This window comes from Lytechinus pictus, chromosome 2 (genome assembly GCF_037042905.1).
Source record: "Lytechinus pictus isolate F3 Inbred chromosome 2, Lp3.0, whole genome shotgun sequence".
Lineage (NCBI taxonomy): Eukaryota > Metazoa > Echinodermata > Echinoidea > Temnopleuroida > Toxopneustidae > Lytechinus > Lytechinus pictus.
This window is the reverse complement of record NC_087246.1, coordinates 29,002,425-29,068,219: the sequence shown is the minus strand read 5'-3', so window position 1 is coordinate 29,068,219 and position 65,795 is coordinate 29,002,425. Positions and strand designations below refer to the sequence as shown.

Here is a 65,795-nt window from a genome sequence, read left to right as displayed (position 1 = left end):
GGTTGTCTTTACTCCATGAGTCGTAACCTTCTTCGAAGTTGATACCTCTATTTTTCTTTCCTTTTTTTTTTCTTTCTTTCTTTCTTTCTTTCTTTCTTTCTTTCTTTCTTTCTTTCTTTCTTTCTTTCTTTCTTTCTTTCTTTCTTTCTTTCTTTCTTTCTTTCTTTCTTTCTCTCTTCCCTTCTCTCCTTTCTTTTTTTTCTTCCTTTCTTTCCCTCTTTCTTTTTCTCCCCTATCCTCCATTTTGCCAACTGGTACATGATTTTGCCGACTGCCATGAATGTTGGGGGGGTGTCACACCCCCCCATACCCCCCCTCTAGCTACGGCCCTGAGATCAGGGGAGCGTTTCATCAACATTTTTGTCTGACAAGTTGTCAGATCTGACATCTTTCCTTTATTCTGATTGGCTGACAAGCACTGCAACTATGGTAACTGTCGGATAAAATGGGACTTGTCGGATAGAACGTCCGACATGTCCTTTCATGAAACACTCCCCTGGTTTTTCCAAGGAGGGGGTTTGACAAAAATATTGACAAGCAAAAAAAAAAAAAAAAAAACATTTTGGTACCGAGAAATTTGACAAGCAACAGAGGGTTTCACTACCAAATGAAAGTAATTTTGGTACCGAGAATTCTGACAAGGAAAAAAAGTTCATTATGAACTCAATGTTATTTTGCTCCCGAAAAATTTGAAAAGCACAAAAAGGGGTTGGCTCCAAAATGTAGGTCATTACTTTTTACTTTGCAGCCCAAGGGGGCTCCAAAATGAAGGTCATTTCACTCATTTTGGAACCGATAAATTAATTTGACAAGCAAAAAAAAAAAGGGGGGTTCACTTATAAATGAAAGTCATTTTGGTAGGCCTACCGAGAAATTCTGACAAGCAGAAAAAGTTCACTGTAAACTAAAGGTTATTTTGTTCTAAAAAAATATGAAAAGCTATTATTTTGTACTTTGCAGTCCAAGGGGTGTAATTACATCATTCAAAGAAATAGGAAAAATTTCCTTGATGGTATTAAGAGAATGATTGTATTACACGAGGACGTTTTACAGCTAGGCTTCTTACTTGACACTTCATTTTGTTGAAAATCATCGGTGTATTAAGACGCTATTGCAACGGTAGGCAACTGAAATAGCAATTGTTTGATGAATGCAAGTATCAGAAAGCTAACATCATTGTTGTACTCGAAATTTTTTTTTTTCGGGGGGGGGGTGGGGTTATTTCTGGGATCTTGATTTCGACTTTGGTTTATTTTAAATTGATAATCAAATTAAAACAGAGGTATGGAACTTTTTTATTTCATTTTTTAATAAAAGAAAGAAAAAGGTTATTTTTTTCATATTCTTTCTTCAAAATGTTTTCCCTCACCTATGCAAGAATCAGATGTATGTAGGCCTATCACATAACTTCCATCAGCTAAAATAGCAGATTGATTAATTGTTATTAAATTATGATAATTACTCTCTGTTTCATATTTCATAGGACACTTATTCAATTCAAACCGGAAAATAATAAAATTATCATATTTCAAGTGTTTTTTTTAAACTGGTTCTGCTGATTTGTTCCCGGGGGGGGGGGGGTTACTCACGAAATAAGGCATACGGGGATATGCCGCTGGAGTGGGTCGCTTTTTTTGAAGAAATCCCTAATGTGGTATAGTCAGGCAGCATATGTCATGATTTACCGGTTACTTCGACAAATTGGCTAAGTCTGATTTTTCACTTTTATGTGATTGGTGACATCACAAGGAACAACTTTCAACTTGGTGACAAATTTCTAATGGTCATCTTGACCATGTTAGTGGTCAAAATAAGGTCAATAGGGGTCAATTTTTTAAATTGCCCCAATTCAGTCGAGTGACACATCAAATTGTTTGTCTTGTTATACTGAACAAAAAAGTGTACACAACCATATACTCTTGACCTTTTGTTAAAAAGTTATGACCGGAAATGTCAAAAGGTCGACGAACTAGCTTTCGTTTAATGGCAAATTACACTGAAGATGTGAAGAAAGCTCATTTTCCGTGCCGTTTTTATGCATGTGGGTACATTTTTATTTTCGATTTTGATAAGTCCATCATCAAAAGTCCTTATCCAGAAGATATAAAGGGTCAAAACAAGGTCAGGGAAAGGTCAAAAGGTCAACAAACTTCCATTGGAAGCCAAAATACACGTCTAAAAGCGGTTAGAAGTTTAGAAGTCTTATTTTCCGTGGGTTCTTTATTTTGAAAAGTCTCTATCTAGGAAGACATTGTATATAAAGGGGTCCATGTGCTTATTTAGGAACCAAATGGATAAACAAAGATAGACGTCGAATACAAATTCAGTGTCATTGCAGGAATACCTTGAAACGACTCGATAAACCCTTATGCCCTTAAAATCTTATCATTTTCATGATGTGATAATTAAGAGCAACCAGGGAAGTTTGTTCATTTAGGAATTCAATTCAAGTTCAATTCATTTTCAATTTACAAGTCTTTGATATGTAACGAAGTATTTCCTTCATTTGCTTTGTACAGAATATTCTAATTAACAGAAATTATTGTAATGTATTGGGGTATAAGTATAATACTATGTTAACAGAATAAACATAAAAATTGATCAGTGCTCCCAACTCCTAAGAAAGTTGCCTAACATTTCATTTGGATTATCTTTAATGAGGTTAGGATTGAGGATGATAAGTTGGGCTCCAATTGCTCCTCAATTAATTCTAATGTATGACGGTTGTATTATTTCTGACAAAGAGGCAACATCGTGCAGGCATGCTCATTGTAGTCATGGGTGTCCATTATGCTGATGTGATAATATTCTGGCCATTACTTGATCTCTGGAGACAACAAGGACTACACATTTCTGGTGCATGTGCTGTTCTGATCTTACCATTGGGGCCCTTTTGCATTTTGCAAAGTGAAATTTAAGGATTTTGCGCATACTTTTGGTCAATTTTATTTATTTTTCAGTAAAAATGCAAGTCCTCACAATTTCCGGGGGCAGCTGCCCCCCCCCTCTAATTTCCGCTGCGGTATGGCTGTGGTTTACTTCAATGACATATGTGATTATTCTTTCTAGTAACATCCAGGTAGTTCAGCAAGTAGGAAAAAACAAGAACGACAAAAGAACAAAAACAAAATCTGCATCTAGCATCTATGCACATCAGTTGTATGCTCTGGAAAAACACACTTGATAAAATAGTACAAGCCGTGTTAATGTCAGCACATAATCAGGAATGTGTAGTCCAGAGATCGAATAATGGTCAGAATATATCACTTCAGCATGATGGACACACATGACTGACTACAAACAGCATGCTTGCTGCACGATATGTTGCCTCTTTGTCAGAAATAATAGAAATAATATAACCGTCACACATTACAATTAATTGAGGGTATTGGAGTCCAACTTATTACCTTCCTCAATCCTAACCTCATTATCTTATTCGTAAGTTAATCCAAATAAGATGTTAGACATGAGGAGCTGGGAGCACTGATCAATCGATGTGCAGGGACTCGGTTTTATAATTATAAGGGGAGCAATAAAAAGCTCTCCTAGAACTTTTAAGGAGAGCGGTAGAGGAGCACTTCAAAAAGCTCTTCTTCAACATACAAGGGGAGCTTTTTGCCCAATTAACAAAATGGATGGAGGAAATGTATGTACTATAAAATTACAATCAACAACCAAAGGAAGTATTTATAATTGTTTTACAATGTATTGTAATTAGATTGTGTGTTGTAAAACCTGTTTTAGTTAGGTTTTGACTTTGGCTAAAAGTTAAGTCAAAACTTTTTTTTTTTTTTCGGGGGCTCCATTTTAATTTTTTGTCAAATTTCGGGGGCTCTTTTTAAATGCTACTTTTTTGTATTTTGAGGAATACCTGTTCACTTATTAAGGAATTATTACTTTTTGTTTAATATTGTATGATTTTTAAAGTTATTTATCATGTTTAGAATCTTGGATGTGGGTGTGTGTGGGTGTGTGCGTGTGTGTGTGACTGTGAGTTGGACTTGGATATAAATGAATTCAATATCTAATTTCTACTCCATTTATTCCAGTACAATACCCTAGTCAGCCATGTACATGTAATAAAGGCCCATCACATACCCTAACTTTTCCTGAAGTTCTTTGAAAACGCAGATCTCCATGAAAATTTAATTTCTCTATGGGGGAGTCTAAATTTGGTGAGAATGTATTCATTAAGAACTTAAATATACATGACAATGAAGAAATCATCAAACTTTATTGGCAGTTTTGAATAATATTCCTGAAATGTAAACTCTGTCTGAAACAGAAAATCACCATCATTGAGGCCTTTACTGAGCGAATTGTCCCCCAGAGCTCTGGCAGAGAGACAGAGCTTCAACTGGCTAGCTAGTAAAAGCGCCAATGCGTGAGCCTGCCGCCGTCCTTGTAAAAGAGATGGAGCTTTGTTTGATGATTTATTGTCTGATATAATACCTCATCCCCTAGAAAAAGAAAACAAATGATTTTTTTGTTATAATTGATAAATTAGATAACTTATTTTGGAAGTTAATAAGCCGTTTTAAAAAGCAAAGCCGAATGACAACTCACCAATGCTAGGTTACTAGACTCTGGGATTTATTTCCTGTGTAATTCGAATTACCGTATTTTATCACAGAATTGTGATATCTGTAGGGGAAACATGTGCATTCGAAATGGCACACGGTGGTAGTCATAATGGATCCCTATACATGCAACTCTTTCCCGACCGTTGCGTTGATTTTTTTTTCCATACCTGGTACCATGTGTATGGAAATACGTGGTACAGAAAAAATAACGCAACTTCGGAATTTGAAACTGCGCTACTCGCTACTTTTAAGGCTTATTCGTGATTTTGAGTGTGGATTTTGGATGGTTTTTAAATGGTAAGCGGAGCTCGAGCATATGGCACTAGTGGGCCGTTGAGTTGTTATCACTCGGCAATAACTTCGGGGGCGACATTCAGATTTTATGTCGCCCCCGAAAGCATGATTTTGGGTGATTTCGAGGGCGACTTTAGGCATTTTCGCGCAGGTCAGCTATCGCGAGGCGCGCTATTAATCGCGCTACCAAAAATGGATTAAGGCGCGCATGTAGCGCGCGATCGCTCTCGCGCGCCTTAAAATCGAGTCCCTGGATGTGTCTGTTAACAAAGTGCACATACATGTATATACCTCAGTACATTACAATACTCCTTGTTGATTAAAATATTATGTACAAAGCAAATGGATGAAATGTATCTTTACAAATCAAAGACTTGTAAATTTAAAATGAATATAACTTGAATTGAATTTCTAAATCAAGAAACTCGGAAAGAGCTGGTTACACTTATAACATCATGAAAATGATACGACTATTAAGGGCATTACGGTTTGTCAAGTCGTTTCAAGGTATTCCTGCAATGATACCACATTGAATATATTCGACGTCTATCTCTGTTTATCTATATATGTTCCTAAATAAGCACATTGGACCCCTTTATAATGTCTTCCTTGATAGAGACTTTTCAAAATAAATAACCCACGAAAAATAAGACTTCTAAACTTCTAACCGCTTTTAGACGTGTATTTTGGCTTCCAATGGAAGTTTGTTGACCTTTTGACCTTTCCCTGACCTTGTTTTGACCCTTTATATCTTCTGGATAAGGACTTCTGATGATGGACTTATCAAAATCGAAAATAAAAATGTACCCACATGCATAAAAACACGGAAAATGAGCTTTCTTCACACCTTCAGTGTAATTTGCCATTAAACGAAAGTTCGTTGACCTTTTGACATTTCCGGTCATAACTTTTTAACAAAAGGTCAAGAGTATATGATTGTGTACACTTTTTTGTTCAGTATAACAAGACAAACAATTTGATGTGTCACTCGACAGAATCAGGGCAATTTGAAAAAATTGACCCCATTTTGACCGCTAACATGGTCAAGATGACCATTAGAATTTTGTCACCAAGTTGAAAGTTGTTCCTTGTGATGTCACCAATTACATAAAAGTGAAATATCAGACTTAGCCAAATTGTCGAAGTAAATTACATATGCTGCCTGACTAGTATGGTTTTATGCCGGAAAATCCCTGAACATGGCCCCCGATTTTTAGACATTGGCCTTAAACATGGGTACATATTCTCATCCAATGTCTTAGGTGCAAATTCGAAATGAACTTACATTTTGGGTGATAACCTTTTAAACAAAATTGTTTTGCTTGTCAAATTTTCAAGGTGAAAATGTGCCCCCCCCCCCCCCCCTTTTGGAAAATCCTGGATCCGCCCCTGTAATAAATCCATAATAATGGGTAGACAGCTGGCAGCCGTCTGTTTCGAGGAGTTTTTTAACTTTTTTTTTTTTTTTTTGTCTCCTCGTACACAGACGGCTCGCTAGCGTGCAGCCACCATTAGGGGACTTGCAATGCAAAATCCCCCCGTCGGGGCTCTTCAATTTTTGTCTTTAATGAATAAAAATTTTGAAAATTAACGCGACCAAAATGCAAATTAATATTCCCTCTTGGCATTAATTGCCAAAAAACGGAGAAAAATCAAGTTAAAAGGAACAAAAACAGTGACTTACCTCAGCTGTCACGCAAATTCACTTCCCCGTTTTATCCGATCTTAAGTACATAAACATATGGCCATTGAGTCCCCTGTACAGATCGCGCTAGAACTTCGGTCTCTGTATTTGGTGAGTGAAGCCAACGGAGTTCAGCTGAACAACCAACATAACAGAGACCGAAGCTTTTGGTCTAAATAATGGGTACCTTTTTAGCCACAATGACCCGTAAATATGGGTATGGGTTTTGAACCTTCAGCCGCACACCCCGGCCAAACCAAATCTAAGTACCCCCCCCCCCCCCCGTACGCCATGGCCACTTACCAACCTCCAGAGCTAGAGTATACCGGCCGAGCCGCGTCGCGTCCGAGACAACGCCCAGTTTTAGGGAATTTCCCTATTTTAGCCTTATCTTGCTTCTAGATCTACAGTAACTTTCATTATTTTTAGCATATCTCATGATACCTATCATGATAATATCAATTAAATATATTATTAGTATTTGCTCAAGATACTGAATAAAATTTAATAAATCAATAATTTGTCTCTAGACTTAAATAAATTAAAAATGACGAATAAGTTCAATAACAAGCTTAGTTTAAATAGACTATCTACGAAAGCGCTGCGAGCTGCTGAGCTGAGGAAAACAAAATACCAATACACGTACACGTTGTAAACCACTGCACTATTACACTGCATTGCAAGGAAGCCTTTCTCGATTCTTGCATTGCAATATTGGTTGTCCTGCTGAGCTGAACGACCTGTCGGCTTCACTCTGATTGGAATGGAAGTGAAGTATAAGAATTTTTTTAATGAATCTCCTGCAAAAAACGATTATCCTATCCTGTCTACCACTACCAGTCATATGCCTGGCTGTACTGAATACTGCTAAGTGCTATGCCACTCGACACTGACTTTTTTTACACGAGTCATGAGACATGATGCTGAACTTAGGTGAATGGTAATAAAATCCTAACCTTGTTCATTGAATGAGTGAGTGAATGCTGTCCTGAAGTGAACCGTTGATGATACACGATGCTGGGTCGCCGTGCTCATCAAGGCATCTGGCCTGGTCGGTCTTGATTGATCTACTGTTCAAAAGAAAAGTGCGTATAAAATTCATTTGTTTGAAACTTGAAAGTTAACTTCAATATAGGTGGGGCTACAAAACAGGTACTTTCCATTCCAATAATTAAATTATTATAAGAATCAATATTTGTCGGCGATGACTTTCATTGTTGGATTGCCATCTAATAATAATATGTCTATGAGTATGATGATCTTGACTCCTTTTTTGGCATGCCTTTTTTTTTTTGAGGGGGGGGGGTCAAAGTGGATTTGACTTTAAAACTTCACCATTCTTCTTTTCTTATTTTTGGTTTTGCTTTCAGGAAAATTATTTTAAGACCAAGGCAGGTTTGCTTCCCCTGACGGAACATGGATCTAAACGAAGAGGAGGGTGATTCTACATGGGAGTTTTATTCCCAGCATGTACTGACCACCGCAGCAGGACTTTTGTTGCTTTTATACATCTTCATCAAAGGAAGGAAAGCAGAGACATCAGAACAGGATGCAAAGAAAGTAAGCAATAATAGCTTTGATAAGTTCTGCACTTGATTTACCAGTGAATAATTTTCACCAGGTTCCCAGGTAATGCTTGTAGGCAGTGGCGGACCATGACCCGGAGGAGACAATGATTGGAGGGGCACTGTATTGTTTGTGAACAATGTTGTGCCCCTCCAATGCTTTGTCTCCTCCGGGTCACGGTCCGCCACTGCTTGTAGGGGTCTCATATATTTTTCTGACGCATAGTCTACTCCAGTTTGTGATTGTACAAGTGTTAAGTAGGCCAGTTAATGCCCATTAAACACTTTGCAAGGCAGGGGCGGATCCAAGATTTCCCAAAAGGGGGAGGCACGTTTTCCCGAGGAAAAATTTGACAAGCAAAAAAAAAAGAAGAAAAACCCCCAAAAGACGCAAATGTTTTTAACCAAAAATTAAGGGTATTTCGTCCACGAAAAAATATGACAAGCAAAAAAGAAAAAGGGTCTTCACTTTCAAAAGGGGGGCCCACATTTTTACATTACAAATTTTTAATTGTGCCTCTCAAAAGGGGGGGGGGGCATGGGCTGGCTGTGCCCCCCCCCCTGGATCCACCAGTGTTGCTTTTTTTTTTTTTTAGCAAGGTCTGATATATCTCTCAAAATAATTTAGTGACTGATGGTTTCAGTAGCAGTTGCTGATGTTATGTAGATTTTATGACTCCAGTCACTGGCGGATCAAGGGGGGGGGGGGGGCAGAGCCCGTCTGTGCCCCCCTTTTGAGAGGCACAATTAAAATTTGTAATGTAAAAATGCAGTGAAAACCAAAGTGTGCCCACCCTTTTGAAAGTGAAGACCTTTTTTTTTTTTTTTTTTTTTTTTTTGGTTAGAACCATTTTTTTTGCTTGTCAAATGTTTTCCTCTGGAAAATGTGCCCCCCCTTTCAAAAAATCTTGGATCCGCTCCAAGTGTCATATGTTACAAACTTGTGTGCATCGAGAGTGAGATGATGCTTTGTGTATTACCAATATATTGGTGAAATGAAAACAATTTATCCTGATATAAATGAAATTTATGTTTTTTCCCCTAGATTTCATGAATACTAGTAGGCCTATATTTTTTTATTGAAAGAATACAAATTACAAATTATTTTGCATGCAGTAAAATGAATAATTTCATAGAATAGAACTAACTTTGATGCGAAAACATACGGTTGCAAAATGTTTTAGCACACTTGCTCCTTTTGACAAATAGCATTCTCTTCATGTGCTGTTTTCTATTTAAAAACAAAATACTGTTATGTCTATGTTAGTAATTTCTAAATTGTTGTTTAGGCAGATGAAGTATCAAAGCCCGATGTATTGGGAGACTACGCTCAATGTCATCAACCAGACTGTGTCAGATGTAAACCAAGGAAAGACAATCACCTGCTGTGGAACGAAAGACTTGGAGAGTTTTTGGAGAAGCAATGCTCGGAGAACCAACTCTTCCTTAAAGATTTATGCGCAAGCTTTCGACAAGACACGCTAGGAGGATGTATGGATGGTGTATCTGACAAAGCTGACATTGAGGAGAAAACGATAAAGCTTCAAAATCCAATGGTTTACTCCTATCCCATACTTCAAGGCTACCCATGGTATGACATTGAGGCTGTATCTAGCAAAGCGCATAGGAGTGACGTTCATATATTAAAAGACAAGTTTGGAGTCATCAAACAGGAGTTTGAAAGCATTTATGCAAGATATTTGGAAGGTGACAGCAGCGGGTGGTCTGTGAATAATGTACCCTCTGGGTCGTGGAATGTCTTCCATCTGTTTAACCAAGGCAGAAGGATAGAGGATAACTGCTTGAAATGTGCAAGGACTGTGAAAGTATTAGAGAAGTTGGAGACCTTCATGCAGGGAGTGTCATTTGGATACGCCTGCTTCTCTGTTCTACAGCCAGGTTCCCACATATCCCCTCACTACGGACCATGTAATATCCGCCTTAGGTGTCATTTAGGTACTATTACACCCTAAAATCTTATTTCATTTTATTTTTTTATGGTTTTAGGGTTTTTGGAAGTGCAATCCCATGGTTTTAAGACAGGAAAAATATCTCCTCATTCTCATGTAGCACAAGAAGTGGTCACCAGTCATACTTAGCATTGTGCATAACTAAACTTTATGAAATGCCCCTGGTTATTTGATAGAGTGCTTTGATTATAAGGTTTTATTATGTTGAGGTTCCACAGGATAGCAACATCTTCTTGCCCTTTGTCGACCAGCCTAGAAAGTAATTGTAACAACATTGGAGGAATAGGAATGTAAGTGAAGTATCTTGTCATTTTTTTTTCAATATAATCATGTAATACAAGTTGGATTACATATTAATTATCATATATTTGTATTTGCAATTGTCTGATTGTAGCCGAAATAATAACAACTTTTGAACATGTTTTGTTTTTCCCATCTGTACAGGCATTCAGATCCCAGATAATTGCTCATTGACAGTGGCTGGTGAATGCAAGCAATGGAAAGAAGAGGATTGTCTCTTGTTTGATGACTCCTTTTTACATGAAGCAGTCAATGCAAATGAAGGATCAGTGAACGGTATTGATGGGTCAAGGGTCATTCTAATGGTTGACCTTTGGCACCCTGACCTCAGTGATTTAGAAAAGGAAGCTTTCAGAGATGTCTTCTGCTGAACTTTGTTGATGCCAAAGAGGACTGAAATAATAATATTAATAACATTGACAAATATCCTGGCCAAGGATCGACCTGGAAGCTGTTTCAGAAAGATAAACATTTTCAAATTGTGCTTCAATAATTGTATTGATGTTTTATCAATTTATTCCTGGTTATTTATCTTGTATACCTCAAATACAATGAGGAGATACTAATAAATAAGAGCTATAAATACTAAAAAAAGATTTTCTTAATTATTTTTTGTCAGTTTTTCACCGAAAATGTGCTTAGATGCTTTTTGGTATTTTGCTAGTGTTGAAAGCAAGTTTGTGGTGGACAGGCCAATTGATACTTCATAAAGTGAAATAAAAACAGGCGCAAGTCATCTGCGGGGACCTCTAGGTAGTACAAATTGTCCCCCTCAAGTTACACACAAGGCTTGCCCAGGCTGACACTTTCATACATTACATATTCTGAATTATACAATGACATGCCATATACTACTTATGTATCTTCCATAAAAAAATGACACCAAGAATTATTGATGATTTATCCTATCTTAATCGTAAACAATTATAATTGACAAATGACATATTGTACCTCAGTTCTTAGAAATGCCTAATACCATTTAGTCTCTATGCATGTGGAAAGGTTGACTTATAATTGAAAGCTCCCACATGTTGTTCTAAAATGGACCAAACATATTTATAAACATTATTCAGGGTATTCTCAGGTATGCTGTACAGGTATATATTTTCCGAAGGAATTACCTTCCCCCTCAATGTATATGGTTTTAAATCCCCTCTCTCATACCCCAGTATAAAAATCATGGGGAGTTTTATGGTGATATACTAAAGGTTGATTAATATCTGATTTATATTCTTTTAATACTACAAAGGGAAATTACAAAAGTAAAAATTGTGACAAGATAGAGAAACGACCCAAACAGGTCTATGGTAATATGCTAAAGAAGAATCTGAAAATTGTTCCATTCAGTAGTGTCCCATTACATTTTAATGCCTATTAGAAGTAAAGTACGAAGGCTCTGGGAAACTGATTGTGTTTATGAACACAGATTTATCATATTATAGTAGGGGTTTTCAAATACGACCCTTCTTGAGCTCATGTAGGGTTAAGGGAATACAATCTTTTGCCTCCCCTCCCCCTTCTTGAGACTATGCCATGGGTAATTCAGTACATGCATTGTTTAGAATATATGACCAAGCTCAGCATTTTCAGCTACATGTATCACACAACTATCAAAGGGCATTCTTGCCTGAAATTGGACAAACTACTTGTGATATATTTTGTGCTAACTTTTTTATAGGAATTCAAATTTTCCCTTTTTGTAGCAAAGCAACTATCTAGATTTTTATTGAATTTAAATGGTGGTAATCTTGGTTGCTAAGTTTGCCCGAACTATATCTGAACAGGCTTTAGGAAAGTGAGACCCATTAAAAAAAAAAAGGGGGGGGGTATGATTAACTGACACACAAAGTAAACAGTAATTGCACAAAAATCATAAGTAGATCTCATTCTGAAGAGTTGCAATAAACGCGGATTTATTTCACATCAAAATCAGAAAATATGGTATAAAATTTGCAATATAAACTGTTATGTAAAATGACACAAATTTCTTATATAAAAGATAACAGTAATTATGATAGTACATTATGAACTGTTAACGACACTTGAACTTGCATCTCTATTTTGTTTACACAGTGTGTCACAGAAAAAAATTGAGAATTATTCATATTTCATCAGATGTGATTAACTAATGATATTTCACTGTAAACCTTATTTAGTTTCACTTCTTTCATCTGATGCAACTCACATGACACATACTACTCATGAGTAACATTCTTTTAAGAAAGCACATAAAAAATCATTTGGCTGATGGTATCTGAAAATCACAAACAAACAACAATGTTCTATTTTCTTGAAATAATGATACTTTCACAAGCTGACCTTTGGACAAACTCACCACCTCTTTTTGTTGTCAATCAACCTCACATCAATTCCTTTGGGAACCATGATATTGCTATGTTAGGCAATCAGAGAAAAATGCATGTATTTAATGAAATTAAACAAATGCTTGTATTTGGAGAAAAAAAAGTAGAACTTTGTTATCCTTGTTTATTTTCTTTGAATGAAAGGGCACATGTGGAACTTCTGAGACGTGATTTTTTTAAAAAATTTAGATACCATCCACCAAATGACTATGGTATCCTTTCTTTAAATTGTTTTACTCACTGATGTGTGGTTGAAGCATCATATGAGTTGCAACAAATTTTTAAAAAAGGGACACTGCTTTACAATCATGTCATCAATTCATGACATCTGTGATTACTAATGTTACGTTAAAACACAATTCTCTGTTTATTTTTTTTACTGGGACACAATGTACATTATATACTTCTTAAATTCTTTTAATCATACAATATTTTTTTTAATTGACAAGAAAAATATAATGTATGCATGTATTGATCTCTCTTAAGTTGTTAATAAATGGGTGTATATGTTGCTTGCACAATGAACCACAATCCCATGCAATATACCTAGAATTCTATTTCTTAATATTTTCTTAATTTAATTTTCTTTCCATGTGAGCCATAATTCATATTATTGGAGACTCTATATTATTAAAATACAAGGTAAATTAGGATTTTTAAGGTTAATAAAATAAGCCCTCAAACCCACAAAGTTCAGAGATAAGAAAGGCATTCTAAATTGTGCGTTTAACATCAAAACCAGCACCAAGAATGAACTTTAAATCATATACTAGAAGTGGATTTACAAATGTGAAAAAAAAAACCATATCAATTCACTTTGATAGTCTTGAATAGTCATTGTATAAAAGCAAAGCTTACAAAAACAGGAATTGCACTACCGAAGTTTGCATTGGTACAAGTGTAATGCATGTTTGATATTTTTTAATTCTACATCCCCTAGCATTTTTTATTTCACTGTTTCATAACTTTAAGTTGAAAAAATTGGTTTTAATGAAAGAGTTCAGGTAATCTGTGTCAGGAATTTATTTTGTAGTTATCTGTCAATTATGAGTTATAAACCAATTGGCCCGAATTCACAAAGGTGGTTTTGAAAACCCACGGTTGAGGCCATGGTTTATGCAGATTTCCTGTATAAATTACGCTTAATTTAGCGCGTATCGGGCGCGTGTATAAAAGATGTCCAATGCTGATGCGCGCTTTTGTCACAGTGCGCCATATTGATGCCTGTTACCATGGTTAGATACGCTATTTTATTCATGAGTCCACTGTTTGAAGAGTGAACTCATTAATAAAAACAGTAGACTCATGAATAAAATAGCGTGGATATCCACGGCAACAGGCGTCAATTTGGCGCACTGTGACAAAAGCGCGCATCAGCATTGGAATCTTTTATACACGCGCCCGATACGCGCTAAATTAAGCGTAATTTATACAGGAAATCTGCATAAACCATGGACTCAACCGTGAGTTTTCAAAACCACCTTTGTGAATTTGGGCCATAATGTTTCTGTTAACCACCTACAGTTGGCAGATGTGGTAAGCAGGGACAACATCAGCAGAAGATCATTATTGAATTACAGTATAGAGGTACTTTATAAATAGTTCTGTGAGATAAATAGATGTACATGTATGTGGAATGGAGTGAAATATACAACCCTATTTTTAATAAATATGTCAATGTATTTGGAATGAAATGTACTTGTACCATTGTGAAATTATTTTGATAAGTTTTATCATTAAATAATAAAAAGTTCTCTATAATACATTCTTCTTGTTTTGACCTGTGAACATCTGCATATTTGTTAAATGGTATGCAAGTTCAAACAGCTATTTTACAATCGGTTTAAAAACCTTCTGGAAATTAACCACCAATGCTCTTCGCACTACACAACATATCTTTATGTGAAAAAACCCAAAATAGCAAAATATACAAAACTACTCTATTATCTATTGCACTTCAACAGACCAAGATACCAGATACTGAGGAATATATAAATCAGGAATATATATATAATAGCTTATAGGTTGATATAATTTGAACAAGTTATAACCAAGAAATTATTCCAAGACTACATTTCAATTTTTTAAATCTTTTTTCATATTATTTATACAAAACGCACTATTTAATCGGTGCATTTATGCAGTAACTAATCTAAGCAAAATTACAGGCAAGCTAAATGTTGCAAATGGCTAAGAATTTCTGAGAAAGTGATGATTGAAAGTCTTACAAAGGAATATCAACATGGATAAGAAATTCCATCTGTATGTATATTTATTGCCTTCTTTATGACTGGAAAATATTGAATACATGGTTTATATGATCTGATTATGATTTATAATGATATTGTTGGATTCTTGCAGTATAGTTGCAGTACTAGCATAAGTGCAATATTGCAAATGAATTTAGTTAAATTCACATGAAAAAAGACAAAAACTGAGATGAAGGCAGAATATGAAAGACATTCTTAATGTAAAGATATATCTGCATTTTCAATTACAGACGTTGATAAGGCTGTATTTTCTTTTATTGTTAGTTTATGAATTCATGTAAATTACCTACAAATTATCTGCAAATAAGAATTCATAATAACTCTATCAAACTGCCCCTTCCAAAATCTCAAAAATTGTTGCCCGCTACTCAAGGGTGATTGCTGCGCTGCAAGTGTGTGGGAAATCTGGCCACCCCTGTTTTCAGGGACAAAACTGGATTCAAAACTTTGGATTTAGTACTACTTCCAATCCCCCCCCCCTATCAGCCTACTTTATCTTGTTCCCTTCTTATCTAGCTCACATCCTCCGCTTCAAGTTTAGTCATTTCCTGGGAGAGCAGGTACGTCATCCGGAGTGCATTCTGGGATTCTTCGGAACCCACCTGCTCCAGTGCAATCTCTGCTGATTTTCTCACATCTGATATCACATCGCTCCTCCTGTGGTGGATAAGTCGAGAATGGAATATTTCTTTATAGAGGTTCCAAGAGAGGAGATGCCAATGATAAACAAAACAAAACAAAAAAGTTCCACCCCACACAGAATTTGAGAAAGAGAGAGAGAGAGAAGGGAGGAAGGGGGGGGGGGACTAGTAATGGGTTTGGAAAAATTCAGGGCTGTAACTAGTGGAGTTTCCCTTGAAAAGTAAATACCCTACTAATAGGAAATGGTAAACAGTTATGTACTTTTTAGGGGGGCAGGGGGCGTTTGCTTGCCAGACATGCCAGGAGGCACTGTCATCCCATTCTATCTTGAAATTATTATTTTTTTAATAATTCAATCATACACTGCTGCATGAATGAGAAGAGAAAGTAAATGAATTCAAAGAGATAATCCGTCTGTAAACTTTGACATAAGGTACTGACCATCTTTCAACCAACTTGGGCACTGAAGACTTGGCTTTGAGATGACCAAGGGATAAACATGTTGCCTCTCTCACCAAACGATCTTCATCCGTCAGTTTAGAGATCAGCTTAGTCACGACCCGTTTGCTTCTCACCTCTGTATTCAGAGCGGTGGAATAGAGAAGGGAGTAAACAAAAGTTTAAATCCGAAAATTATGTTTAAAACACATGTAAAAGAGCTGCATGATTCTATTTAATATCAGAGCCACTTACTTCAAGATAACTCAATATATGTCTTCCCCATAATTTCAATAAATGTTTACATACTGTTTCCATGAGCAGACTAAGCATGGTGTATAGGATCGTGAACAAACTTGTCACAATACATCAAGGTCAAATATTATTCAAATGTGATTATTTAAAACAAGGCAAACGCCAAGCGTTGTCTCGCCTGCATATTGCAGTCATGAAGAGACTGCATGTCAAATCTAAAGGGTAACATTTAAGAAACCTTGACAGCTTTTCTATTGTACCATTGGCAAATTTGTGTGAATATTATAAATGGTGCCAAGAACTATAGCTCATTAAATAAATAACAGTTTTCAAAGAATAAACAAGTAAAATACAAAATCTGGTTCAGGTATAGAGAGTACTGAGTTCTGAAGTAAAATGTTAGTGTTAAAAAGTATAAAATGATAAAGTTCATGTCACTAGAGGAACAAAGTAGTGTGAAAGTTCATTGACCTTTGACCTTAATAAAATTCAACTCACATTCGAACCTGACCTGCACCTTCAAGAGATGGACCTCTGTTACGAGTTTGGCGATCCCACCTCGAAGCTATAGAAAGTTATTGTGTGTACAAAATAGCACAGTGCCAGTCATGGAAAGTTCATTGACCTTTGACCTTAATCAAATTCAACTCACATTTGAACTTGACCTGCACCTTCAAGAGATGGACCTCTTGTATGAATTTGGCAATCCTACCTCGAAGATATAAAAATTTATTATGTGTACAACACAGCACAGTGCCAGTCATGGAAAGTTCATTGACCTTTGACCTTCATCAAATTCAACTCACATTCGAACTTGACCTGCACCTTCAAAAGATGGACCTCTTGTATGAATTTGGCAATCCTACCTCAAAGATATAGAAAATTATTGTGTGTACAGCACAGCACAGTGCCAGTCATGGAAAGTTCATTGACCTTTGACCTTATTCAAATTCGGCTCACATTTGAACTTGACCTGCACCTTCAAGAGATGGACCTCTGTTATGAATTTGGCGATCTCACCTCGAAGCTATAGAAAGTTATTGTGTGTACAACACAGCACAGTGCCAGTCATGGAAAGTTCATTGACCTTTGACCTTATTCACATTAGACTAATATTCGAACTTGACCTGTGCCTTCAGGAGATGGACCTCTGGTATGAATTTGGCGATCCCAACTCGAAGCTATAGAAAGTTATTGTGTGTACAACACAGCACAGTGCCAGTCATGGAAAGTTCATTGACCTTTGACCTTATTCACATTCGACTAATATTCGAACTTGACCTATGCCTTCAGGAGATGGACCTCTGGTATGAATTTGGCGATCCCAACTCAAAGCTATAGAAAGTTATTGTGTGTACAACACAGCACAGTGCCAGTCATGGAAAGTTCATTGACCTTTGACCTTATTCACATTTCGACTCATATTCGAACTTGACCTGTGCCTTCAGGAGATGGACCTCTGGTATGAATTTGGTGATCCCACCTCGAAGATATACAAAGTTATTATGTGTACAACATAGCACAGTGCCAGTCATGGAAAGTTCATTGACCTTTGACCTTATTCAAATTCGATTCATATTCAAACTTGACCTGTGCCTTCAGGAGATGGACCTCTGGTATGAATTTGGTGATCCCACCTCGAAGCTATAGAAAGTTATTGGGTGTACAACCCCGGGGGGGCCACTTACATTGACGAGTGGATACCATGCGCGACCAAAAAAACACGTAAAAAGGATGTCCTTTTCACGATAGGGCACGTTACGTACGTAACGTGATAAGGGTATATCAAAAACACAAAAATAATGAAAAAAGGGTGTCTATTTCGCTAGGAAAATTACGTGTTTAGGGTCGAATTTGCGGGAATGATAAAACAAAATTAAAATGTTTTATAAAGGATGTCCATTTTGCCCCAACACTTCGTGTTTAGAGTCCGATTTGCGCAAAGTGTAGAAGGTGGGGTCGTACTAAACCAAAATAAGGTAAAGCCGACGACCGAAGGACCCGTAACAATAAAACATTCCTGTACTTGTTTAGGGGTTCATTTCAGGGAATATTTGCCAAGAGTATCGTTTTGTTTCCAATAATTGTTAAGGGTAGGGTTTCACACGCCAATACTTGTTAAGGGGTGCATTTTCAGAATATGGAAATTACGTGTTTAGGGTGCTTTTCGAGACCCCATGGTCGCGCATGGTATCCACTCGTGAATGGAAGTGGCCCCCCCCGGGTGTACAACGCAATTGTTGACGACGACGACGACGCCGGAAATAGTGATACCTATGTCTCGCTCCGCTACGCAGGCGAGACAAAAACTGAGATACCTCTTCATCCTACCTGTCTTTCCTAAAGCAATGGCTGCTACAGCTCTCATATTAGCATCCTTGTCATCAAGTAAAGAGAGAAGAGATGTTATCACCGGTGCAGTACGGAACTGACCTGGTAAAGGAAAGGGTGAAATGAATCATAATGTTAAGTATCAGTTTTTCTTGAAAAGTAATCCTTTCAGCAAACCCTATATTTTCCCTATATAACCTGATTTTCAGCATGCATTCCATAATCTATAAAATGTCATACGGTGTCCATCCAATTTGCTATTGTGAATAAAACAAGTATTAAGGTATGTTGGAAAAGGAATCCAGGTGTTTTGAATGTAGCATCAAGGAAGCCGAAAGAGTGGAAAGCCCATCCCTCGCAAGAGAGGGCTCCGCTTCAACTTGTCACACAAGTGGGAACCGGCAATTAAAAAGATTCCTAGCCATCTTTCGCGAGCTGGATGTAGTCCTGTGCACACAGAAGCTGCAAAATCTCAAACAATATAAGGGCCTCCCCTTCATTGCAATTGTCATTTGCCCATAGATGCCATGTGATAATTTGCGAAAAAGTCGCAACAGTGAGTTGTTATTTGTTACGGAGCAAGCATGAATCTTTACTTATCATGCATGTACTATTAATTTTTGCAGGTAAACGACAATGAAGCATATTATGACTGAGATTCACATACCAAGGTTCTGGACAGCATCAAGTCTGACAGTACTCTTCATGTTAAAGACTCCTCTCATAGCGATAGTCCCCTTGGCGTAATCCATGAGACGTAGGAAGAATCGATCAGGACCCCAGGATGCGTCTCCACAGAAATCATCGTACATCTTCTTTGATACAGTCTTTTTAAGCTCCAGGACATCTCCATACAGGATATTGATGATCCATTGGGTATTGCTGGATGTAATTTGATCTAGCAACACAAGACACCAGAATCAATTTAGATCTTAGAGTTATGTTTTTAAAGTAAATTTATATGTAGAACACTTAAATCTATGTATTGACAATATCACACTTATAACCTTGAAAATCTACAGGAAGAATAGTCTTGAAATTTGTGGAAATTCAAATTTTACCCAACTTTACTTTAGCTGGACTTTTCATCAGGTTTTCATCATCGTTGGGAGGGGGATTCAAGTGACTGTAGGTCTGAAATAATAATTTCCACTGACAATAAAAACAAAGCAAAGTGAACCAAACCACAAATTTGACGTAATCACTTGGATTTATAAAGGCTTTATATTACAGCCACAAGAGCCAGGAGCCTAAGTCACATTATGTACAGCTGTGATTGTAATACAGATTACATTATATTAAATAGTTTGTTCATTTTTGTTCCATATAATCAAATAACAAGCAATAAGTATTGGGTGTTTACACTAATGGATGCATTCTGCATGTTAAATCAATACTATTATTAATGCTCTGGTTATTCCAGAACATTTATTGTCATTCTGAGTCACATTTCTGAAATGTGACCTCCACATTTCTTGTGGATGTGTCATGGAAGGTGTAGTGGTTCATTCACTTGACTCTTAAACCAACGGTGGAGGGTTCGAATCCCATCCGGCGCTAATGTCCTTTGGCAAGGCACTTATCCACATTTGTCAGTCTCCACCCAGGTGTCAAATGGGTACCCGGTAGGATGTGAAAGTAATTATGATAACATTGGCATGTGTGCACTGATAAAAGGTTGCCTGGCCAGGATACTCCCCAGGGAGTGGAGATGGTGCACTTCATGTGTGGAACAGTGATGGATCCTATGACCAGGGTAATAATAGTCACAATGTAAAGCACTTATAAACCAATGTATAAAGCGCTATATAATTATAAATGTAACTATTATTATCAAAATACATTATTAAAACAATTGACCCCCACGGTCAGCTATTAGAAGGCCAATCAAACTTCACGATTTGTACTAATGAAAAAAAAGGAAACCGAATATTGAAAATTTTAAAGAAAATTAAAATGACTGTTTGAAAAATGAGATTACTAATTCCATGGGAATTGCAAACTGTCAACTTCTTGATTAGGGAAGTGGTTAGGACAACCCTTCTATTTGTCATTTTTATCAGGACTTTGTGGTTTTGCCTTTTCCATGGGAATGGTGATTAGATTACAAGATTTGTTTTTGTTATATGCCCTCATAAATGAAAAATATTCTGAATATAAGATATGTTTATTTTGTGTATTGGAATAGGAGCACAAGTGGTTGTCTGTCTGTACACTTCCTAACAACGATCTTTTTGACGAATATGAAATCCCCCACCTATATGTACAGAATAATAGATCTAGTGATTACTACTTATTACAACATAAAAATATTAATTTTCTTTATATATTTTGGCTGGTTTCGTTTAACTTTCATCAATCTGCTTCTGTGATTTTCTCCTTTTTTCAAACAACTTACAAAAAAGATGCTAACTTTAAAAAATCTTTCAAAAAAAGAGAAAAAATTTACTTTAAAAATAACTTTCCAATAGAAAAAACTGACCATTGATCTGTTCTTCATAGACATCCAGGAAAGCTTCCCTGAATTTGATCCATGTGACTTCTTTTGCACTGCCAAAGTTCTCCTCCCAGAAATCAATCTGCTCTACGTCATCTTTCACGCTGTTCCATCGTTTGTAGAAAGCTCGTTGGGATGAACCACCACCCTCGAGATTACCTTCGATATCTCCAGCTTGGGGCTTGTCACGTTGCGAGACTGCTTCTATCTCCCGCTTCATGGATGAAATGAGGACAGGCAGGGATTGGGTGGGGTACTCGGAGGAGTCCTCGGATGGTATGAAGAACACCCAGTTCAGTTTGGCCAATATCAGCCTCCTGGAAGAAAAGATGAATTATTACGTGATTAATATGACGTTGCTGATTAAAAAACAAACGAGCAGTAAACATGAAAAATGTGAATAGGAGATTTTGACCACAAAAGGCCTTGGGTTTTCCTAAAGCTGTGATGCATGACTTTTTCAATTCAATTCAAATAAACATTTATTTTCTTCCATTTCATTACATTTTTCGTAAACATTAATTCATACAAAAATCAATTTGTTATGAGGAATATAAATATGTACATGTTGGGTTTAAAGAAGACTGGGGACCATTTTGTACTTCAAGATAAACCTTAATATTTTTCTTGTTGGTGGGAGTCAATTTCCTATTAACCTATTTAGATGTGCATTAAATCATTGATTATGATCTTTTTATCTATTTTTTTTAATATTGCACAAGTACTTTTATATATGTGTATAACATCTTACATCTTTTTTTAGTAAGTTTTGTTGTACTTTCAGGAAGAACAGAGCCATTTATATTAACCCGTTGGAGACTGGATAATTTTGCTATAACACATTTTCCATAGACTCCAGCCTACATATATGTATGCTCAGTCACTAATGGGTTAATGGCTGTGAATAGAGTGATCAATCCACATATTTAGTCAGTATTTATATTACGCAAACATTTTGATTTGTAATTTAGTTTTGATATCACTATGGTAAAAAAACATAACTCTAGTCTTCCACAAAAATGCCTCTTCTTTATATCAAAAATTTCTTTGCAACTTACATGGAGAAGGTGAGATTCTTTTCCAGATCTGGGAATGCTTTGATGGCTACAGGGAAGACAGGTTTATCAGATATATATGCCAGAGAAATTGCATCTTCACATGATTTATCCTGCAGGGAAGCCTCGCTCAAGATCACAAGACAGACCTGTAAACATAAATAAAGCTGTTTTGATAATTCTTGCACCCGTGGTTCGGATAGAAATACACAAATTGGCTGTTTTATGCATATTTTTCAAGCCTGTTTCAATAAGATTTTTTTTTTAATGTAGCAATTGAAGGCTGAACTGATTTTCTAATTTTCTTTTGATAGTACCAATGAATTATTCCATATTCCTGTTTGAAAAACTCTAAAAATATAATACAATGTTGGCATATAAAATCCAAGTATCACTATGATACATACCCAAATATATATATATACAAATGACCAAATAATTTTTGTGTGCCTGTTTGATATTTCACACTTTATATGTTGGGGGACTCAGTCTTAGAGAAATTCATATTAATATAATCAGGATTTCATGAATGAGGGGAAATAGAAATGTCCATAGAAATAGAATGGGGGTGGGATTAATTTCTGCAGAATTTCACCCAGATGTCATTACGAATCATTAGGTACATATTAGTTTACCTTGGCATCGACAAGAGCTTTGCCTTTGCTGGAGGGGGCATCGGTGTTGGGTCTCCACACTCCCAACCCATTTTGTCTTAAATTATCTGTGAAATCCAAAACAGTAATCAGAAGAATTAAGACATTTGTTTTTCTATGCAGGGCACCTCATACTTCCAGGTTCAAGGTGAGGAAAAATAATCATATTGAAAAGGTAATTGTATATAGCAATATCGATACATTCTAGGATTTTCAAACAAATCCAAGGCTAAAACTCAAAACTGAGCAAGTGAATGAAAAGACTTTATCTTTCCTTTTATTTCTCTTCAATTAGGTTTTCATTATTTATAAACACATGTACTAATAACCATGGATATTTATTTTGATTTGATACAATACATGTAGGTATTTAGGGGATTTTAAAACCTTGTTTACACTGTTATAAAGTAACATTACTTTACATAATCTCACAGGGTCTCAGCCCAGTCAGTCAAATATCTATATTTTCAGGGAGTAATTTTGCTTTACAAATATGAATAGCATTTTTGGTCCTAAGAGAAAAGCTCTCAAGTCTCAACTTAGTAATGTACAGTTGTATGTTAAAATATGCTGTACAAAAGACTTTATGTCTGTATGTGTAGCAGTATTTAAAAAGTGTGGAGTAAATTGCGATGTGATACCGGGAAAATTATTCCCTGATTTTGCTTACCAGCTAGAAATTGTGCAAACTTGTTGTCACTTTCATGATAACACACATAGACATCCTCACCTCCCATCTGCAAATATAGGAATAAAAATATAAATTGATAATGATATTGTGCAAGGGCAATGAAATTTCTTTTTAGTGGGAGGAGGGGTGAGGTTCACAAGTTCACAATCTCAGATTGATGAAGTGGTACTGGTACCCATGCTCTTAAAACTAAAAACTTTAAAAGGCCATTAAAAGATTAAGATTGAACAAGAATTTAATAAGATTATAAATATAATAAAATGTACCCCTGTAACTGTATTAACTAGGCTGTATGTCAGTACCGTTCGCTGCCCAATTCTCGCTCACCCTCACAAGCGCGATGCGCACGCTGCTTATTATGATTATCATTTTAAATTCGTCCCAAATTCCTTATTGTTTAGTATACTCGCATAATTAAGCACCCAAGAGGAGACCATTACATGAAAAAACAAAGTGTGGAAAAATAAAATCAATCCCTTAATAAATCATCGTGAAATACTGCTTTAAATGTAAAGTAACCCGATAACTGTTTGAACTTCGATCAACTGTACCGCAACTGCACCAAATTACGGTTTTGTTTCAATCACTTTAAAAACTCCTAAAAACAGTGAAAAATGTTATATTCTTATATGATGAATGAAAATGTGAGAGTCGCAGGTGCAGGAGGTCCTGATATGTCGTCATGACAAATTTTTCTAGAATGAATATTTGTTGTGTGAATGAATTAGCGAGGGCATACCTTGAGATAGCAGCCTGCCCTAACTCCGCTCAACCTGATTGTAGTATGATAATACTTGTAAGAGTATAGGGCCTAAACGGAATTGTCATAATTTTTCAAGTAGACTTTTCTTTAGAATCTGATTTTTTGTGTCATTTCCTCTATTTATATGGTGCTGAACATGAATCCGCTTGTTGCCAGTTTCATAAATGCCTCCTTCCGCCGTTGCCATGGCAACTGATTAATATGTTTTTAAAAAATAACATATTGAGCCTATATGGCATATTACCCTGTCAATTTAAATGGTCCAATCTATCATTTTTAAGCCTTCCAAATTTAATTTCTAGATATAGGCCTATAAAGTCATCAAAGTATTTGCAAAAGATCCATTGCCATGGTAACGGCTTATCTTTCCCGCAGAAAAATACAATTGTCTTGATTGCCTGCAGAGACAGGGCGCCGCTTTTTCCGACGGCGCCGCGCGGACGGCGTCGTAAACATTGAAATCTTAAAACAGGATAAGTTTGTGAAATGTAATCATAAGTTTGAAATACTGGTAGGCCTACAGGTTTTTATAGCTATCATGAGGGAGTCGGTGAAAATCCTATAGTGAGTTTCAGGTCATGTCACGGTCAAAGGTAATTTAAGGTCAATGAACTTTGGCCATGTACATTGGGGGCATTTATTGACTTGCCATCATAAATCAACATTATGGTGGGAAAAGATGAATGGTGGAAAATGACAATGAAAATGCCAAAATCTATATAGGTTTGACCAACTCATTTGAATTAAATATCGAAAACAACAGAGTGTTCTGCATGGATAAGTTCATTTGAATGCATGGTAATGGTATGTTGCCATGGTAACGCCTGATTACTCTACTAATTCAACTCGTGAATTTAATATGAGATGAAAATTAAATGTAAACAATGTAGGAATGTCTGAATTTATTTCAGGTCATAATTCAGTATAGGCCTACCTCATAAGAAACATTCAATAAGAATAGTGGTAATATTTGCTTGTACAACTTTCTAAGAGAAATCAGCTCGATTGATCAGCCTATATTATTATGCTCATTGTTAGCTAGAGCAGATTATAACTGTAATGCATGAATAATAAAGTAAGTCTTAAAAGAGATCGAAAAGAGATCGAGTGTCATATGAATTCTTGAACAATTTTTTTTTGCTTGTCAAATTTTCCAGCCCCTTGCCCCCCCCAAAAAAAAAAAAAAATTTTGGGAGAGATTTCCGCCCCTGATTCGGGGAGAAAAAACGAGACATTTTAAGCACTTCTGTAATGATGTTTTATCTTACAGACCGAGGATGACTTGAAAACAAGACATGAATAATGAAACAAACGGGCAATGCGGGCGCGAAGCGCAGGCTGAATAGTTATTTTGTTCTAAATGAAGGGTACAGGTATTTGTCGGTCCCCCAACTCTCATTTTCGTCTTTTCTTCTTCCTTTTATTTTCCTTCCTCTTAATCTTTTTTTTTTCATTTCATTATTTTCCTCTTCTGTTGTCTTTTTTGCGACGCGTCCATTTTTTCTTCTTTATTCTCTTTTACATTTTCCTCTCTCACTTCTCCTTCGATTTCTTCTCTCCCCCCCCAAAGCCTGTGTGGAGGTAGCAAAAGAAAACTAATGAAAAAAAATGCGGTAACCATACATTTCATTACCTAATTTGCATAAATTATACAAATTTTCAATAAAAAGTGCCTCTTTTTCAAATGATTCTGGATAATCTAATTTGAATAAAAGTATCAATAAATGTGGTATGTAAATAATAAATAGTAGAAATGTGTCTTAGGGTTTGGGAAAAACATTGGACAAACAAACTTTGTGAAATATGCAAATAATCCCTAATTACCATAATTTATGCATAAAACTGCAAAATGCTCTGAACATTAGAAAAACCGCATTAATAGTAAAACATGTCTTACTCGGGACAATCTTATGATGATGAAAGGAAAAGAAACTATACATCAGAAAACTGTATCTTTGTAATATTCAATATTTGCGTTAAATTCATTTGTTTGTGATATTCAGAGCATAATTTGCATACATTATTCAAATTAGTACTGTATTAAGCTTTTGTGTGATTTTGAATGATTTAAACTTAATAAATAATGATTTATGTGTTAAAAAGGGTTGTTAGAAAGTATTCGGGCACAAGGAATTCACTACATCTATGCAAATGACCATTTATTACCATAAATACATATTAATGAGTTTACTTATATACTAATTCCATGAATAGTGCAAAAAACTTCAATTACCAAAAATTAGGCATTTTACTCAAATGGCAGTACTAACGTGCTATGGATGGAGGAAAAGAAAACATTTATCCATCAATATTGTCGTCTAATTTGCATACATTATGTATGAATTATGCATAAATTGTCATACATTATGCAAATTCGAACACAAAATGGCTAATTTTCGCAGTTTATATCTGATTCCCAATTAACATTGTGGCACAATGAAAACTAACGTTCATTATGACATGAAAGAGAAAAGTAAATACAGATAGAACAGTTTGTTGGGTGTATAACTACGCAACTTTTCATATTATGCTAATCACAGTTGGTATGATTATATAGTTCCAGACAGTATTATTTAATTGCTTGTGTAAACTAAATCGATTCTCTTCTAACATATACATAGGGATTATATTTACAAAAGTTGGTCCCACAGTTAAAGAAACTTTTAGAGTTTTAGAGTTCACGGTCTAAAACTTTTAGAGCTTCCTAAATGCTGCCACAGTTAGCAAAACAAGTTTTTATATTAATTATGAAACCTCCTCTGCTCTTGGTAAAATTAGAGAAAGACGGAAAAGGGCATTATTGCAGTTTTTGTACTTAATTTTATTCTGGTTTCTGTGAATGCGTATTTTGAGCCATGTTTTAGTCAAATGAATTACTCCCCACCCCTTTCTCAATATCAAGAGTTATATAATTTTTATTCGAAATTATCGCTATCATTTCCACTAATCTTTTGACAGAGGACTAAAGGTTGCATTAAAAGACGTCCTGGTACATTGAAGCCTGTACCCTATACTATTTCTTGTTGCTTGTCAAAGTAGCCCAATCACTTTCCTTTGACTATATAAGTCTATTTAAAGTAGCCTTTTAATAACGCCCCTTCTGTAAAAGGGGCGCTTTTGCTGAATATTAAATCAGCTTATATTTTCATTAACGTCCTAAGATAAAGGAGGCATAAAGATTGAATGAAGAGAAATCCTGACAAATTACAGCCTATCCCCATCGAAAAATATATATAAGAAGTTACACGACTAATTATCTTATTAATTACATTTCTGCAAATTCTGCTACACTGTAAAAACCACTTTAATACTCATTGTTCTCTTGGATAAGAAATAGAAGAGCCTACTCTACTGCTTACATTAGCATTTGGAACATCAAAGCCTTTCCCAATGGGAGCCCCCATGGCATTTCTAGTACACGAGCACACATCTAAGTATATTATTGTTCGTAACATAGACATATTCTTTCATTTAGATGGGTATTGGTACATTTTCCACTATCTTCTTGTAATGTAATACTAAATATGAGGTTCCATTGGAAAATGTGCTTTTACTATACATTAGCTAGCCATGGTAAAGTTATTAAAAAGTAAGAGGAATGCTTTTGGCCCCAAAGGGGATTTAAAAAGGGTAGTATGGAAAGGAGTGGGGAACCATGAAGGTATGCTCTGTACCATGAATTTTCTACATGCAACCTGTGAAATGATGCCTCCTATATTTATCTAATATGTAATATAATATGTAGAATTGTGGGGGGGGGGGGGTACTTCGACAGTCACACAATGTTGGATATGTTTCAATGTGCCGGATTTTCTCTACCTGTAACTTGCAGACAGGTAGAGTGTCCCCTCTGTGTTAAAGAAAAATCAATTTAAAAAAAATGGAAGTGACTTTTCCATGTAGAAAAAAAATGACGTTTGTCTCAATTGAGAGTTCCAAAAGGACGCTGGTTCAAACATAGAGTCAAATGCGTAATGAGATGTGATACTTTCGACAGGCAGGCTCCTTTGTGGTATAGGATGTAATTAACTTATAACATGAAATCGACAGAGCAACGTCTCCTCTATCTATTAAACAGAGGTTCGATAAAACTAAAATTTGCTTTATTAGGTGTTAAAGATGCCTTTTTGCCACCGTGGGGGCTACAAAAACATGAAATATTTCAATATAGTCAAAATATAGAAAGAGATGGGGAACCAGCTCCCTTAGAAGTAGGCTTTAATTTGCCAGAATTTCTTATTTACATAGCCTGTGCACTAGAACAATGCCTCCTCCAAGGCACTGTGAACGATTTTTACAGGGGGTGCTAAATTTGAAAAGCAAAAAAGGTTCAATGTAAAATTTTGGTCCCAAGAAATTTAACAAGCAAATAAACAAAAAGGAATGCACTACAAAATGAAGGTTATTTTGGTAACTTTTTTTTTTTCGTTTTGTCACATCTGCCGGAATTCCAGGGGGTGCTGTCTATGGAGGATAATACAGGCAGCAACCCCCCCCCCCCCGGAAAATCTTGCGGGTGCTTCAGCCCCCGGGCCTCTATATAATGTAGATGCTGCCTTTAATAAGTGCCCTTTTCCAGATGAGGGCTTCATTTAGACGATATTCTAAATATATATTGTCAAAACAAAATAAAGGGTTGGGCCGGCAACTTCGACAGGCCACCGTCATCATGGTCATGTACACAAACTTATTTTATGCGATATAAAACAATGCCTTCTATGTTTTTTTTCCAAGAGGAGAACGTAAAGCGGCTTTACTGTGTAGTAGAAATGCATCTTTCTTCCGATTTGGCTCTAAAAATATTTAAATTCAACATAGAGTGGAATCAATAAAGGGGTTTCAGCAGTTAAGAGCTTACGTGTGGCTGTTCTTCAATGTACCACAACTCCTCTACATGTCACTTGTAGAGTATTTTCTCCTTAATCTCTTCCAAGATATCAATACAAACAAAAATAATCTTTTGAGAGTTCTAAAGACAATAAATTCTTTTTGAATACATAAAACCAAAAGGGAAAGGGTATCCTAGGCATGCTCCTGTTGGGTTATAGCCTTTACTGTGCTAGAGCATTATTACAAACTGCAGAACAATATCCCCTCTATGTACTACTAAAATAATAATGATAATAATGAATATTAATATAAAAATATGAATATAATTGTTGCTTTATTATACCCAAAAAACGCCATTTGCCTTGCCGGTGGATTTAAAACACGATATTCTTTTATTTAGTGTCGAAATATGGGGGGAATGGGGTAAATTCGGAGGGCTCCCGTAGGCGTAGGCTGAAATAAACCAAAAACTTTCTTCAGGAAACATGTTGACTAATGTCTCATACATCTGTCTTTTCCAAGTCGATAATACAAGTCAAACTGGTTTTGCAAAGTAGTAGGAATGCCGGGGGAATGCAAATTTGCCACTTCGGGGTCTCCAAAAAGTTAGATATTTTAATACAGTTGAAATATGGATTGAGGTGGGGGAACATTCGTCATGATTCATGTGTTTACATTTTTGAAGTGCCAGAGCTTCATTAAAGCAGTAACCTGCAAAGAAATGTATCCTGTAAATTTTCCAAGAGAAACAAATTAGAAACAAATAAAACAAATGGTGTTTTACCGATACCGAAATGCATTTTGCCCGTATATACCATAGATTACGGCGTGGCAGACACACCAACAAAAGCGATACGAGAAGCTGATGCAAGCTATTGTGTTGGGATTGTGTTATCTCAAATGACATACCATTGATCGCTTTATTGTCGGATTCGTTAGTGTGACTGGATATAGAGGTTTGTTTTGGTCTCGTTTTAGCGCAATATCACGTAATACATTTTGACATATTTTCCCTCTTTCTTAGCAAATTAATACACTAATACTGTCATGGAGCATATCGATGTTTTCGCTAATATATTATCTTTCATGTAGAATATTGATATTGTGCATTAATTGCTGTTATTTATAAAACAGTTCAGGATTCATGAAAAAATACTCTGTTTTAAATCATAATTTGCATAATTCATGTAAATTAAGTAATAACAAACAAGGATATCCCATTCATTTTATGACAATCTTCTTCCCTTTCTTAGCCTAAGTCTTTATTTCCAATTTTAGGGCAGTTCTGGTTAAATATATATTCTTAAATACTTGTTTTCACTATATCGACATAATATGCAAATTTATGCAAATTACTTGCTTATTTGCATAGATACAGCGTGTCTCTTTGGATGAATCTTTTTCTTTTGACTCAAGGAACATTTGTGCCAAGTGGGACATTTGTACAACCTCTTAACAAGTCTACTAATGCTAACAAGTGGAATGCCTCTGGCCGTCTCACCTGCATCACGCGATTCAATATAGCAGCAGTGCTGATTTTGAAAACTACTATAACTCGCACAAGATGTTCAGTGATACTTGGTTACTCTTATTTCCACGTTTTATGAACTAGACCAATACACTTATAGAGATATGATGGCAATTCAACAAATACCCCCAACGTGGCCAAAGTTCTTTGACCTTACATGACCTTTGACCTTGATCATGTGACCTGAAACTCGCACAGGATGTTCAGTGATACTTGATTACTATTATGTCCAAGTTTTATGAACTAGACCAACACACTTTCAAATTTATGGCTGTAATTCAACAAATACCCCAATTTGACCAAAGTTCATTGACCCTAAATGACCTTTGACCTTGATCATGTGACCTGAAACTTGCACAGGATGTTCAGTAATACTTGATTACTATTATGTCCAAGTTTCATGAATCAGATCCATAAACTTTCAAAGTTATGATGGTAATTCAACAAATACCCCAATTCGGCCAAAGTTCATTGACCCTAAATGACCTTTGACCTTGGTCATGTGACGTGAAACTCATGCAGGATGTTCAGTGATACTTGATTAACCTTATGTATAAGTTTCATGAACTAGGTCCATATATTTTCTAAGTTATGATGACATTTCAAAAACTTAACCTTAGGTTAAGATTTTGATGTTGATTCCCCCAACATGGTCTAAGTTCATTGACCCTAAATGACCTTTGACCTTGGTCATGTGACATGAAACTCAGGCAGGATGTTCAGTAATACTTGATTAACCTTATGGCCAAGTTTCATGAACTAGGTCCATATACTTTCTAAGTTATGCTGTCATTTCAAAAACTTAACCTCAGGTTAAGATTTGGTGTTGACGCCGCCGCCGCCGTCGCCGTCGCCGCCGCCGTCGGAAAAGCGGCGCCTATAGTCTCACTCTGCTATGCAGGTGAGACAAAAAATGAGACTTCGATGTTTATCAATACCGACGTACAAACAACGTGGAGATATAGGGATAGTTTTTTTTTTGTTCTGGGGTGAAGCCCCTCCCCCGGTTCCGCGGCCCCTGGCATGTCTTCTAGGCTATTATCGATCGTAATACTGTTTTTTTTATGTGGTGTATTCATATTTTGATGATTACCAATATTATTTACTCTGAGTATGAAATTGAGGGATAATTTAATTGGAATGAAACAAGGATTTTATACACGTCACCTCAAATAGATGTGTTATTAGGCCTATATGTGATAACTTATGAGCCTAATGATACATATATTTTATGTTAGGCCTATACGCATTATCTGCATGCCTATCTGATTCATATCTATAAATCTAAATAAAATAAATAATTTAAATGAATAAATAAGAAAAAATCTCCCACGAATGGGCCTATATAGGCCTTTGAATTCGGTCAGTAGTTTCCTGATTGATTTGAATAGATGAAACTTTGTCATGTTTCTGGAGATTTCCAGTTGAAACCAATTGGAGGCAACTGGTTCCAGTTGAAACCAATTGGAGGCAACTGGTTCCAGTTGAAACCAATTGGTTTCAACTGGATCCAATTGGGACTTCCAGTTGGAATGAACCTAATTAGTTACAAATTAATTAGCATTCGTACTAACTATTGCTCATGCCAACACAGAAGCATTGTTATATGTCTATAAATACCAATGTAAAGGGCATTGATGAAATGTAGACTCTCATATATATATATATAAATTTACATGAAGGAGCTTCGAATATATGTATTTGTATTTGATGTAATTTGGTAACAGTTAGTGGTGTACTAATTATCTTTTAATCTGTTTTAATTATAATCTATAATATTTATGAACATGGTTTTCACTGGTAAGTATTCGAAACATTTATCTTAAAAAAGTGTGGCACTTGAGAATGAAAAGAAATGGATAGATACATTGTAAATAATGATGAATCACATAAAACATTAATCTGTACACATTGCCAGATAATATGCAAATCAACTGGTTTTCAATTGGATCCAGTTGGATAACTGGAAAATTTCCAATTGGAAACCAATTGGAAGTCATTTCCAGTTACCCAACTGGTTCCAGTTAGGATTTCCAGTTACCCAACTGGTTCCAATTAGAAGTCATTTCCAGTCACCCAACTTTCCAGTTAGAAGTCATTTCCATTTACCCAACTGGTTCCAGTTAGGATTTCCAGTTACCCAACTGGTTGAAGTCATTTCCAGTTACCCAACTTTCCAGTTAGAAGTCATTTCCATTTACCCAACTGGTTCCAGTCAGGATTTCCAGTTACCCAACTGGTTCCAGTTAGAAGTCATTTCCAGTTGGAAGAAATGTCCAGTTACCCAACTGGTTCCAGTTAGGATTTCCAGTTACCCAACTGGTTCCAGTTAGAAGTCATTTCCAGTTGGAAGGAATGTCCAGTTACCCAACTGGTTCCAGTTAGGATTTCCAGTTACCAAACTGGTTCCAGTTAGAAGTCATTTCCAGTTGGAAGAAATGTCCAGTTACCCAACTGGTTCCAGTTAGGATTTCCAGTTACCCAACTGGTTCCAGTTAGAAGTCATTTCCAGTTGGAAGAAATGTCCAGTTACCCAACTGGTTCCAGTTAGGATTTCCAGTTACCCAACTGGTTCCAGTTAGAAGTCATTTCCAGTTGGAAGAAATGTCCAGTTACCCAACTGGTTCCAGTTAGGATTTCCAGTTACCCAACTGGTTCCAGTTACCCAACTGGTTCCAGTTAGTATTTCCAGTTGCCCAACTGGTTCCAGTTAGGATTTCCAGTTACCCAACTGGTTTCAATTGGTTTCAACTGGAAATTGTTAAATTCCAGTTAAAACCAATTGAAACCAGTTGAAACCAATTGAAACCAATTGAAACCAGTTAGAAATCCAACTGGTTTCAATTGGATTTTGGTCCTGGGATATCAATACGACAAGAAAAAGTAGGGGAATAAATAAAGAGTAAACGAAAAAGTAAACAAAAAAGTGGGATACGCGAATACATACTTGATAAATAATGAGTCAAGACTCAAGACAGTGTAAAAGCAACAAATTTGAATTAGAACCTGAAAGAGGATGCAAATAATTATTTCTAATAATAAAAAAATAATAATGGAAATCAATGGTCAATGGCATCAGGGGGCGATGAGCGGAAGGGACGACAAGGGGGGGCACTCAAGTTGGATGAGTGGCGAAAATGATTACTTTGAATGGCGAATGTGCTAAAAGAGCTTTATAGCGTTTTATTCATAAGAATGTAAATTCATCAATATTGATATTTTAAGTTAGTTAACTTAACTATATCAAGCATGTTATTCTATTATATATATTGTTCTTTAAACATTTTTGTTCATGCTGACTCTTTTATCCGCTTCCGATTTTATGTAAGCACCCTTATTATAGCACTGGTTAGGGTCATGGTCTTTATTGACAACAGGAATTTATTTGACCCAGTGGGTGCTCAATCTATACTCTGTTAATGTTGTATTACATTAATTGTTCCAATTTCATATACTTTTCATTTCCGAAATAAATAAATAATAATAATAAACTCATAAAATTCATGAATGGATTAGAATCATATTTATATTATTAGACAATTGAAATCAGTTAAAAGTTTGTCGGGAAAGGTTTTTTTTTAAATATGTATTTTATAAAAAATACGGAATAAAGTTTGGAGGATTAAAAAAAATGATATATAGGCGTAGATCAGTAACAAAAAGTTTGAGGCCCTAAAAATAATTGCACTTGGCGAAAGGAACATTTTATACAGTGTATAGTACTATAAAACTTGTGAACAATACATTTAATCACAACAAAATTACACACTTTCTCACTCAGAAGTGCAAGAAAAAAGAGTTAGACAGTATCAGGCCTTATAAACTACATGTATGAATGAGCGCGCTAAGTGAGCAGAGTTAGGGCAGTGGTGAGCGGCGAATGGGACAGGCGCAAGGGGTGCCGAAAACGGCGAATTACACAGCGGTGCTTTGAAGACATATAATTATTATCCTATGAAACAATTTTCCAGTATTTTCTCTTTCAGTTGACATATAGAAGTAAGGGTATCATACTAGCTAATTGAATGAAACATAAAGGAAAATACGTAAACTGAGCGACGATTGGGCAGCGTACGGTAAAACTATGTATTTTGATCAAGAAGTAGATCTATGTTTATTGTTAGTACCGGTATAGGAGGACAAAAACAAAAAAAAAATGATGAAAAAATCTTTCTCCAAAACAGCGGATTAGTCTAGATCTAAGTTAGATGCACACAATACATGGGTCGACACTGCACTGTCACCAGGAAAATAGGGTACATCATACATGTATACCTCAAGCGATGTTCATCCAGGCTCATTTGACTCCGGCCCGCGAAGCTCCCTGTGCCACTCATTTAGCCCTGTGCCTGACCTGGCCCCTGGGTTTAATAGGGTTAATGCCCGACAATAATGCATACATTACCTCAAAACAATCAATTCACTGTATGCCTATGAAACTTTGTCAGAAGTTGATTAATCACATCACACTACACTTGCACAGCAGCAGGAAATTGAAACGAAAAGGTGATTTGGTGATTCCAAATAATGTGAATCGAATCCGGACAGATCATCATTACGTGTTGTCTATTTTTACCATATTTTCAGGCCGTTATATTTTAGTATATTATTTTGTCTGTAAATTTCTGTATAAAAAAACGATTTTTAAAGCAAAATATGAATAAAAGTAAATGAAATACATTTTAATGTGACATAAAAATGTCAATATAGAATACATAGGGTTAAATTGACACATAAAATAAATTTGAACAATTAGTACGTTATTGGATTAAAGCCTAAGCCCGCGTCGGCTTGTGAGTGGTTGGCTCGGTCGTGCCCCCAAACGCGCCCCCGCCCGGAGCTCTTTGCTGCTACTTCGCCTGCAGCTCGCAGGGCTCGCCGGTCAGCTGGGCGTCTCCGGCCGGCTGGTGCCGGAGCTCTCCGGCCTGTGCTAGCCTAACGACTGCCGCGCCGGGTGAAGCTGAGCCACTGCACGCTGAACATTTATCACTTTTTAATAGCTAATATCTGAAAGCCCGAAACTATCTTCTTGCGACATTTGACATTCGCAACCTTCTCCTGGGTTTAGAAGAAAACGAACTGACAGGCGTAATGGCAGGATCTGAACCTGAGCTTCATATAAAGACACCTCTTTTGGAGAGCATTCCAATGACGAAGATCGCAGGATGTCCAGTGTACATCAAATGTGACAACATGCAACCTACGGCATCCTTCAAAATTAGGGGTATTGGAAACAGATGCAAGAAGGTACTAAATAAGTTGCAAAATATTTCATTTAACATGATTAGCGTGGGTAATATTAGGAGGATTAGATTTTCATGATTTTATATTTGATGACGTGTTTGAACTTGGATGAAAAATTCTTAAATAATTTGTACCTGTATTAAATGTCCTGTTCTGGCTCCTGCCTCCTGGGTCTTCAGACGTAGACAGATCACAGATCAGTTCCAAAAGCTATTTTCCCAGCCAGGGCCGGGGATTGGACCCAGCGGGCCCTGCCTAACATGATGAGAATACTCCGGCTTTAGCACCCTGGGGCCCGTTTCTCAACACCTGGACAAGTTAGTCATATCTTTATCCACCAACCACGGAGTTAGTTCCAATCTTACTAAACCCGTTTCACGAAGGGCTTCCTAACTAGAATCCCTTGATATCGATACTATCGGTAGAAAAAGCAGACGAGATGTAGCCTTAGTCACAAAATAGCATAATTTTTGAAAAGCAAAAATGTGATAAAACTGCAATTATTGTGATTAATTTGGAAATACATCTAATAAAAATAATAGCAGAGGCAAAATATGAACCATGCATACTTAATAAACCATGAAGACTTGAGCATGTAATTGCTGAGAAAATCAAATTATGAATATATCATTTCATGACTAAAAAATCACATGGGGACAATGAGATGGGTATCCCCGGGATAGTAAATTTTGATAGTTTACGAAAGTAAACCACAATTGTTATCTTTGTAAAATAATGATAATTATACGTTTATTTATGGTTCCAAACATCATCAAAATATAGTTTAAATTAATTTTTTTTATTTTTTTTACATACCGAAACACATGATTTGACAAATTCTTTGCATAAATTAGAGATAGAATTTATCAAAAATGATGATAAGTGTTTGAAAACGACGAATACGAGTCCAGTTATGGATGACCTGCCGTGGTAGAATCTTTATCGATTCAATTACTTTACTATTTTAAAATGAGTGGTTTTGTTGCGTTTTACCAACAGTTTTGATAGTTTCTGTGCATAACAATTATTATTGAATGATCTATCACACCTGTTTTGCAATGTAATTTCAACTTCTATGAATGATTACGTAAGATTACAATTTTCAAATTTCGAGGCAATTTTGCATGTCATAGTCTACCCACGTGATGCCTCTACGTCATTAAGAAAGAAGTTATGACAGGTTCGGAGGTGTCATAAATATTTAGTGAGGTTGTTGTACCCGATCTTGGTAAAGAGGGCTTCGTGAAACGGTTAGCGGACAAGTAGCTCACTATCTCCGATTTAGTCAAGAAGTTAGACTTATGACGGTGTTGAGAAACGGGCCCCAGGCTACTAGTACTATTGTGAAATGAATTAAGTCTAAGTCTTTAGGAATTCTGTGTTATTGTAAATTAGGCAAGCCTGCTGCAGTGCAGCTAGTGCAGATTGTGGATGGGTGAGAACCTAGCTTGTGCCCGAGTTGTGGAGCTTTTTGTGCCACAGAGGAACGCTCATGGCCGTTTCCATGATAAAATGGAAATTAACCCTTTTCTGTGTGGTCAATCATTGACTCGATGTTTAAGTTGAGTTTAAGTTGTTAGTTTGTAAGGGAAATTCAACCCACAAAATGAGATCAGAATATAGTCAATAGATACATGTGTTTATAACAACACCCCCATTTTTTGTGACCCAAGGTCATGAAGTGTGAATTTCATGAACTTTCCAGAAAGAATAAATGTAAATATGTTTAATAAAATCTTCTAATAGTTTTTATTTCAACCAGATTGCATATTTTGCAGGTTAGATTAGGCCTATAATTTGTATAGAAATAAGATTGTTGACAATTGAATTTCACAGTTCAAAGATTAATGATTGCTAATAATTTAAAATAACAAAACATGATCTTAAAAATGTTACACTCTGATGAAAAATATCTAAAGTAAAGGAAGGATGTAGTTATAGTACTTATTATACATATATAAAAAAAAACTTACACACATACACAAAATCAAGAGGTATGATGTTATATTGCATGCCCATAATGCCATAAACTCATTCTATAAAACAAGACTGCCCCCTTTCTCATGACCAACCACATGTACCTCTGTAAATAGGCCTATACCCATAATGAAATTTGAAAATAGAATATAAATTATTATTGAAGGATATGAAACTATTTTTGTTGGTCTTTAATAGTTCTGAAAAGATACCAGTAAGATATGCCTACTGAAAGAAGAGATTAATTCTTAACTTAAAAAAATGAACAGTTTATAATTCACTACTATTGGATGATCCTAAGCCTCATCACAAAAAAGAAAAACATTGTTTTTCCAGGACTTTGTTATTATCATCTGTGCATACAAGTGAAATATCAATGTCGAATCATGGACTACTAAACGGATTGATGAGTATCTGTATTCATGGACGTTGATTTTACTTTTTTTGGTGATTTGCAGGCTCTTGAAGCTGGATACACAAGAATCATAAGTTCATCAGGTAATATCCCACAATCCTATCAGGTATGGGAAGTGTAATTTCAGATAGTCTTGTCTACTTGAGCAAACGCCTGGAAGTGTGTTTTCAACTGGCAACCTTTATAAGTTATACTTTGGTTGATATTTGGTTTAAAGAGTATGCAAGCCCACAAAGGTCTATCAAGTCCTTTCAGATAACGAGATGTCTATTGCTTTGATAACTGATTGAAAATGATGATAATTTGGTCTCTTGTTGAAATGTATATCAATATAGTAGTTAAACTCTCAAGGTCTTTGAGAAGTTGTCCCTGTTTAATAGAGTAATTATGGTTGTTAATTTAGGCAGTTCATAATTTAGTTTGAAATGTGTCAAATTTCTCAGTTATTGATTCTTAACCTCACATACATGTAGGGAAATGTAAATCCATGCAGTAAAGAACAAAATTTGAATGACTTCAAACTGTCATCAGCACCCTCTTGACATTTTTGCAATGATTTTACAGTGTTGTCTTATCTTTGGTTTTGTAGGAGGAAATGCCGGGTACGCTGCTGCATATGCTGCAAGACAACTTGGTATGCCAGCAATAGTTGTGGTTCCGGAGAGTACACCCAAATTTATGGCAGACAAAATACGAGATCTTGGAGCCAATGTCATTGTCCATGGAAAAGTAGGCAAACCAATTTCTTTCCTCTGTCTTTTTTTCTCTCTCTATCTCTCTCTTTCTCTCCCTTTTTTTAAGGAGGGGGTTGGATGTTTCGCATGTTGGTGGGATAGATGTTTCGTTTGTTTTTGTTTTATTAAAACCAACTATATATTACGGTTAACGTCCATTGTAAGATTAGATCCTAACTCGATCATTGGAAAACTGACCATGAGTCTTAAATATTTTGTTTGTCTGGCAAATCAGCACATATCATACATGATTCTTTACAGGTATGGGACTATGCTAACCAACATGCTCTTCAATTGGCAGAGGAAGATCCTTCAGCAGTAGTCATCCATCCGTTTGATCATCCCGATGTTTGGTATGATACAAAAATATTTGCAATATGTGATTAATGGGACATTCAATTCTTATCTCCAACCAAAGTAGGGAAGGGGGATTTTAAAATTGAAGGCATTTTTGCTTACCATCATGGGTATTTGTTTTGAAACTTTTGTCTAAAGCGCAATATAAATATCAATGATTATTAGTATAACTATTAGTATTATTATCAGTAGTTAAGTAGTATTAGTTGTAGTAGTAGTAGTAGTAGTAGTAATAGTAGTAGTAGTAGTAGTAGTAGTAGTAGTAGTAGCAGTAGAATTATTATCATTTTTATTATGATTATTATGATTATTATGATTATTATTATTGATATTATTGTCATTATTATTATTATTATTATTATTATTATTATTATTATTATTATAATTGATATTATTTTCATGATTATTAATGTTATTATTATAATTATTATTATTGTGGTTATTATTATTATTATTAATATTACCATTATTAATATTATTATTTGTACATGGTACATCATGTACCGGTATGTTATAGCACAATGGGGGTTGATGTCCAGATATTTTATTTCTACTTCATTGTCAAATTACAATATCTATGCATCAAACAGCACAGATAATTTGTTATTTGTGGTATTACTGTCCAACATCACCTCTCAAAAATCTGTTGAATATTGCCTACAAATTTAATTGAAATGGCTATCTTGTCTGGAATAGTCTGATTTACATCCTCTGGACATATTTTCTCTAATACAATTTATAGAGGCTATGGGATGGGTCCAAATAGGTTTAAATTAAACATGATTTATCATTTATTCTTTGTTCCTAATATTTCTCACTTAAAAGGCTGTTGAACCCCTTTCAATACTTAACAGGGAAGGGCATGAGACTATGATTTTGGAAATCCAAAACCAGCTTCATGGTAAAAAACCTGACGTGGTTGTTACATGCGTCGGGGGTGGAGGCCTGCTCTGCGGGGTCGTTCAGGGTCTTCAGAGGGTTGGATGGAGTGATGTTCCTGTAGTTGCCATGGAAACATTTGGTGCTGAAAGCTTCAATGCTGCAGTGAAGGCTGGGAAACTTGTGACACTACCAGATATAACCAGGTTAGAAAACAATCAACAATTACATTAGATTAATTTTTTTAAAACTGTACATAGATTCAAATACCGGTAACCACCCTCCCCCCAAAAATGTTCAAGATAATATTTTTAGAATTTAATACCAGTACCATAATTATTTGCCAGCTTACATCATGAACACAGAAATATATTCTTAAGTGCTCCGATTAAGTATATTGTAGTAAATCCTTCTTTGGCATAAAAAAAACAATTACTACCTAAGAAATGTGGTTTTAAAACAAACGGCAATGAGACCACATTGATAGTAGGACCAATGGGTTTAACCTTTGTCCTAAAAGAGACTTTCTGAGACGTAGACGAAGTGAATGTAAATTGCCTGATCCATGAATAAGTATAACGTCCAATTGAGGATGAGTGAAACCTACGTTGTGTGTAACGTGCCCCTCCCACGTTCCATAGACGCAGGCTATATGTTACAGAGGAAAACACTACGTCCCTCGGATAGGATGTTAAATGGAGGCCCCATGTAGAGGAGAGTCACTGTCTTTGCACTTACAGTACCCACTGCACTATTTGTTTAAGAGTAGCTGGGGGGGGGGCCCTGGTGTAGTGGCCCATCTGCATTCCTTTAATTGGTTACTTTAGTAGAGTCATTCAGTTTGCTTTTCGCCTCCAAGGCATAACTGATGCCAAACAATTAATAATAATATTAATAATGAATGATTGATATCAAGCTATGTAGAATTGTTACTTCTCATACTTACAGTATGTGCAAGTGTCTAGGTGCCCTCACCGTGTGTGAAAAGAGTTTGGAGTATTCTTCCAAGTATCCCATCATACCTTGTGTTGTTCCAGACAAAGATGCCATAAAGGGTTGTCTGAAGTTGCTTGGTATGTTGGTGATTTTGCATCAAGACAACTTTTGCTTCTAACAAATTATAACTTGTTTGCTTCATTTATTTTTTTGCCTGAAAATGTCACCATAACTTTTGGAATAAGCGCACTTTTGATTTTCTGCTGTGATTATACAGTGGAAATTCAGATCTGATATGTTTTGTACCAAGATTTCATTTATAATCTCTGATTTGTCCACAAGTGGTTTAGTAATGATTTTATACCATGGCTTAAAAACATGAATGCTTGTACGAATTAAAGCAGTGTACTGATTGTTTTAGGTCTTCTCTGAGGGACCTCTGGCCACTTCATATTAGTTACATGTACACAAAGCTGGAACATACATTTAGTCACCATTTGATGTGCTAAATGAGAACCCCCCCCCAATTTATGGGGGTTTTTTGTGACCTTTTTCTTTAAAAATTTTGACACAACTATGAAATTTGAATTAAAATGCTTGTGATAAACAAAAATTTTAAGCTGACAGGAATACAGAATTACTAAGAATCTGATCTTGCACAGAAAGGATCCCTATTCATGTCATGTACAACCAGCTTTATGAAATATTACTACCTGTTTTTCAAAAAGTCAAAAGGCTCATTCCCAATTAATGACAATGACCCTTCAAGATCATTGTTGGAGTCCCAGTTTAATCAAGAGAAGACGTGATATAGCTGTAACCAATTGTAATTAGTTTACAATTGATCAGATATTATCTTTATCTTTGGGACTTCTGTCTACAAGGAAACACCTGTTCAAAAGGTTCAACAACTGTCACTTGGTCAGAAGCATTGATGAATGACACCTCCTGAGGCCCGTAACACAAAATTTAGCAATCATTGTAAGGCATTTTTTTAACGATTGATTGCATTGACTACGAGGTACAATTAATCATGAAAATCAAGCGTACAATTAATTGCTAATTGTTGTGTTACCGGACCCAGTTATCATGAGATCAGTTGTTTGGCTGAATTTCCACTGTAATCATATTTACCCTTGGTATTGCTAAAAAAATTGCATAACACTAATAAGTGATATCCAAGTATTGTTCATTTTATTATTTTCTCTTCCTTTTTCTATCTTGCTATAATTCTCGTCATCAGTGTGGCTAAATCGCTTGGTTCTCTGAGGGTAACTGAGCGTTGTTTAACCCTTAACAAAGAGCACAATATTCTTTCTGGTGTGGTTACTGATCAAAGAGCCATAGATGCTTGCCTGCATTTACTTGGTGGGTACCCTTGTATTCTAGTGAGATTCTGATTTGTTGAGTTTAAGGCCAAGTCCACTCCAAGAAAATTGAATAATTCTAACAAGCATAAGAATGAAATTTTTATTAAAATTCTATGTAAAATTAAAAGGTAAAAGGATAATTAGACTGATTTATGTGATCACAACTCCATTATTATTTCCCTGAGAAATTTTGAGAAACTTTTATTCATAATAAAGTTGGTATATCCAGATGTAAAGCTTAACTATGAGATCGGGGGGGGGGGGGGGTGTGAAGCAGGTCTCTTTCCTTCACTCTATTTATCCCTCAAATTGGCCCAGTCTCTTTAGGAGTAAGAAATCTCAAATTAAACATATATATTGTACTTTCAAGATTAAACTACATGTTTTGCCATTCCAATTTATTTTTATTATTTTTTATGTTTGCTCCAGTGCCTTCTGCTATATACCTATGCATTCATGCACATTAACTCCTTGCTTTCTTTTATTTGTTTGCCTCTCCTGTTGATGAAAGGAAATCCACCCAGAATTCCTAGTGATTTTGACATGAATTATAAACAAACATTGTGCATTATGTACAGTTTATTTTTTAAGGTTCAGAGAACTATGATCATGCAGGTCAGTGAATCATACATCAAACCTCTACAGAGTACCAAAGTGTGACATCATCAATTTTCATTTTTTTGTATTTTACCATTTTTGATATGATATTGTGCTTGAGCATGATGAAATACCTCTACAACCAAAATTTGGTGGGAATCGGTCCATGGGGGCCTTGAAGATGACCTCATGAATACATACATGTAATTAGCCCCATTGAAGTCATTGTATTATTGGCCTGGTTCCTAGTAACATTTAGAACCAGACCAATAATACATTGACTGCAATGGGGCTAATTAGGTATTCGTGAGGCCATATCCAAGGCCCCCATGGACCAATTTCCACCAAATTTGGGTTGTAGAGGTATTGCATCATGCTCAACTAAAATATGGTATCAAAAATGCTGAAATGCAAAAAAAAGTTTTTTGTGATGCATCACTTCGGTACTCTACATGCATGTATATATGATAAAAACATAAACAAAATTCATGTTTCATATATTGGCAATAGATGATAATAAGAAAAAATAAAGGACTACCCGAATACTTCTATTATGTTGGAACACAAATAGACCTATAATAAATAAAGAAAAAAATAGTAAGCACACTACAGCAAGAATATGCATAATCAATTATTTTCTATATGTCTTTACTCCCCAGATGACCATCGTATTTTGGTTGAGCCAGCGTGCGGGGCAGCCGCATCTGCAGTCTACAGTGATGTCCTAGGTGAGCTGAAGGCCGAGGGCAAATTGCCCAAGAAGCTTGGCTGTGTGGTGGTCGTCGTGTGCGGTGGGGGCGCCATCAATCTTCAACAGTTGCTCAAATTCAAGGAAGCCTGTAATCTATGATTTGACTTACGTGTATATATAGTGGGGGTGATCAGGGCCCTGTCTTACAAAGAATTGTGATAGATCCAATCAATCATTACGATGGTAATCCATCTTTGTAATTCTTCATACTGGAAATGTATACTAAGTCCATTTGGAAATACGGAGGAGCTGATTGTCCAGTTAATGATATATGTATGAGCATAGATCATATTCAGAAAATAATTTGAATGGACATATGCAGTTAAGGCACTGGCTATTCATAGTTGAGATCAATTAGATCAAATCAAAACTGTTTGTATGACAGGGTCCCTATTGAAATGTGTATGTGCAACTAGTCTTTCATGGCTTATTTTCAATATACCATTTATTTTGCACAAAGTTGTATATCTGTTATTCTGTATGTACTGAGTTTATAAGGGTTTAATGATGTGATGGTTTTAATACAATGAATAGAAATATTATTGATGTTTAATCTTTTAATTGGTATAGACTCTTAAATTTATCACAACTTGAAAGAGACTTGTATAGTATTTCTGTTAATGTCTATCTATGAGAGGTTTAATGTCCATACCTTCAACATCCTAAAATAAACACATGCTAACGATGCATTTCACGATCCAGAATTTTTTTAATGAACAGTTCTGTTCAACTTAAGATAGGTAGGTAATACATGCTTTGCACATTATATTTTGAAAATTAGCTTTGACTTTGTTTGACATTTGAAAGGTTGACTTGTGCAATTAGTCTCATTCCCTATGTTATTTTGTTAAGTACCCATTGACACTTGAGGACCCCCCCCCCCCCTCCCCACCCCAAGTTTTAGCTGGCAGTGAATTACAACATTTATTTCTCTTTCAGTGATAGAGAGTACAGTAATTTGATCATACATACTTTTAAATCTAATATTTTTGAAATTATATTTATGTAAATAGAGATTTTATTCAGATTTAGAATTATAAGTTGCCTTCATCTCTTTCATGAGCTACTTTACTTGTTTCCTGCTGAAAGGGAAAGTTCACCTTGACAGAATGTTTATTGTAAAAATAGCAGAAGAAATAATAAAAAAAATATTGGCAAAGGTTTGAGGAAAATCCATCAAAGAATAAAAAAGTTATTATAATTTAATTATTTGATTTGTGAAGTCATATGCGAGCTGGTTTCCTCCATATTGTATAGTAAAAAATCAATAAGATGTAATTTTCTCAGAAAATTGAAAATGGTTTTTATTGTACCTTCAGTATATCAATACACAAATCATTTCACACCTGCTCCTAAGAAGAAAATAAAAAGTAAGTCATCACGAATCATTAAAATATGAAATGTATGCATTGTATATTACATAATATATGCTCGTTTGTGACGTTACAAATAAAAAACTTGAAATTGTAACAACTTTCTTGATATTTAATGGATTTTCCTCAAACCTTCACCAATATTTTATATTGTTTTTCTGCTATTTTTACAACAAAGTTTTTGTCAGGGTGAACTTCCCCTTTAATTCAGTAATTAAACTTATTTAATTCTATGTTATACTAATGACTGACTGAATCCTGTCTTGTGACTAGTCTGCATACTTTGCCTATTTGTGAAAGTAATTTTCCAATAGAACAAACCCAGGGCTACTTCTATATCCTATATGCATTCCGGGCTTGTGATTGTACTGGAAGAATTAGATCATGTATATCATGTGATCATGATCTCATGCTGATGTAGGGACAACAAGGTCAAAGGTCGTAGAGGTCATGAATCATTTCAAAGCCAATAAATCAATTGAAATTAAACTTATTCTTGAATGAATCATGATTGAATATGGGAGTGATAATCTGATTAATCATGTTTGAAATTTTAAAAAGTTGATAGAGTGCAGTATTTTCCAGGTCTGGCAAGTTACATTTGAAAATCTACATAATGTATTTTTTCTATTATCATAAGGGGAGTGGTTGGCCCCCTTCATCTTCAATGGGGCAGGCCTTATATTATATGCATCTTTGGAATTAGCATATCATGATCAAAGAAATTTGAAATATGTATACATTATTAATTATACATGGTGACCTCAGACCAAGTGTGTTATTATGTACTCTGATGTGAAATAAAGATATTTATACACATATATATATAAAATTGAAAATTGTTTTTTTTTTCATTTGTTAAGTTAGAATAGAAAGATTTATACTTATACATTGTAACCAATTTAAAAACCCTGTCACAGCTGGAATGACAAGAAAAAAATCAGGGAAAAATAAAGTGGGGGTGTCTAATTCACTCAACTGGAATTCAAATTGACCAGGTGAGTGAGGCGACTTTTAGGTGGAGGTGGTTTTTCAAGTTTAGAAATGGCCTCTGAAAAATGGAAAATGCAAGTCCTCTGATCTAGAAGACTTTAATACCCATTATACAAAATCAATATACTACTGAGTTCCAATCTTAGACTGGAATGAAAGAGAGCAGGGGGGGGGGGGGGGCTTTGGATATGGGTGGATAGAAGAGAGAGAGAGAGAAAAAAAAAAAAAAATAGAAGGGGAGGGAGGGAGCGAGCGAGGCAGCGTAGAGTTAGAAGAAGCAAAGAAAGGGGAATGCTGACAAAATAAGGCAATGGGGGAGGAGCATGATATATGATGGGGATCAATTTAATTTTATATTTGACACCAAAGACGTCGAATTATAATCACATAAATATACACAATACATATATTAAATGCGTAAACACACATCGGTTTCATTATAACATAGACGAATTGGTTTTAAGACCCATTTAGAAGCAAGACTTGTGAGTGAGCGGGGCACTGGAATAATTAACCTGATCATTAGCCGATACTTATCTACAAAATGAAAAGTATTAAAATAAGGTCAAGATGCTAACCAGACTGGAAACTATTTACAAACGGACATATACGTATGAGAAATAGTCTAATTATCCCATACGTAATGTTATTTTCATATAGTCACCGTGGAGCATAATTTGTAAGATGAAATGTTTTGAGGGAGTCAAGCAATCAAGCCCCATGTTGCTCAGCCATTAAACATTTCTATTTGATTAAAAATGATGTAAAACTGTTTACTTGCTTTATTTCGCGCCATTCTCAATACTTTAGACAATTCAACTACCACGGTCCACGCCCACTTTATATCAGCTGTTTGATCGATGACGTCACCTTTGCTGATTGATAGAGATCAGAGCGATATTAGAGCGTGATTGAAACATGGAAAGATGGCCTCCTTTCCGACCCGGGAACGGCTCGGAGAAGCTGATTTGTTTTTGAAAATCATCCTTTTAGGAGATGCTGGAACCGGAAAGACATCATTGATGCTCAAGTATACACAATCTGATTTAGATGATTCTGATCGTTACCAAAATTCTCTGGACACATCAAGCAAAATAATTCACCGAGATGACAAGACGATCCAGCTGGATATTCGCGACACTGCTGGTACGTAGTCCCATTCGTGCTCTTTTTTTTGTTTATTGTCTCCTGCCTGGTTCTTTCATTTGCACTCGCACTGTCGCAGGGGGGGGGGGGGGGGGGGGGTGAAGAAGAGTGACAAAATGTCAGTCAACTTTGTAGGCGTGTTAAAAAAGGCGACTCCAAACGGGTGTTTGTTGGTTTCGCCTTTATTTCTACTTCTGTTCTAGTGCTAGTTGTTCTACTTGATCTAGCCAATCCCTCTAAATTACGGCCTAAATTTAGGTCTAACTTATTCATTATAAATTTATAATTATATATTAATTTACAAATTTATAATGAATAAGTTAGACCTAAATTTAGGTCTAACTTATTCATTATAAATTTATATATTAATTTACAAATTTATAATGAATAAGTTAGACCTAAATTTAGGCCGTAATTCAGACTGAATCTATTTTTAGCACTCTCAATCCCCGTAAATCCTAATTTCACTGAATTTCAGTGACCTCAATTCCCCCCAGTTCACTGTCCATTTTTCATCACTTGCCATCTTCCAATAACCTTGTAATGAAACCTGATATGTTTACACTGACTTTTGCCCTTGATTAGTGTTGGCGCTTGAATATAGGTGAATGAACTTTCCGAGATTTCTTGTGTGGAGAAATCTTTGAAAATGAGACGGTCCCTGTAAACTGGGACGATCCCAATTTTCTGACCAGCACCTGAACCAGTACTCGTTGATTTGTTTGCATGCACTAAGTCTCTAAACCTAATGTAGGAGTCTCATGCCTAACTAATATGCGTGATCGCGAGACGATTGTCTTTGCATGTCCACAAAAAAAATAATAAAAAATAATGAAGGCAAATGGGAGGAAATGGGTAAGAGGTGATCGATCTCTGTTTTTTCAGTTGTATCACTGGACTATGTCTTGCTTTACTACTCATACATCGACCGATGCAAGGTAGAAAATAATTTTTATTTCTTTTGCGGGCAGTTTTTTTGCCACATTGGGGCCATTGCTGAATTTTGGGGGCTATTTCTTTCATTTCAAGGGCTTCTTTTTGCTCAGTTATTTTGTCAAATCATATATTCTGCTATTTTTATATGTAGAATATTGATAACCTGAATTTTATTGAATGTTGTTTGTGGTAGACATTGGGGCAACCTTAGAAAAGACAGCTGTCTCAAAGCATTCCATGAACCATTTTACAAATTTTTAGTGGCCTGTCACCCTTTTCTATTTCCTACACTGGACTGAAGTCATTCCAAGTCTACGTGATTGAATTTTTGAAAATAATCAGTGTCTACTGTGTACTCATCAACACCACTTTGCAATTTCATCACAAAGGGAGATTCAATAGAGTAAAATCAGAACCCCAGTTTTAAGGGGAGTAGTACATTGTGTGAATGAGATATAGGTCCTCCACACTGCATGAAAGATGGCTAGCTGTCTGAAATGCGGTAGACATTATATTAAATGAAACTGTTGAACAGCCCAGATAAAGCTTGCTTCCATGTATGATCTCAAAATACTTCTGATATACATGTGAAAACATTACTGATATTGTATTCAATTCTATAGGAATGGAGAGATATCGTAGCTTGACCAAGTCTCATTACAACGGGGCATCAGGAGCTCTGGTTCTCTTCGAGTTAACGGATGCAAAGAGTTTTTCAAATGTCGCTCATTGGTAAGTTAAACCACACATACAGCTCTGTTTTTATTTTCTTGTAGGATTCATGAGTTATTGATTGATTATTTGATTATTTCTTATTCGTATTGATTCATTTTTGTGTTTTTAGTTTCTTTGTTAAATTCATGTATTTGGTTTTAGTGTTCATAGTTACGTTTTTTTGTGAGAAATGAGACAGTGAGTCAGGGCCCTGGGCCTGGAATGATTTTTTTAGAGAGGATGCCTATAATGTAAATTTGACAAGCAAAAAAAAAAGGGTTTCACTACAAAATGTAGGTCATTTTGGTTACATTTCTCCATTTTGCCACACCTACCAGAATTCCAGGGGTTGTTGCCTATGGAGAACAACACCCGCAGCACCCCCCCCCCCCCCCCCCCCCCGCTTCCTAGGGCCATGCAGTGAGTGAAACTGGTTGTTGATGCTGCTGTTACTGACATTCATCCATAGCCCTCTATGATATTTCTATTTTGACATATTACAAGATCATCATCCTAATAACCTATATTTTTTTTAGTTGTAAGGTGGGCATAAACAATATTATGAAAGAAATTGAAACTTCCTTGTTTGTTCCAGTGAGCAATATGTATATGTGCTGTCTTAAATGCTTGAAGTCAAGATCTGGCAATTGTACAATATATATTTTGTAGTTATTATCACTGAAATAAAATGACGCCCTACATCATTTGTTTTTAATAAATGCAAAAAGGATCAGGGTCCATTTCGTGTCTTGCCAAAAGATCGTGCACAGGAATTTGGCAAAGATATTTTCTTGTAAATCCACAAATTAACTGTAGGACCATATCAATCAATCACGAAGTCCATTATGGCTCATGAGTATACTGTATAGCCTTCCACAGATAACGTTTATGACCCACTGGAAGAACCCCTACTACACAATATTGATCTGATAATTATAAACCCCTCAAAATAAGTTTGGAAATCTGAGTTTGGCCATTAATTTCTCCCAATTTTACACAATGCATATATCATTCAAAAGATCATTTAAAGGGGTGGTCCGGGCTGAAAGTATTTATAGCTTAATAAATAGAGTAGAATTCACTGAGCAAAATGCTGAAAATTTCATTGAAATCGGATAACAAATAACAAAGTTATTGAATTTTAAAGTTTAACAACAATTTGTGAAAACAGTCATCATGAATATTCATTAGGTGGACTGATGATGTCACATCTCCACTTGTTCTTTTGTATTTCATTATATGAAATTAGGTTTATTCAAATTTTTTCCTCCAAGAACTAGAAAAATTGGATTGACAACTGATTTAGTGCATTAGATATTTATTGCTGCAACTTATTTCATTATAAGGGAGACATATTATTCACACAAGTATGAAATAATGAAAAAAAATTATGATTTTATGTAATAACATAAGAAAACGGAAAGTGGAGATGTGACGTCATCAACCCACCTAATGAATATTCATGACGACTGTTTTCACAAAATATTGCTAAACTTTAAACTTCAATAACTTTATTATTTGTTAGCCGATTTTGATGAAATTTTCGGCATTTTGCTCAGTGAATTCTCCTCTATGTATTAAGATAAAAATATTTTCAGCCCGGACCATCCCTTTAATTATCTTTAACATGATACCATGCTTGTTATGATCATGCCGTCACGAAAAGAGCAGGATTCAAAAGTTTTGGATGAGGTCTGAATTGAAAACCTGCAGAACGAGCAGAAATAGTCATGAAGGGACAATAAAGAATATGATTCTTGTGTCTGTGTCAATAGAGATGAAAATCCATTCAAATCAAGCCCCTGCTTCCTCATTTTGATGTTTTGTTGTGGTTTATGTAGTGATGTTTCTATGAGACAACATGGTTTGAGTCGTGGTTTGAAATACCCATGCATGTTTGTTTGTTTGTTATGTGTTTGCTTGTGCAGAGGTGTGTTTGATTCCATGTTAATGTTGATGTTAGCATGGTTAAGGTGCATGAAAACAAAAGAAACCACTGAGAAACTCACTCATCACCACAGAAAAAAGAACAGTGACTTTCAATATTGTGTCATTTTTGCAACTTTTGAATTTTGACCTTGTTCCACATTTCAAGGCACTGCACCTCCATGTGAACCATAATCATATCATGTAGGGTATCATTTTAAAAGAAAATTAAATGATCTATTCATTGATATCAATCACACATTAATATTCACTAAAACCGAGGAGGAATTATCGATCAAAGTCATATTTCCAAACTTTTTTTGAGGAGTTTTAATAGAATAGATTTTGATAGTAGGCCTGTAGGCTACTTTATATTTTCTTGAATGCTGATCATTGTACATTGTACAATGCAAGATAAATGGCTAAAATATATTGTCATCTCATAAAAGAAACTTGTGTGATGGAGCAAATTAGTCCTGAGAATATTTGTGTGATCTGTGTGCTCATACTATGCAGGAATCTTTCTCCATAAAATTATCAAAAATGACTATGATTGTTGATAGTTGATACTATGTATGAAATTTGAATTATTTTGCTAAAAAGTCACCAGATTGCATTGAGTAGAATGTTGGATAATGTCTAATGGAATTTAGACAGTATATTCTTCTGTCGTCCTACTTGAATAAAATAAATGTCTAAGTCAAATGTCTTAAGACATAAACACATTCTGCTAAATTTAGTTTGTGTTCACTACACAACCTTCCCCAATCAACCACCTTTGTCTGTCTTCATTCAATCATGCACACTTTACTCAGTGTTTCGATTTCATGTGATACTCATATTTACATTGTTATTCAGCTTCCAATTTTATGATGTTAAACCTAATGAATTCTAAAATGTTGAACAATTATTAGAAAAACCACTGTTTCGGTGTAATGAGTTCAAAACACAAGGCCTTATTGTATTGCAGTACATGCAAGAATTTTGATCTGCCTTTGTGGGAAACTGGATAACTGTTTTTATTTTAGTGCGTTTTCAGGGAAATTGGGGGTCATTGCTTTCAGTTGAATTGAAGTAAATGCTTACAAGTATGAAAAAAAATAAACTTGATCTTACAGGGAGCTTTCTGTCAAAGAGGATTATTTTTTTACTTTATGAATATATAAAATATTTGTGAATTTAGTCAAAACAGTAATATCACAGAGAACTATTCAGAATTATGAGATCACTTTTGTGCTTGTCATGCCAATAGAGTACATACAAATACGCATACCGTACATGTCTGGTCAGGACGGGTTAGGTAATGACAATTGAGTCAATGTGCAAACTCCATACACTGTAACTCTACCTTTGAGCACTAAATTGGACTGTGTCTGCTATTAATGTTATGTACTTTCTGCAAGTAAAGGGAGTCACATGTGTTGACTTTAGCTGGAAAGAAATGACAATAGGCACTCTTGAGAAGATTGCATAGTTATATTTATCACAGAATGCAATGATCATTTCTTTGAGTGGGGGAAAAAACCTGACAGAATTTTGAAGTATTCTTGTCTCTCGTGATTAAATTCATACTTCAACAGTGGTTATATTTGGCAAAAAGTGATCAACCCTTTAACAGAGTGTTATCTGGTTGCAGCTGAATTGAGTTAGATATTTGTATTTGTATCCATATAGACTTGTACTGTGTTATGAAAACCACAATTGAGTCTATTGTTAATCACTATAAACAACAGGATTAACTAAGAAATATCAAAAGGCTCTGATCGAGTCTGATGTCATTTTCATAGAAAAGTTGGAAAGAATGAATGATGGTTCACTATTGTGTGAAATTAATGTCTTGCTCTTTAGTGTGTTGAGTGTATAAAAAGGTTACTTTCTGGGAAAAGATCTGTCAGAATTACAATTTACAAAACAGGGCGAGGGTTTTTTTTTAATGTTCGTATATGCTCTACAAAGTCTCTTCTCCCAGAAGCCATCTAAATTTCTAAAATACAAATTATTTATGATTGAGCAAACACTTATTTATTGGTCTCATTTAAAAGTGACTTTACCCCAATTGAAGGAATGGGGTAAAATGAAATCAGTACTCTGAATCAAGTAACCCCAATAAAGTGAATTGCTATTTGCATAATTTATTTATGATTTTGTGAATAACAAAAAATCCCCATTTTATTAATGTAAGTTAATGATTCATTTGCTTATGCTTGGCTGAGGATTTTTTTTGTGTATGATTACAAGATATTGGAAATTCATAAGGGGGACTATGAGCAATGAATAGACTTTCCAGTTTCCACCAAATTACAAAATGAAATATGAAAAAGTGAAATGTGCCACGTAGAAAAGTGGCCATGCCCAAAACATTGAATTTTAAGAACTCCTGTGCTATTTCAATGTTGTTATACACTCTAGGTTGGAAGATCTTAAGCAGTACACCGATCATCCAGACAGAGTGCAGGTAATACTAGTGGGAACCCGGTGCCACAAGAAAGACCAAAGAACAGTACCTGGTGACAGAATCACCAAATTAGCCGAGCACCACGGCGCCAATGTGATAGAAATCAGCGTGGAAGAAAACATTAATGTGACAGAGACATTTGACCAGCTTGTGGATAGGATATTGAGTGCTCGTCCTGAATTTAGAGGAGAGGGCCAGCCTCTGTTCCTGCCGATACCTTCTGATGAACATAAGGAACTTGATTTCAGTTGTTCACAGTGCTGCCCTATAGGAGCCAGACACAGGGATTCGGGAAGTGGCGATGGAGGTGGATGAGTGAGAATGGTCTTGTACGAATGTACATGTACTTGTATTAATATAAGATGGGCAATCGTGAAGGGACCCGTCCAACCCAAATTCATGTTGATCAATGCTCAGTACTGAATGCAACTCTTATTTAATACAATGTTAAAGGTCAAGTCCACCCGAGAAAAATGTTGATTAGAATAAAAAGAGAAAAATCAAACTATCATAACGCTGAAAATTTCATCAAAATCGAACATAAAAAAAGAAGAAAGTTACGACATTTTAAAGTTTCACTTATTTTTCGCAAAACAGTGATATGCACATTCAGTGACATGCAAATGAGACAGTCGATGTCCTTCACTCACTATTTCTTTTGCTTTTTTATTGTTTGAATTATACAATATTTCATTTTTTTACGTTTTTGACAATATGGACCAACTTGACTGAACCATATACATGTAATATTAAATAATGCTAATTCCACATGTTCAGGGAGGTATTAATCGTTGTTTCACTTGACAATGAGGAAAAAATTAGAATATTTCGTATTTCATATAATAAAATACAAAAGAAATAATGAGTGGATGACGTCATCAGTCTCCTCATTTGCATACCGACCAGGATGTGCATAAAACTGTTCTGTAAAATTAAGCAAAACTTTAAAATGTCATAACTTTCTTATTTTACATCCAATTTTGATGAAATTTTTCAGTGCTTTGCTTGTTGGATTTTTCTCTTTTTATTTATATCAATTTTTGTTGGGGTGGACTTGTCCTTTAAGTAAAGTAAATGTTAGTGATACTACATGTAACTCTGATTAAGAGTTGATGTCATGGTCCAATTATAAGATCTAGAGCTCTATTTGTAAGGGTTGGAGCTTGGCATGATAAAAAATATTAATAATTATCCAAATAGCAACATCTAAGTTTTATTCAACACTGTGCATCAATAGAAATAAACTTGATTTGGATCACAGGACCCTTTCAAAACTTTAAAGGGAAAGAAAGAGAGTGATTCACATAACAGTAAGAGAGAGATCACAACGAGGGTGCTGTATCTTAGTAAACAGCCCTAAATTTAGATATTGACCAAAAAATAGTCTTTGAAAATTGAAATTTATTTTCGTAATGTTTTGAATGATTACTCAAGCTATTATGGGGAGAGTGGCTTTAAGAATAGAATAAACTCATAAATGACGGATTGTAGGAGTCGGATGAAAATAGAGTAGTACTTACATGTACATGTAAAAGAGTTATATAGATACATTACCTTCCCATGCTAATAATTGCTACATGTACATGTATTAATCATCTATTTTGGCATAAACAATGCTTTATCAACATACAATGTGTTAGGCAGGAAGTAAAAATATCAGATGTGGTATTATCCCCTCATATAAAAATTTAGTGGGTAAAATGAAAAAAAAATGTGTTGATATCAAGATGGTGTTTCATTTATTTCATTTTGCCATAATAATGCAATGATCAAAGATTGAGATAAAAAAAGAATCCATGTAACTGAATGGGATGCAATAGTTACATGTTTAACATGAAGACATCATCTCCATGGTTATGACCAATGACTGTAGAGGGCAGCAACACCTAGCTAATTGCTGCTTTAGTGCTCATGTTGGGTACATTGAATGTATATTTTCATTCATGTGTTTTAATTGTAACAAAAATATAGTTCAACTATTATTCCTGAACGGGAAGGATAGAGGACAATGAGTACCGGTATAGCCAAACTTTGCAATTCACATGTACTCTTTTATGATGTTCCTGTTCTGAATCCACTTTCGATTGCAATTTTTTGCTTAGCGACGCAGAATGAATGAAAATGCAGGTCAAATCACAATGAAGTCTTTGTTTTTGGAACACCTAGGTAGACGCTTTCTGGAACGTAGATAATCTATTGTCAAATGTCCTTCATGACAATTAAGTCTTTGTCGAGGGTTGGTGAATTGGAACAGCAGTTTCATCCGACATTTCAGAGCTGACAAAAAAAAATTGCAAATGTCATTTGTCCAGAGTCACGGACGGAACTTCTATTTTGATTCACAGACCTTCGACAAAGACTTCATTGTCATGAAGGGCATTTGACAATAGATTCTCTAAATTCGAGAAAGCATCCGCCTAGCTGTTGCAAAAACCCAGTTGAAGACAACACAGTTCTATATCCAAGATAATGTGATAATGAATTATATTGTCATCTAACATTCCAATCTTTGAAAAATAATGCAAGTGATTGTAAATTCTTTTTTAATCCTTTGGCTTTCATTCTTTGTGAAAATTTGAATTTTACATTCGAGAATATATATTTGCGCCTCTTTAGGTTTATTTTTTTCAGAAAGCTATTAACAAAGAATAGCTGATTTTATGCATGCGGAATAGTTTTATACCCAACAAAATTATGCAGTAAATATACTTTGGGCAGGGATCCCGACCTATGTATATTTCATGTCGAATCGCAAAATGTATCCACTAATCTACTTAAAATCTACTTATATCGTCCACTTATTTTACATCCAGTTTTGATCAAGTTTTCAGTGATGTGCTTGTCTGAATTTTTCTATTTGTCAAAATAAACTTTTTGCTTGAATGGACTTGATCTTCATAACTTATTTTCAATGCTCTTATGATTTCTAATAGCACAAATGATTCTTGAGTAAAAAGGATATGGAATGATGGTATAAATGAAGGTTTGATATTATTTGCTATATGCAGCACTGGATATGCTTGCAGATCTATTTATTTATCTTATATGTATATATGGATAGAAAAATAATGAATTCATAGATTATAACTAATTCTACATCTATATGTGATACTGTTCTATGGGAAGTGCAATAAATGATTTATTCTATGAAAATACATGTAATGAACTTAGATATACAGAATAATTCAGATTAAAATACAAATTTTGTCTGTATATGTGCCTCCATGTAGTAATAGATCCATACATCAATTAAAATGAGTGGTTAGGTTGTCAAAAAGACTAATCATGAAAACAATATAAAAAGGATGATAGGTCATTATACAAACATTTGATTTGTATCAATATATATTGATGATTGTTGCCAGTGCTGATTGTTGAGGGTGTGACCTAAACTATTTATTCAAGAGTAATTTATTGAGAAAAAAAAGTAATGGGAAGTTCAATATACGATAGAATATTCTTCATTAATATATTCAGTGCAAAATTGTAATATCTTGTGAAAAAATATGAAAGGAATATGATAATGATCATGAAGGTGATGAACAGCAATCTAATTATTGAACTTTGGAAATGTGGTCTAACAATTCTTCGCTCCTCAATGTAAAAACAATGTAAAAAAAAGAAAAGAAGACTATAAAGTTGCAAAATTGATTGTACATGTAGGCAGGTTTTTTTTTTTTTTACATCATGAGTGGTCTAGACAGTCAATGAGGGCAGCAAATACCAAAACATATTTGTACATGTAGCTCTTTAAGCATACAAGTGAAAAGATGGGATTCATTGATTGAACATGTACATCTTCAGGTAAATAACATTTGAAGAAGTGTCTTATTATTTGAATGTCCAGTGTATTAATTTGTCATTATTATTAGTTTTAAAGAGGAATCCGGGCTTGGTCATAAAGTGTTGTGTTGGAAAGTAGAAAACTAAATAAAACAGAATGGTTTAAGTTTGTAAGAAATCGGACAAGTAATAATTAAGTTATGGCTCCTTTAAAATTGATATCTAAAGACTATGTGGATTTCAAATTGGCAACTGGGCAAATAAATTATGACAAGGGGCAAGGACAACTTTCCCATATAAGCCATGTACTTAATTATCAGGGCTCTGTGGTTTTCTCTTAAAGTACCCATTTCCCTGGGGCAGTAATCGAAATATAACCCAGGTAGTATATTGTTTTTTGTCCTCATGAAAGAAAAAGTATAATTTGAAGTAAAACTAAAAAAAAGAGACAATTTTTTAATGTATTGGAGTACATGGAATAGTCCTTGCCTTACATCACTACATGACATCAAATGCAGCCAATATGAGGTTTCCATGGGTATAGTGATATTTACAACTTTTAGAAATTCATAACTTTCTTATTGTTTGTCCGATAATGTTCAAACTTTCACCTATCAACTTGTCTGATTTTTCTTTTTCCTCTAAAACAAGCTTTTATTTGGGTTGCATGTATGAAGTTCTATCTCTCTCTCATCTTTTCATAGTCACGTTGATATTCCAAAGGAAATAGGATACTTTACATGTATGTAGTATTCGTGCAATCTATAGCACATAGCAGTGTACTTATTTGTTCTCAGTTGAAAGATTATTGATTTGTATTTTATTTGGAACCCGCTCGAATTGATTTGGATTGGAAATTTCTTCCACTTCCTCTATACTGTAAGTAAAGGAAGGAGAATCCAATGATTTTTTTTTAAAGTATTCATTATGTATAGCATTTTCTAAGTACAACCTTTTGATAGAGTGGATTTGACCTACTGTCATTTCACTACACATCATTGTTGCTTCATATTTCTCATTGCTGGGGAATAATCAACACTCACTGGTCTTAGATGTATTTTGACCATCTTAATTTTGGATTGTATTTTGCAATCTGCGTGTGATGTTTTTGGTATAAGATTTGCAACCAAGAACAAGGATCATAATCTTTCTAAAATGGTCAGAACATGATTTTAAAACTTTATTTTGACTGAAATGTAAATATGATTTATTCCACCTGAATTATCATGTGCTTCCATTTTTCGTTGCAAGTGGTGCCTATAACAAAGTATGTGTGTGTACTAATTAGGGCACAAAATTATGTTATTCCCATAAGCCACAACATCTTTATAGATAAATGCAAAATAAGTTCTTTACGATTTACTTTAATACAATTCCATCGCCTCACCTTGAAGCATTTAATCAACATTTGTCGTCTGACAGGTTGTCAGATCTGACAACTTTCCTCTATTTGGATTGGCTGAGAAGCACTGTTGCTTTGGCAACTGTCAGATAGAACTGTATGTGTCGGATAAAACGTCAAAATGAACCCCCCCCCCTCCTTGGAAACCCTCACCGGTTGGTGGGGGTATTGACCAAATAAAAAAAGTTTAAAATAATTGATGTCAAGAGAGGGGACATTTAACAGTTTTAATTTATTGAGAATTAAGTATTGTACTTTGTTGTTTAAGATTTAAAACGCTTGTTTAAACTGTTTGTATAATTACTGTAAGTTTCATAGAGTAAACAGCGTTGTAAATAATTTTTTTTTACTGTGTATAGGTTCCTTATAAACATGATAAAGAGGGAATCTAAATTTAATAAGCAAATGTCAATAGTCGAAACGCAAATGAGACATTTGTTAATATGATCTTTGGATTCGCAAATCATATTCAAAATTGATCGCGTTACTACATGTAGAGATGTTTTGTTTGATACATTGAAATATTTCCTGCCATGGTAACTTAATTAGCAAACGGTCATTTGAAAAAAGAATGTTTCCAGGCCAAATGAATTATGAAGACTGAAAATAAATTCAGAAAACAAGTTTGATTTAAAATCATATCTATACTATACAGTGCGTATCAAAAAAAGTTTACACTTTAAAAAAGCCCTGGGAATTGAAAAATATACAACATGTGTTTATTTTTTTTAATATATAATCTTGGGTATGGGTCTCATCTATCCAATGAAAGTAAAAGTTTTGACAGAATGACTGTTACACTTGAGTGAGCACTGTCCATTTTTGTAAAGCTCGCAGAAATCTGTTTGCGCAGAAATGCTCGTTTTCACCCTGTGTCAAGGGGAAAGGGCGAAATCAAACTTACCCTTCGAAACATTTCTCATACATTTCCCTTGCACTTTAAGTCAATTGAAATAAAATTGATACATTCAAGCATTTTGGAACAATTTTGCCACCCAAATTGAAATTTCAACACTTAGTGAGCACAACCTTTACCCTTTTTGTGCCAGCTGGATCGAGGACATAACTGAATCTGAACAAAAGTTATATCAGACATCTCCAGCATTTTTTTCACTAAGTTTCTATCATGTAAAGTGGGTTTACATCACATCAGCTCAGTGTAAAGCAAATATCATCACGATGGCATCGGTGTGTGGGGGAGTGGGTGGGCGCAATGCACTCTTCAAAGTGTTTTGGGCAAGGAAACAAGTTAAAAATGGTAAAAGATATCCTCAAATCAATTTTACTAGCTAAATTCCACGTGTTCTTCATGATTAAGGTCTACTTTTATTCGCATAACTATTTCAAAGTTCTGCGCAAATCATTTTTCACTAACTTTTCAAAAGTAAGTGGTGCTCAAGCGGAAATATTTTTCGACAGTTATAACGTCATTTACTTAAATGGATCTGTACCAATGTTAAAATGTGGAAAAATCTTCAGGATATGATTTTACAGGATTTGTTCTAAGTGTAAACTTATTTTTGATACGCACTGTATTTTGCTGGACTTGTATCACATTCGGTCGTTTGTATTACATGTAATTAAGACTAGAGAACATTCTAATTTCAGATTTGTTATTTTATGAGCCACGATGTCTTCTCCCACCATTTCTATGTTCTTTAGTATCGCTCTTATGTACATGTATGTATACGAATTAAAAACTATAAGTACAGTTTATACGTTTGCAATCTCTCATCTGCTCTCTGCATGACACCAAGTTATTATTTTTTTTTTTTGGGGGGGGGGCAAAAATAATCTCCAGTTTGCTTGATAAGAATTCAGTGCGTTATGTATATTGTCATTCCTTTGCCTTTTCGACGCAAGAAGAATTTGTTTGTTATTCAGTATAATATATTGAATGGCAAACAAATAAATTCTTATTGACAACACCGGAGGCAAAGTGTAGGTGCCACAATCAATTTTGAAATCATTTAGATTGTTATGGATTTGTGCTCATGGGATACGATGCCAATGAATCATTCCAAGATACATTATTCACATTGAAACGATCCCACTTTCATATATTTAAAAAGTGCTGAAATGTTGCTTTATGATAGAAGCACGTTATGGGATAGTTCGGTAGATGTCATTTAAATTGAATAAAATTCTCATTTAATTTCTATTTTTAATGATTGAAGGACCATTATTGGTTCAACAATATCGTGAAATTCTGTACACTGTATACTTAGCAGTGAGATATTTAAATACCATGCTATACACTATAATATCTAGATATGTATGTGCTAAACTTTGTAATACAGTCATATAGACATTTTATTTTATCAAAGAAACTACAAGGGGTGTCTTTGATTTTAGGATTTTATATATTCAGTACTTATTCAAATTTAAGCGTTAGGGATTGATGTTATTCATTCATAAAAAGTTTATTTGTAAAGAGGTAATTTGCTTTTATAAAGATATGATTAAATCTGTAACGGTTAATATCATTTTAAATGATATGCCTATATATAGAGAGATTATTAACAAAATTGTGTCAGTTCTCAGTTCAGGGGAGCGTTTCATGAAAGGACTTGTCGGACGTTTGTTACGTGACGTTTTATCCGACAAGTCCTGTTTTATCCGACAGTTATCATAGAAACAGTGACTCTCAGCCAATCAAAATTAAGGAAAGATGTCAGATCTGACAACTTGTCAGACGAAAATGTTGATGAAACGCTCCCCAGAAGACTCCGAAAAAAAGTGTATATTGTAAACTTGAATATGATATATGATTTTTTTTCGTAGTTGACAACGTTCTCTTCGGGTTTTCAAGGTGAACATGACTGTGATTGCTTCAAAAGTGATTATCCACGCTGAAAATGATTGAAAGTATACATCGGACGAAAAATAAGGAAGTTACGGTTTGTTTTTTCAGTATTCCATCCTATGCATGTCATCATTGACCGAGCTAATACCATCAAGACCCATTATCTTCGGTTTTATCATTGTGAATTTTTTTTTCCCTCCCCAAGAACATAAAAAAAGATGTTTGACTGACTATAGCGTGCTATGATCAAATAGTAATATAAGTTGCACATTTTAAGGGAAATGTTTTAATATGCATTTTTGAAATGTATAATTATTAAAAATGAAGATTTCATGCAATAGAATAATTCCTTTTCTCTTGAGGTGGGGACGTGTCTTCATCAACTTATTCGTTGTCTCAATTATTTCACCAAAATAATACAAAATTGTAATACATGCCATAACTTCTAGCTTGTTAATATTTTCCATCCAATTTTGGGCGATTCTATACGTGACGTACGGGACATTTTGATAACAATTTTGAGCCTCTCTTAGCTGAACACTTTTGCAATAAAATTTTCTTTTTTGTCAGTGATAAAGCGGGTAGTGATGCGAAATACGGGTGAATGAAAGGTAAAAATGTTGTGTGTCGTATACGGGACTCAGAAATATCCCGTACTATACGCAACATTTTCACCCCTAATTCGCCCATGGAAACATATTTTTGTTGGTAGTCCCTTTTTACGTGACTACCCAGTAGTACTTTATATTACCGTACCACAAAACAAATTGAAGTTCCCTATTTGTTTGTACAGTAGGTAGAAAAGTGTTGTGAAAATGACCGATTTTTCTCGCATGGAATCACCCTATAGGAACCTCGCATTATTTTTTGAAGCGTGGAAAAGAGGAGTGTATACATTTTCTCACAACAATTGGATATGTAAACTTTTTGTTGACTTTCCAGCTTATTGGTATTTCTATCAAAATTATATGCTAACCCATGCAGGCGTGTGTACCCCGGGTGTGTACCTTGCGAATTTATATACTATTTCTTTTCACAGTGAACCATTTCAGTATTTTAATGTTCTAAGTGAAACTATCAAACCGGTATATTTCTTTCTTTAATTACCAACGGAATGAATCTGAAATATAAAATTGAAATGTACTTCTCGACTTGTACCCTTTTTGAAAACAATTATTTGCGACTGATGTACCGTAGAATAATCCCCTCCCCTATATAGGGTTTCTTCGTTGATGGCGGTGTATACCTATATAGTGTCAGATTAAGTATATTAAATTATTAAATACACGTATTTAAACAAAAAACTTATTGCATGAAATTCAAACAGAGTTTGAGAATATCCATATTTTCACCGGGAGAGATTTATTCTTAAGGCCATTAGATTAATCGACCGTTAAATATCTTTCAAGCGATGCCTCAGATTTTCCGATAGTACAGTTCAAAAGACATTACTTCACAATTTATGATACGTCCTGCGTTGTCTAGTAAATATGCATTGTTCTCGGTTGACCAGATTCCTACTGACACAAAGGTCGTCTGTTTTTCTTTCTCTAAAAAATACTCCGAATATAGCTTTTCAAATGATTGTGTGTTTGAAGAGAGGGCACGAAAAATATTGGATAAAACGTATTACGTGTCCAACCAATTCTGGGCAGTATTTTACCTCATACGGGGAAGCATTATTGTCCATACAGTAAGGTAAAAAAAATAAGCAGCAATTACTCTAGAATGGGCAAAATTTTCATCACGCTGGATAAATAAAAATACCCAAAAGAAATGCCCAATACTTGTTGGACACATAATTACCCTCGTAAATCATTTTTACCCAATATTTTTTAGAGTGGGGGTATACACTGGGGGAAAACAAAGATAAAGGAAGCGAGAAATAATGAGGGGATGGTGAGAGGGGGGAAATCAGAGGGATATGGCAACAGGCAGACAGAGGGAGAGCTTCTCTTTTTTATTCCACAATTTTAACATCTATAGAAATAATCATAACATGAGTAATATTAGCTTACACCGAACAATGGCGACCAATCTGCTACCATGTCGTATTGTGGAGTAAGCCTATATTTATCAGAATAGAGAAAATAATGTAAACAAAACTTCTTTGATGAAATAGACCTTATGGGACCTTTATTTATAGTGGTGTACGCTTATTTTTCGCTATCTCTCTCAATTGCCTCAATATCTTAGTTATTACTGTGTGCGACATTTCGGGTTAGGGGAATGGATGGGGGTGAGAAAGTGGGCTGGTGACACCCCCATGATTTTCCAATGATAAATTGGAGGAAACAAGAATGAAAATCAGTAGATGAGGATAGAAGGGTATGAAATTAATATATGACGAAATTAATACATATTTACAGAAAATAGTCTATTTTAGTTAGATCGCATATAAATTCTACTTTTCATTCGGTAATATTCTTGCCCCTTCACGTATGCAATGGCCTGCCCACGTCAGATACCCATCCCAAGTTGAGATATTGCCATATGAAAATTATCATAATTATGGGGGCTTCTTTTTCTTGCATAGGTCAGATTCTAGTTTCCCCTGTATTTTTAGCACAAAGTAGTTACAATCGCACCTGGTCGTTGCATTATTTGTATTATTAATGTTACATGAACATATTTTTTGAAGTATGCTAAACGCTGTAAATGTTATTTTCTGCGTCATTTCTATTACTTAGGCCTGCTAATTATAATTTACCAAATGTCATTTTTATTTACATATTATATTTAGCGACGAATCGATTTGAGTCATTTTGTAAATCAAACATATAATGGAAATTCGATCTTTGTTTGGATTATTTTCATGTTAATTTTGATAATGTTAAACGGGGCGGGTTATGTGTATTTGGTCACGTTAACTTTGTGTCATTAAGTAACTAAGGTGAAAAACAACAATAAACCAATACAAAAAAAATACCAATATAAAGACAGAAAAACTATAGTTTAAAATTTTCATTTCACCTGAAACCACATTTATTGGTTACAGGTATAAGATTTTTATCAGCTTTCCATAGTCCTCTTTCACTGTCAACAAAAATAAGTAAATTTTGCGTGGTCATGGTGGTAGGCCTATCCAATTATTAGACTCTACATCAGCAATACTCAATTTGCTTAAGATTTCTCGAAGAATATGTAAAATGAAGCGAGGTGCACAATGACGCTCTTTCAGGCAACCAGTTAAATTCCCAGTGCAGCATACCTTTCGAATAGACTTCGGGATTTCAATTAAGCAGAACCATACGCCCAAAATAAATAATAAAAAAAAAACGTATGGTAAATACAGCTAGAAACAGTAAGCTGATACATTCAGTCATTGTGAAATACACCCAACACATACACACACACAATTATTATTATTAGACTCTCTATACATCAGCAATACGCACAAAAAAATAAAACTAACAATACAAAGCACCATCAGATCCATGTAAAAAAAAAGTAGAAGAGCTGCTTTTAACAACACAAATTTAAACATTTTCTTTCGATATCATAATTATGATACAAATAAACAAATATCAAGATTTTCATTCCTTGGAAAGCTTTCACGAAATGAGTATAAGATTTTTTTTTTACGAATTATCATAATGCCCATACTGTCTTAAAAACATGAAAACGGGACATTTTAAATTGATTCTATTTTTATTACCTCTTCTAGTATATACTCCGTGAAATGATAGGTAGGGGAAGGCGGGGTAAGTTGAGCATAGGGGCAAGTTGAGCCACCGCCCCCAGGCCAATAATAAATTAGTTAGACATTATGGTGGTGTCATGTATTGATGACCCATTACATAACCCTTAACCCCACCACATTGTTTTCAACAAAAAGTACTTTTTTAGAGGGAAAAATACAAATTTCAGCCAAAAAAGTAAAAAAGGGTGTGAAATAGATAAGTGTTTTTTACACACACACTTCTTTACATATAATAAAGCATATGAACAACATTGTCAGTCCAGGTATGGATCTTCATTCTCGTCACAGTTTTTTACATGATGGATACATAAGAAATGTGTGGATGCGAAATTATCGCATTAAGTTCGGACTGGGGTAAGTTGAGCCAGCAAACATGGGGCAAGTTGAGCCATGGTAATTCTTATGGTAATGTAAATAAAAACACAATCAAACCTTAATAAGTCATCGATATGCAGGCAGAAAAGAGCAAATTCACATGACAGTTCTTTTACTTTTAGAGAATGTTAGTATTTTTAGAGAATTAGCAAGTGAAAAGACTTTAAATAAAATATTGACATGCTGGTTCTTCCCGCATACATTTTGTACA

The 65,795-nt window shown here is 35.1% G+C and overlaps 4 protein-coding genes across 5 annotated transcripts; 3 read left to right on the top strand and 1 right to left on the bottom strand.

The window, feature by feature from the left end:
• The first annotated feature begins 7,135 nt into the window (after positions 1-7,135).
• On the top strand, positions 7,136-13,039 carry LOC129273095 (aspartate beta-hydroxylase domain-containing protein 2-like). Its single transcript, XM_064115034.1, has 4 exons — positions 7,136-7,646; positions 7,932-8,121; positions 9,416-10,082; positions 10,541-13,039. Exons 2-4 carry the CDS (start codon positions 7,978-7,980, stop codon positions 10,765-10,767), a joined length of 1,038 nt encoding a protein of 345 aa, XP_063971104.1. The 5' UTR covers positions 7,136-7,646; positions 7,932-7,977; the 3' UTR covers positions 10,768-13,039.
• Positions 13,040-14,564: 1,525 nt separating this feature from the next.
• Positions 14,565-23,677, bottom strand: LOC129273084 (uncharacterized). The gene is made up of 8 exons (XM_064115023.1): positions 23,571-23,677; positions 22,883-22,968; positions 22,251-22,396; positions 21,178-21,509; positions 19,363-19,593; positions 18,696-18,797; positions 16,113-16,248; positions 14,565-15,686 (listed from the first exon to the last, which is right to left on the bottom strand). Exons 1-8 carry the CDS (start codon positions 23,635-23,637, stop codon positions 15,542-15,544), a joined length of 1,245 nt encoding a protein of 414 aa, XP_063971093.1. The 5' UTR covers positions 23,638-23,677; the 3' UTR covers positions 14,565-15,541.
• Positions 23,678-35,441: 11,764 nt separating this feature from the next.
• LOC129254443 (L-serine dehydratase/L-threonine deaminase-like) lies at positions 35,442-46,166 on the top strand. 2 transcript variants are annotated; one of them, XM_064115009.1, is made up of 7 exons: positions 35,442-35,959; positions 38,392-38,431; positions 38,938-39,077; positions 39,344-39,435; positions 40,294-40,524; positions 42,498-42,622; positions 43,881-46,166. In XM_064115009.1, the coding sequence occupies exons 1-7, from the start codon at positions 35,804-35,806 to the stop codon at positions 44,069-44,071; spliced, it is 975 nt and encodes a 324-aa protein (XP_063971079.1). In that variant the 5' UTR covers positions 35,442-35,803; the 3' UTR covers positions 44,072-46,166. The 2 variants fall into 2 exon arrangements, with proteins under 2 accessions (XP_063971079.1, XP_063971083.1); XM_064115013.1 differs by lacking the exon at positions 42,498-42,622 and adding an exon at positions 41,267-41,391 and having other exon boundaries at positions 35,510-35,959.
• A 1,040-nt stretch (positions 46,167-47,206) lies between these two features.
• On the top strand, positions 47,207-60,416 carry LOC129254442 (uncharacterized). The gene is made up of 3 exons (XM_054892906.2): positions 47,207-47,484; positions 49,044-49,152; positions 53,470-60,416. Exons 1-3 carry the CDS (start codon positions 47,265-47,267, stop codon positions 53,828-53,830), a joined length of 690 nt encoding a protein of 229 aa, XP_054748881.2. The 5' UTR covers positions 47,207-47,264; the 3' UTR covers positions 53,831-60,416.
• Positions 60,417-65,795: the final 5,379 nt, after the last annotated feature.

What these genes read in the sequence shown, in the direction of transcription:
- LOC129273095 (XM_064115034.1), top strand. Translation starts at nt 7,978, where the DNA reads ATGGATCTAAACGAAGAGGAGGGTGATTCTACATGGGAGTTTTATTCC. An exon ending in CAGAACAGGATGCAAAGAAA is followed by an intron (nt 8,122 to 9,415) that starts GTAAGCAATAAT and finishes ATTGTTGTTTAG; the next exon opens with GCAGATGAAGTATCAAAGCC. An exon ending in CCGCCTTAGGTGTCATTTAG is followed by an intron (nt 10,083 to 10,540) that starts GTACTATTACAC and finishes CCATCTGTACAG; the next exon opens with GCATTCAGATCCCAGATAAT.
- LOC129273084 (XM_064115023.1), bottom strand. Translation starts at nt 23,637, where the DNA reads ATGGGAGGTGAGGATGTCTATGTGTGTTATCATGAAAGTGACAACAAG. An exon ending in AAGAATCTCACCTTCTCCAT is followed by an intron (nt 21,510 to 22,250) that starts GTAAGTTGCAAA and finishes CTTTTCTTCCAG; the next exon opens with GAGGCTGATATTGGCCAAAC. An exon ending in CCCAAGTTGGTTGAAAGATG is followed by an intron (nt 15,687 to 16,112) that starts GTCAGTACCTTA and finishes TATCCACCACAG; the next exon opens with GAGGAGCGATGTGATATCAG.
- LOC129254443 (XM_064115009.1), top strand. Translation starts at nt 35,804, where the DNA reads ATGGCAGGATCTGAACCTGAGCTTCATATAAAGACACCTCTTTTGGAG. An exon ending in TTGGAAACAGATGCAAGAAG is followed by an intron (nt 35,960 to 38,391) that starts GTACTAAATAAG and finishes GGTGATTTGCAG; the next exon opens with GCTCTTGAAGCTGGATACAC. An exon ending in AAGAATCATAAGTTCATCAG is followed by an intron (nt 38,432 to 38,937) that starts GTAATATCCCAC and finishes TTGGTTTTGTAG; the next exon opens with GAGGAAATGCCGGGTACGCT.
- LOC129254442 (XM_054892906.2), top strand. Translation starts at nt 47,265, where the DNA reads ATGGCCTCCTTTCCGACCCGGGAACGGCTCGGAGAAGCTGATTTGTTT. An exon ending in GGATATTCGCGACACTGCTG is followed by an intron (nt 47,485 to 49,043) that starts GTACGTAGTCCC and finishes TCAATTCTATAG; the next exon opens with GAATGGAGAGATATCGTAGC. An exon ending in TTTTCAAATGTCGCTCATTG is followed by an intron (nt 49,153 to 53,469) that starts GTAAGTTAAACC and finishes TATACACTCTAG; the next exon opens with GTTGGAAGATCTTAAGCAGT.